At 44.2% G+C, this 66350-nt stretch overlaps 2 protein-coding genes across 12 annotated transcripts in view; both read left to right on the top strand.

The window, feature by feature from the left end:
• Arl9 (ARF like GTPase 9) overlaps nucleotides 1-1422 on the top strand; it is a 9768-nt gene extending 8346 nt beyond the window's left edge. For 2 of the 5 annotated variants that reach the window (XR_015636516.1, XM_087582451.1), the window contains exon 4: nucleotides 1122-1409. Coding sequence is in view for 3 of the 5 variants with exons in the window: in XM_087582451.1 (XP_087438577.1) it covers nucleotides 1122-1298 (177 nt within the window). In the remaining 2 variants the exon portion in view is untranslated. 5 annotated transcript variants of the gene reach the window in all.
• Nucleotides 1423-6553: 5131 nt separating this feature from the next.
• Spmap2l (sperm microtubule associated protein 2 like) lies at nucleotides 6554-49089 on the top strand. Of its 7 annotated transcripts, none has more exons than XM_087584044.1 (10): nucleotides 18703-18816; nucleotides 23162-23399; nucleotides 27842-27875; nucleotides 33433-33498; nucleotides 36684-36812; nucleotides 42500-42637; nucleotides 44057-44159; nucleotides 46019-46150; nucleotides 47331-47506; nucleotides 47815-48149. In XM_087584044.1, exons 2-10 carry the CDS (start codon nucleotides 23267-23269, stop codon nucleotides 47927-47929), a joined length of 1026 nt encoding a protein of 341 aa, XP_087440170.1. In that variant the 5' UTR covers nucleotides 18703-18816; nucleotides 23162-23266; the 3' UTR covers nucleotides 47930-48149.
• Nucleotides 49090-66350: the final 17261 nt, after the last annotated feature.

The raw sequence follows: 66350 nt of genomic DNA, 5'->3' as shown, positions 1-66350 counted from the left end.
GACGAGCACCTCCACATCCTGACCCAGACTCACTGTGTACCTTCACTTTTCCCAAGGCGGTGAAGCCAAAGTGGTTTTTTGTCATCCTCATGTATTTTTAAGGTGTTCATTACTGGCTGAGATCTACGTCTGTGGATTTCCTATTTCCTCTTATGTCCCCTCTGATTCCTCCTAGTGGTGCTAGGAGTCAAACTCAAGTTCTTTACTAAGCATATTGCTTACCAGTATAAAGCTGGAGCTGAGGCAGAAGGATCGAAAGTTCCAGGCCAGCTTGGGTTAGATAGGGAGGCTCTGTGTCAAAAAAAAAAAAAGTTACCTTATTATCTTAGTCTTTGGTTATGTATGACCTCTATTTCTACCCATGCTGTCTTTCCCTACTTCTTCCTTTATAATTTCATCCATGGATGATTAACTGGAGACAAATCTATATACTACCGAATTCACGCCAAAGTCACCAAGGGCTCTATGACTAAATGAATTCAGGTTTTGAATAGGTAACAGATAATATACTGTAATTATCAACACCCAGTTACTGTATAAATAATGTGTATGTATGTGTGCATGTATATAATGTATATGTATGTATATATGTATGTGTGTGTGTGTGTGTGTGTGTGTACACACACATATCCAATCAAGGGAAGCCTCACAGGCTTCCAGAGCTATGAAGATAAGATTACACCCATAAGCCGCCATATATCCCATAAATTTTATATACAATTTTTGGTCAGAATTAATAACGAAAGCAACAAAGAACTCACGGTGATAAGTGCTGAAATCAGTCAAATATGATATGGACAGAAGATTGGTGGGTATGGTATAATGGCATGAAACTATAAACCCGACACTTGGAAGGCTCCTCGCAAAACCAAAATAAATAAGTAAATAATTAATTAAATGAAGTTAAAAAAATAGTCTCCCCCTCCCCTCAGAAAGCACTGGCATACTTCTGATAACACTGTTCTTATTCATACTACCACTGGGGTTATAATAAAGTCTCAGTGGTCTCTCTTTTTTTGTATTAAGATGGTGGAGTCATTTAGAATAAAGAACAAGTATTTGTAACCAAAAACAGTACAGGCTAACTGAAGTTTTCTGTTCCTTTTCTGTCCTGGGAGAAGGATCTTGAAGCCGCCTATCGAATTACAGATATCCACGATGCTTTGGCTCTGTCTGACGTGGGGAACGACAGGAAGCTCTTCTTGTTTGGAACTCAGGTGACTAGGAATGGTTCAGAGATCCCCTCCATCATGCAAGATGCCAAAGACCTAATTACACACCTGGCCATAAATATGTAGAAGTGACTAAGACCCGCCCGGCCCTACTCAGCTCCCACCCAACCATCATCAGAGAGGGCTGAAAGGCAGGCTTACGCCAAAATTTCCACTTTCAATAAAAAATAAGCCGTGCCTATTCTCTCAATGCAAAGCGTCCGTACGGAGAACACTGGCCAATTGGCTAAGATTTTGGTGGGTTTTTGTTTTTTTTTGTTTTTTTTTTAAGACTTTTAACTTTAAAATTTTAAAATTATTTTCTTTGAGAGGAATGTGGACTTTTGCTTTCCATGTTGAGAGTTGAACCCTGGGCCTCAGACGTGTTAAGCATGCAATCTACCCTGGTGCGTACCCACACGCCTGGATTAAGGTTTTTACTCAAAAGTAAAGGATGTATTGATCTTACCTGTGGCTTTTCTTTACGTTTTCTGTATATGTTCACATGTGTACACGTGCATGAGGTCAGAAGATGATTTTAAGTGTCCTTTCTCGGGAACCATAAATCTTATACACTAGGGGTGGTTTGGTTTTTTGGTTTGTTTTTTGTTTGTTGTTTTTTTAGGGGAGTCGTTTGGTTTTGTTTTGCAGTTTCCATGGGTCAGACCCACATGCACATGCTTGTACGGCAAATATTTCACTGACTTAACCTCCATCTCCCCTCCCCCCATGTGTGGTTTATCAGTAGCAATATTTATATTAAAATATTTAGACTCTTTTTGAATAATAATGCACATATCTTTCCCCCTGACCCAGAGCAGTGAAGATGAGTGAGTGCTCCCAGACCCCTAAATATTAACTAAATAAATGCAGGAAGAGACTAGAAGCTTGTCTGCTGCCAGCCTGATACACCGGCTGAGACAGAGTAGAAGTGTGTTTTTAAATTGTTTAACCTGTTTCTTTTGCACAGAGACAGGTTTTCTTCACAAGACTGTTTTGCCTTTTGAGACAAGACCTTACACTGTACCCTGCAGTTCCCCTACCTCAGCCTCCTGGGTGCTGTGTATGCCACCATGCAGGGTGGTAGGATTGTTTTGTTGTTTTCTTTGTTTTTAAAAATTATTTATTTCGTGTATATGAGTTCTCTGCATACACATCTACAAGCCAGAAGAGGGTATCGGGTCCTATTATAGACGGTTGTGAGCCACCATGTTGTTGCTGGGAATTGAACTCAGGACCTCTGGAAGAGCAGTCAGCCCTCTTAACCACTGAGTCATCTCTCCAGCCCCATTAGGAATGTTTTGTAAAAGCAATTAGCTATACTTAACTACAGATACAATGCCTTAGAGGTTTACTGCTGTGAACAGAAACCATGACCAAGGCAATTCTTATAAGGACAACATTTAATTGGGGCTAGCTTACAGGTTCAGAGGTTCAGTCCCTTATCATCAAGGAGAGAGCATGGTGGCATTCAGGCAGGCATGGTGCAGGAGGAGCTGAGAGTTCCACGTCTTCATCTGAAGGCTGCTAGCAGAATACTCACTTTCAGGCAGCTAGGATGAGGGTCTTAGAGCCCATACCCACAGTGACACACCTACTCCAACAAGGCCACACCTCTAAATAGTGCCATTCCCTGGGCCAAGCATATTCAAACCATGACACACAGTAAGTCTGACTTGCTTTAATTTAATAATGATTTGCTTTAATTTACTAATGAGTTGTTTTTGGAAAGAGGATTTGGCCCATGCATCCTTTTAAAATTAGGAAACTCTGGCAAAAATACCAAATATGGCGAAGACGACAGCCATGCTCATAGCATATAGTTGTCTCTGCCATGCTCAAGTTACAACAATAGTTTGACTTAGGTGTGTGTCTTAGTTGGGGTTTCTAGTGCGGTGACAAAATACTAGGACTAAAGGCATAGTTTTCTTATACAACTCAAGACCACTTCCTAAGGGGGACCACGCCCACAGTACCCTGCATCCTCCCATGTCAATCATCAATCAAGAAAATGCACCATGGTCCTGCCCACAGACCAGGGTGGTGGAGGCAGTTTCTTAGTTGAGGTTCTCTCTTCCCAAATGACTCCAGCTTGTATCAAGTTGACATAAAAGGAGGCAAACAGACATGTTTACAGACATGTTCTTCCTCTGAGAAGTGAGTTCTCCTTCATGCTCAAGGCTGCAGCATCATGGTTAGCAGTATCCTATAACCAGCATCACTAGGATAAGAAAACATCAAAGCTCCTCCTCTCAGGCATGTCAAGGCCAGACTATACATTGATTTGAGAGAACTGGAAACCTGAGTGGACCCATGGACACATTCCTTAATCACCCTGGTTTTTCTCCCTGGGAAAAGATTGTCTCAGATGCAGACTCCCTCCAGCTGAAACTGGGCTTCTGTATGCTTTTGCTTAGGACATATAAACCCTTGGGTGCCTTTATCCGAGGTGAGAGCAATGTGGGGGTTTTATCGCATTCCGAGCTTAAATTGTATATTTTGGTAACAAGGGGTGTGGCTGGTGATTTTCCTCTGGGGAACAGCTATTGAGAAACAACAGGGCTCTCATCGATTGATGGTGAAATTGAATAAAGTAAGAGCTCTGTACTGGAGACATCTCAGGCTGCTGACACAGACACGTGTCACAAGAGCTTTAGGGGGAAGTGAGGCTCACCCAAGCTATTGTGTTGTCAAAGGGGCTGCCCGGCTGGTAATTTTCCCATCATGCCTCATTAGGTGACATTTATTTCCTTGGAGAACCGATTGCTAGCCTGCCATGCTCAGAAAATATGGGTTCAGTCAAAACACCAAGAGGCGCATGCCGCGTTTGCTTATTCTCTTTGTAAACATTTATTGAGCACCAACTTACATGCTGGAACTTCCAGTTTGAAGCAGTGGGAATTTAACTCACATTTGTCTGTACCAGAAAAGCGGGCTTAGCAGCCAACTTAGGAAGCTCACCATGGGCTGGAGAGATGGCTCAGCTCACAACCAAAAATATAAGGAAGCTCATCATACTGAGAAATGAGTACTCGGGGAGGGGAGCGTGCCTGACCTCCATATGTGCACAGTGGTAGGTCTACATGCACATACAACACATGTACGAAAAATGTAATCAGATCTTTAAGGAGTCTATGTATTGAATGTTTTACCTGCACATTTGGAAGGGCACTATGCGTGCGTGCCTGCATGCATGTGTGCGTGTGCCTGGTTCCTGAAGAGGCCAAAAGAGGGTGCCAGCTTCCCTGGAACTGGAGGATAGTCATTTGTCTGGGTATATGTATGGTGTGCACATCCCAGGTATACAGGAGCCTGCAGAGGTCAGAAATAGTGTTGGGCTCCTTGGAAATGGAGTGAGAGACTGCTGAGAGCCACCCTGTAGCTGAGAGCTAAGCCCAGGTCCTCTGTAAGAGCAATAAACACTCTTAAGCACTGAGCCATCTTTCCAGGGTTCTAAGTGATCTTAAAAGCTGGGCCATCTACTCTGGCCCCCAAAATGTATTAGATTTTTTAAAAATGAGTTTAATGCAACAGATTACCGGATACATTCATACCCTAGAATGAGTCTTCTAATTCCACTCCTATTAACTTCTACAAAAATGCTGTCTTTAATTTATAGGATCGTAAATTCAAGAAGGACCCAAATGGTGTGAATGGTGTCTTTAGCTGTATATTTTGACAGATGTTTTATTTAACATTTTCAGTTCCTTCCATGGAAAACACAGGACTGAGACCCCATCAGTTGGCCCTTCTTTCTCATACTATTTTGGTTATGAAAGTGAGCACTTTCCAGACTTTGACACACACACACACACGGGATGATGTCACAGGTGAGGCAAGTACAAGATAGAATGAGGCCTGTCATTGGATGATAAGGAAGGATGGGCGGGAGAAAAGTTTGAAGGAAGAGGAGGAGACAGGAACGGAAGAGGAGAGAGAGAGTAGCTGGGGACAACATGGCAGCTGATGTTAAGATTCCACATTGTACCTTTACAGGTTTTTATAAAATGTTGTTGAGGGATGGGTGGTACTGAGATTTGTATGTTTAGCTGGGCAATTATATCTTATCAATTGGATCAAAGGTTATTGTGTTGTGTGTTCTTTCATGTGTAGACTTAAGTGTAATGAAGTGTGGGGCGGCTGGTCTGGGCTGCCACGGAGTTGGGATGTGTGTTTCTGGCATGGAAACCTGCCTTGGGAACTAGATAGGTAGAGAGGTTGCTGCCAGGCTCAGAGAGAGGCCTTCTGCAGGGTGATATGGGATGGAGCAGAGTGGGTGAGAGGCTTTGCTGACTGAGACTTAAGATATCTAGCAGACATCTTGGGGCACTGCAGTGCCGGACCAATAGTGGGCAAAAAGACTTTTATTTTCTATAATTTTATAACACACACACACACACACACACACATACACACACACACAGAGCACACACTCACGCATGTGCACATGCACACAGGCGGTAGGGGCTGAAAACACGGCCCACCACTTGAGGGGAAGCGCTTTTGCAGACGTTCCCAGTTCTGTTTCCAGCTCCTTTGGCAGCTCCTAACTGCCTGTAATTCCAGCTCGAGGGGGGGATCTGATGCCTTCCCCTGGATCCCGTGGGCACCAAAACTAACAGAAGTCCGCACCAGGACTCAAACATAGAACTTAGAACTTACAAAACTGAGGCAAGAAGAATGCCACAAGTACAGGAGTACAAGCTAACATGGACCACATAGTTCCAAGCCCCACCTTGAACTGCTGAATAAGTTTATCTCAAAAAAAAAAAAAAAAGAAAAAAAAAAGTGGGTCAGCAGTAGAGAGGAGGGGCCCTAACAAGGCTACAAAAAATCTTGTATTGCAGAAGTATTGCTCTAGGTAAGTAGACGAACACACAATTGTGCAGTCCACAAGATTAATTACATGAAATAGGACTAGTGCATCTGTAGCGATAGCTTAAGGGCCAAGTTCCCTTTCTCCCCCAGCTATAGAATTAACAGGCAGGAAGATCTACAGCACATCAGGCTACAGCAGAGACATCTGGAGCACCACAGACTGAATCAGCAGAAAAAAAGCATATATTGGGGGCGAGGAACACACAGGTGCATCCACACACAAGGAAAAGACCCTCTGCAGAGGGGAACTCGGGACTGGGGTTTTAAAACTTCAGGATAGTTTTCCTTCACCAATTTAGGGTTTGAAGGAAGCGAGGATGGTTGTCTAGTCCAGAACTGTTGTACAGGTTGAGCAGGCCTTGAACTTGTAGAGACAGTCTATCAGCAGGACGCCTGCTGGTGGGAGATAAAAGCCCGCACAGCTTTTTTTTTTTTTTTTTTTTTTTTTTTCTGGTTTTGCGTTTTTATTGGGGTTTATCATGGGCAGGAGGAACTGCCACCATAAAGTATGCCCCTCCCACCAAGCCGGTCCATTCTAATCCTCCTCCCGGGCCTTCTGCGACTTTTTCTTTTTCTTTGTGCTGCTCTTTGTGCAGCTTGCAGCAGCCTCAGGCTCCTCAGAAAATTTCCTTTTCTTCTTAGGGGTGATGGGGCTCGCTGCCTCTTCGGGTTCACTGGCCACTTCCTCTTTAGGTAAGGACTTCTTTTTCTTAGGAACACTTATGCTGCTAGAAGCCATCTCTTCAAGATCACTGGCCAGCCCGCACAGCTTTTAAGTTTCCACGCCTTTATCTCAAGTCACGAGAGTGCGGAAGAAGACGGCCATCTTGGAAACTCACCACCTTTATTGTCTAGTCATGGCCTCTCCCTATCTGTCCAACTCCTAATCTCACTTTGATAGGTCTTTAATGGTACACAAGAAGTCCTTGAGTGTATGTTTGCTTTTACAACCTGTTGAAGTGTTTTGTTGTGAAGGCGTGCTGAGTTTCACATAAAGAAGCGGTTAAAGTTCTATACATCTGATAAATACTAAGCTTGGACCAAGTGCCATGCTAATTAGTGTCCTTCCCCTTGCAACCTTCATTCCAACTGCTGAATTCTCACTGCCTTAGTGATGGGGGACTTAAAAGCCCCCAATCCTCTCCCAGTCTTTGTAAAGAGTTGGTGTCGAGAACCTGGGTAACCTAACCAGTCAGGAAGCACGGCGGGTAGTGAGGCTTCTCCCTTCACACCGAAAGTGGGAGCAGGATCTCCCCTCTCCTGGCTCGGTCACCCGCGCTGTGTCTAACAGAGACGCATCCTAGGAGAGCATCGTGTCTCCATAGCAACTGGTGGTCCAGGAGCGGAGGCCCGACCGACGGGGCGGGGCTAGGCGGCTGGGGCGGAGCTGAGTCTGTCCCGGGCAGGGCGCCGGCTGCCCCGAATCACCAGTCCATTCCGCGAACTGCGCTTGGGCGGCTGGCGGAGAGTTTGAACCCCAGGTAGCCAGAGCTTCTAACCGGAATGGAGGAAGGAGACTTCTCAGGATCCGAGCCATCTGAGGTGACGGATGGGCAGAACACCAACACCACGATGACGACCGAAACACACACAACCACTGAACACCAACCGAAGCCCCTTGTGGTCAGGCTCCTGGAGGTGCACAACTGTGATGAGGATGAAGAGGATGAGGAGGAAGAACAAGAAGAGGACCACGAAGCGCCCAAGACTCACAAATCCCACGAGGCCTCCGTATCCTTCAAGTCCGTCAACTCCAGTGATTCCCCCAAGGCCAGCGACCTTCCCCTGTCCTGCAAGGCCAGTGACTTCCTTGGGTCCTCCAAGGCCAGTGATCCCTCGGAGTCCTTCAAGGCCCTTCAGTCATCGGAGAGCCAGGAGGATGTTAAAGATGACTTGTTTTCCAACGCAGTGATTAGGACCTCCCCATCTTTGATGACCGGATACCCACCGCAGCTCCAGCTGACTTCCCTGAGAGGTAGGTTTAGCCCTGACCCCACTGAAATCCAGCCATCTAGAACTCGGGAATCCGCGCTAAATTTTTGTGTGTTGAAAAGGAACTTGACTCTACCTGCTGCTTTGCAGCCACCTCCCTTGGCACTTCAAGGAATCCAAAGGGAAGCTGACACCCTAATAATGACAGAAGCCACCTCACACTTCCGCGATTGAAGGTTCAATCGCGACACATACTAGGCAGGCACTCTAGGCCAGAAGCCTTTAATCCTTCGGTTTAGTACACATTGTTAGGTGTTACACCTCGACGATTCTTTATTATTTACACTTGAGGTGGTTTTTTTTGTTTTTGTTTTTGTTTTTGTTTTTTGTTTTTAATGATTTCTCTTCCCAACCAAAACAGATCCTCAAAGGGAGGATGTTTTGTCAGTGTCTGGGAAACATTCAGGTAACAAGTACTGAAAGAGGGCATGCCACAGTTCATCCTCTGGTCAGACCCTCTCAAACTTAACAAGGTAACAAGGCCAGCGGACTTGAATGGAAACATCCCTGCTGTTAGCACTTGAGTTCATTTCCAGCTCTTCTCCAGAGACCGTTTGCACTGGACCTGCAATCCCATGTTCTCCCTAGAGATTGTTTCTCAACTGGCCCCAGTTCTATGGTTTAGTACACCTGTCACCCCTTACTACATCTCCCACCACTTCACTAGCTCTGGCTGGCCACCATACTAATGACAGATCTCCACCCCTGGTTAATCTCAGCAATCCATACCCTGATCTCCACACTCTTGCTGTACAAAATTACATTATCGTGCTGATTGGTTTTATTTCAACTTCATTACTACAAATTTTAATTAGTACTGGGAACTTTCTGACAGACTCCCTTTTATTATCAGGTGAGTTTTCCCAGGCTCTGACATGACTAAATGCATTCTTCTTCTTCTTCTTCTTCTTCTTCTTCTTCTTCTTCTTCTTCTTCTTCTTCTTCTTCTTCTTCTTCTTCTTCTTCTTCTTCTTCTTCTTCTCCTTCTCCTCCTCCTCCTCCTCCTCCTCCTTCTCCTCCTCCTCCTCTTCCTCCTCCTCCTTCTTCTCCTCCTTCTCCTTCTTCTCTTTTTTTAAACATTTATTTATTTCATATATATGAGTGCACTATCACTATCTTCAGACACACCAGAAGAGGGCATCAGATCCCATTACAGATGGTTGTGAGTCACCGTGTGGTTGCTGGGATTTGAACTCAGGAAGAGCAGTCAGTGCTCCTAACCACTGAGTCACCTCTCCAGCCCCCAACCAAATGCACTCTTTATTCTCCACCAACCTTCACACTTTTGTCTTTCACCCACTGGAAGACTGTACCTTATATTTTGTCAAGAAATAGAAGCAATTGATCATGAACTCACTAACTGGCCTCCTGACACGAGTACTCAGAGTCTGCCTTTTCTCGTCTTTCAGGAGAGACTTGTGCTTGTTTTTTGTGAAGCTGCATTCTCCACCTATGCCTCAGATTCCACTTGTTTCCTGAAGAACTCTGTTCTTACATTGGTCTCCACTCCTCTACAGCATGAATGTCTTCTTTTCTAATGAATCAGTCCTTCAAGCAAACACACTCTTAACTTGAAACAACCTTTGACCCTATGTCTTCTTTACCCCCCACCCCAACACACACACACTAGATCCACTTCCTCCTCTGATTCCCCTCTTGGCTACCTGCATAGGTCTCTCTTCTCTCTTATGTCATCAAAACCCCATCTCTGTCCTGTGTGTTGGGACCCTCGGTCCTTAGGCATGAGTCACTGGATTTCACATTTTGATGTCCTCATTGGAAGGTTTTGTTTTTCACCCCATCTTAGGCCCCACCTTCTCCCCCAAGCTCCTTTTAAGTGCTGCGCCATTTCAAAATCATCTTTCAAGCACTCTCTCCAGCTGTTTCCTGTAATTTGCACTCAATCCGTTGTCTCCTTTTACCAAAATTTAGCTCAACAGGCACCATTAGCCTACTGGTTCTACTGCTGTTTGGTTGCATGTTGCTGTGCCCTGCGTTCTCCCGTCTCTCCTTGCCTTACCCTCCATGGCCCACTTTGTCCCTAGGTCACATCTATAGTAATATTCTCTTTCTTTCTGAAAGTCCCAGGCTGGCCTTGACTGGGATCCTCCTGGATCCTCTTTGTCCTGGAATTACAGACATGTGCTGCCACGCTTAGCTAGTTCTTCTGGGGACAGACAGATAACACAAAAGGAAGATAGACAACTGTGTGGACTGGTCTCTAAATTCATGACCTTGAAACTTCAAGTGGCCCCCTTAGCACTCTCAAACTACGTTTCCAAATGCCTCAGAAACCTCAGCGTTCACTTTCCTTACTTCCCTCTATCCCTTTCTTTAACACCGCTTCATCAAACATATAAAACCGAGGCTAGAGAGTGGGGAAGAGGGAATGTTGTGTCAGTATGGGGACCTGAGTCCTGATCTCAGCATCCATGTTGTGAGTGTGGCTCTTTTCCCCGTAAAGTCCAGATGGAGGAGACAGACAGAAGGATCCCCCTGTGTCAAAGGAATAAGTTGGACAATGATCAAACAGGACACCCAGCCATTCTCGTCTGGCTTCGCTTGAGCACACACACACTACTCACACTCGTTTTCTCTCTACCACAATGCACCTAAATAACCCCTTTCTCCAGTCCCTGCTGGATGAATCGTCTTTACATCTATTGATGGCCACTTCCGCCTTCTATCTGTTGGACTCATCCAATCTAACTTTAATTTTTAAAATGATTGTGTGTAGTGTGTATGGATATATACCAATGATGCATGTATGTGGATGTGTGTGTGTGTGTGTGTGTGTGTGTGTGTGTGTGTGTGTATGTACCACGATGTTAAGGTGGAGTCAGAGAACTGTTCTGCAGAGTCTATCTTTATGTGGGTTCTGCCAGGCCACACACTGAGTCACGTCACCAGCACCATCAAATCTTTCTCTGCTGCCTCTTTTGGTCCCCTCTTTCTTGGACCATCCCCATTGGGATGCAAATGTTATACAATTACTGTACCTGAAAACAGTCACAGACCTTCCCTCAGCCCCGTGGAGCCTTCCCTTCTAGCTACCACTCTATTTCTCTGCCTGACTTAGAGGGGGACCCCAAAAATCCTCAAGATAGTTAACATAGTTGTTTAAAAGTCATGATTTCAGTGTCCTCTTTTTTGTGTGTTCTCTTGAGAACTAGTTAAGTTGAACTTTCATTCCCTCCACTGAGCAGAGGCTGCTTTTGTTGAGGTCACAATGACCTCTTCCTGCTCAAAATAAAGGTGGACCCTTCATTTGATACATTTCCTTCTATCCCGGGATACCAGTGTCCCTGTCAGAATACCAATGTCCCTGTCAGAATACCACTGTCGCTGTTACCCTACCTCATAAATTCTTCCTGACTCTATTTCCTTTGCATGGAGTCTTCTCTCCCCAGTATTTGTGTTGAAGCCACCGATGGCTGAGTCCTCTCAGATTCTTCTAGAATTCCCCTTTATTCTCTGCATGATGTCATCGGTTCCGTGGTCTCATTGCCAGTAGCTTTTCAAATTATTTACAACTTTAACTTCTTCCCAGAACTGTTACGTAGCTCTCCTTGCCTGATTATCCACATGAAGCAGGCTCAATGTGTCAAGGAAACCTTGACAGCTTTAAACCACAAACAAATCCTAACTCTGAGCTGCATACTATGACCCTTTGTTAGTACCAAAATCATTATTTGTATTTTGTATCTTGTATTATATTTACGGTATTATCGTTTTTATGTCTTGCCTAGTGGACCACAATAGCTAGTGGCTCTTAGCCCTAGCCTCCAATTCATTGTTCACATAGGGGTCAGGGTAGTCTTCTAAAATACACATTACATACAGATTTCCTGCTCCCAACCACCCCAGAGGGAGTTCCAACCTTATGTGGCTTAATAATCTAAAGTCTAATTAGAGGGTCTCCCTAAACCTCACTTGATCCAGCCTAATCATTACCCTGATTTTGGTTTTTGAGATAAATTTCCATTACTCTACATTGGCTTCAAACTCAATGTGTAGCAGAGACACTTAAATTTCTGATCCTCCTCTTCCTCCTCCTCCTCTTCTTATCTTCTTCTTCCTCCTCCTCCACGGTGCTTGGGATCCCGGGCATAGACTGTTGGATTTGGTTTATGATGGGCTTTGTGTGGGCTTGGTAAGTACTCTCTCCCTCAGCACAGCTACACCTCCAGCCCACCAGCCTCATCTTGAACTTGACCCAGCATGTCCTATACTTTAGGACTCCCACTCGCCCGATTGGGGTTTTTTTGGTACGGCACCCTCTCCTACCTCTGAATCATGTCACCTTTCTTCAGTTAGGACACTCTCAGATCAAATATTTGATCTCTCCATATACCGAAACCAATAGTCTTTGGTCTGCTAATGAAAAAGAACACATCCGACTCTGATATGTGTCTCTGTGTTTAGTTCTTTACCTCATTACGTCTCATGAGTGTAGAGCTTAATTTCTGTTGGATGAAGAAACTCTTTATTGACTTCTGTGTCATGAAATCCAATGGGTCCTTTTGTGTCCTGGATGTTGTAAGAAGATTCAGGGTTAATACCCATGAGAGATGTAGAACAGATTTTGATGCAGGATATGCATACCATAGGCACTAGCTGTGGGAGTCTTGGTGTTAGCTTATTCAATCTCTTGGCAGCATTTTATACATTTGGCTATTCCCTTGGAACACAGACTTTCTCATGTCCTTGGGGACAGCACACCCTTGTGAGAACAGAATTGAGAATGGGGGGATAAGGGTGGGGTGAGAGACCAGGAGGTCACGTGACGAACCTCAGGGAAATCTGACTCTGGAGACCAGCATCAGGGTGCAGATCTGAGTTGATTGTCCAGCTCACAAGCTCATATACAGTGTTTGAGCCCATCCCAAGCCCCCAAATCCTTGGCCAATCGTATCTTGCCACCCCATTACAGGGCTCTGATGAAAGCCATGCCTAATGAGGTAATTCAGAAGGAGTGGGGGGAGTATCATCCCCTGTGAGGATTTACATGAAATTTGGGGCGGGGGCAAGGGCGGCTACTGCCCTGGCTCAGTTCCTCTTTGCTGTCTCACCAACTGTGCCAGGAGCCACCTTATCTAACACCCTGTGCGGCGTAGATCAGAAGAACTCTTCGAGGAGTGGAGGAGCCTGTGGCGCCTCGTTCTCCATCCCACTTTTTCCTTCGCAAGGTGTCCACACCACAGACACACCCTAGTTTGTTCCTCCAGCTTGTTCTCTGAATCCCCCTGCATCCCCCAGTCTTAACAGATACCTTCCCGATGCTATGTCTTGTTCACTTTAGACTCAAAATCTCCATATGTAACTGAGACTGACCAGAATTCAGAATCCTCCTGCCTCAGCCTCCTGAGGGCTGAGATCACAGGTGTGTGCCATCAAGTACAATTGTTTTTTGGTGTGGGGAATGTATAGGGTCCTTATAATAAGTGTGCTATGCTTGAAACCTAATGGTGACAATGTCAAAATTTATTGGGTAAAAATAAACTTGATTGATGGTATCAGTTTCATTCATTGGATTTACTTGCAAGAAGTCCCAGTTTCTCTTTATAGGTGGTCATTAGCAAGTATACCTCCTCCTCCTCCTCCTTCTCCTCCTCTTCTCCTTCCTCCTCCTTCTCCTCTTCCTCCTCTTCCTCTTCCTCCTCCTCTTCTTCCTCTTCTTCTTTCTCCTCTCCCTCCTCCCCCCTCCTCTCCCTCCTCGCCCTTTTTCTTCTTCCTCCTTCCCCTCCTCCTTATTCTTTTTTGAAATAGGGTCTTTCCATGAAACCCTGTCTGTTCTGGAACTCCCTAGGCAAACCAAGGTGGCCTTGAACTCACAGAGATCTGCCTGCCTCCAGTCCTGGGTACTGAGATTAAAGATGTGCGCCAAGCACAGGTTCTTTTATTTCAGTCCTAACTGCTAACGTTAACTCTCAGATCACACAGTCATCATAGGTACGCAATACTACTCATCGGGGGAGGGGGTAAGCAAAGCAGAGAGCTGTTACTGACGCAGAGTTACTGTGGCGATTAGGTAAAACTTTAAGGAGCACAATTAGAGAGCCTGGAGTGGTGGCACACACCTTTAAACCCCGGGGTTTAGAAGGCAGAGATGGGAGGGTGTCCATAAGTCTGAGGCCTGCCTGTCTCAAATAGGAAAGGAGCACGTTTTCAGAGTTGAGTTGAGCTGAGCTGCAGAGGTGAGGTGCAGGACTGTGAAGTCATGAAGGCAGCGACTGCAGGCCTGTGGAAGCCCAGTCCAGACAGCCAGTAGTAAAGCACGCTGTGTCAGTAACGGAGATAGTCTGAGTGAAGCCCCAAGACAGTCAAGAATTCTCTGCCTATTGGTCATTGGTGCATATGGTGGGGTCCCATGACAGGATATGGGGTTGGTCACCACCACAGTTAGATGACCTCTTCTATACGGGCTCCAAGCGTGGTCTTCTTCTTCAGTCTGGCACGTCTTTGAAAAGTTCCCAAGCCCATATCTTCTGTTATGGCTTCCATGCGCCCTGTTCATTTGTTCCCAGTGTACTTGGGAAAGTTTACAGCCAGTGCCTCAGTACTGAAAGAGCCACTTGTCATTCTGAGCCTCACGGCTGTGCTTAACAGGCAGCCTCTACCTGTACAGTGAGATAAAAAGCCATCTGCCTTTGCCTCTGCACCGAACATGGCACCAAATTCTGCTGGGGGCAAAATACAACGGAAAAGCTGCTGTTTCCACACAGTATGGGGTAACTTAGAGCCAGGCACAGTGTGAGCATGGCGCTCTTCAAGCACAGTGGGCAGCACTGTCCTCGGGAGCCATATCTCTACGTTCCCTTCGCCCTTAAGTGGGATCCTCGGATCAAACTTAGGTCCTCAAGTTTACGTCAGATAACTACATCTGACAAGCACCTCAGCAGAGACTTTAATGTTTTACTTTGACGTAGAGTCTTGCTACATTGCCCAGACATGCCTCAAACTTGTGATTCCTCTGCCTCAGCCTCCCTAGTAGCTAGGATTATAGGCCTGCATTACAAAGCCCAGCACCAAGCTACATTTTTATATTCTTGCTTACTCTCTCTCCCTTAATGCCAACTCACATATTCAATAGCCTACTGGACATCTCCACTCAAATGGGGTATTGGTATAGAGTAGTACAGACATGAGGCTGTGTATAGCTAGCATTTTACTATGTCCCTGCTCACTCAGTAATGAGTCTTCCACCCAATAAACACTGTCTGGGTACCTAGTTAGAAGATGCCCTGCTGTCTTTGATGTGCAAGGAAGAAGAAGACATTTATCGAGATTCAGTTCACAGTGTTAAGATATATAATGGGTTCTATCCACCATCAGGCCACCTAACAATCATAGCTATGATTAAAACTTATCACATGGGGCTGGGGATTTAGCTCAGTGGTAGAGCGCTTACCTAGGAAGCGCAAGGCCCTGGGTTCAGTCCCCAGCTCCGGAAAAAAAAGAACAACAACAAAAAAAAACTTATCACATACTGTATTCACATATAGGCTCTGGGATGTGGGTGCGTGAGTATAACGTGGATTCCATTTAGCATAATAGGAAAGAGGGCTGGAGTATCTCACAGGACAGTTCACTTCTGAGTTAGCAGGTAATGATAGCCTCCTCCTAAGTAAAAGAAAAGCTTAGAAGAAAGCACATCTAAAAAGTATTCTTAAAGCCACTTACCTAGAACAATTGAGAACCACTGACCTAGAGTATTCAATGTGGATTTAGGGAAGCAATTTAAATAAGGTCTCAGAAGAGTATAGTAGGTCATAGCGAGTGAAAACTTTCTCCTTCTCTCAGTGCCAGGGATCAAACCCACAGCTTGGCTGTATCCTCATGTCCTTAGTTCTATAGGGCAACATACACTATGTAATTCATGCTGGCCTTCGACTCCAGAGCCTTCTGTTTCTGCCTCCTAAGTGCTGGGGTTACAAGTGTGCACTACCACAGCCTGCCAAGAACTGTCTAAATTTAAAACATTTTGAGGCCAGCCACATGGCCCAACAGATAAAAGGCACTTACCACCAGATCTGACAAACTAAATTCAATGCTCAAGACCCGCATAGAAGAAAGAACCAACTCCAGCAACAGTTTGTTTTAGGATACACACACACACACACACACACACACACACACACACACACACACACACACAGAGAGGGGGGGGGAAAGAAACTCACAAACAGTGTAAATACAATTTAAAAACTTTTAATCGCAGACCACAAGAAGTTCAATAAGAAGGAAGACCAAACTCTGGTTGCTTCAGTCCTTCTTAGAAGGGGGCACAAAAATGCTCACAGAAGAAAATATGGAGACAAAGTGTGGAACAGAGACTGAAGGAAAGGCCATCCAGAAACTGCCACACATGGGGATCCATCCCATATATAGACACCAAACCCAGACAATATTGCTGATGCCAAGAAGTGTATGCTGACAAGAGCCTGATATAGCTGTCTCCTGAGAGGCTCTGCCAGAGCATGACAAATACAGAGGCAGATGCTTGCAGCCAACCATTGAACTGAGAATGGGATCCCCAGAGGAGGAGGTAGAGAAAGAAACTGAAGGAGCTGAAGGGGTTTGCAACCCCATAGGAAGAACAACAATGTCAAACAACCAGACCTCTCAGAGCACCCAGGGACTAAACCACCATCCCAAGAGTACACAAGGATGGGCCTATGGCTCCAGCTGCACATGTAGCAGAGGATGGCCTTGTCTGAGCATCAATGTGAGGAGGGGCCATTGGTCCTGTCAAGGCTCGATACCCCAGTGTAGTGGAATGTCAGGGCAGGGAGGTAGGAGAGAGTGGGTGGGTGGGGGAGTGGGGGAGCACCCTCATAGAAGCAGAGGGAGAGAGCGGGTTTCTGGAGGGGAAACCAGGAAAGGGTTTGAAATGTAAATAAAAAACATCCAATAAAAAATAAAAAAAAACTTTCAAAAAGTGTTTTGACATTTGTAAGACTTTTATAGATATAAAGGCTAGAGTCATATAAAAAGTACACATCTCAGCCCTGCCCTGTGCTCTCCCAACTCCTCTCTGACCGTTTACAGGGAACCGATAGTTTGCATGTCTTTATAGAAACAAGCATAAGCGTGATTTCCCATGTCTTCCTCCACAGTAGCGCAGTGCATGATCTGCATGCATTCTTTCTTCCACTGGACAATACAGCATTTCTTTCTTTCTTCCTTCCTTCCTTCCTTTCTTTCTTTCTTTCTTTCTTTCTTTCTTTCTTTCTTTCTTTCTTTCTTTCTTTTTTTTAAATGCATATCTGTAGGGCGCAGTGGCCCACGCCTGTAAGCCCAGCACTCAGGAGGCAGAGGCAGGTAGATCTCTAAGTCTGAAGCCAGCCTGGTCTACACAGTGATTTCTAGGACAGCCAGAGCTACATAGTGAGACCCGTCAAACACAAAACACAACACAAAACAAAAGTATATCCTATCTCCTTATTTAAATCCCTCATTGCTTCCTAGACCTTGCTGAGATGTACAGTAGAGACATAGGCACACGTAGTGCCAAGAGAACTTCCACAAGGTCGCCACAGAGTGCAATGAGCAATTAAGAAACTGTGTCACGGACATGCCTGTCTCAGTGTTTTATTTCTGCAATGAAACACATGACCAAAGGCAGACTGGGGAGGAAAGGGTTTGCCGAACTTTCGTCTCCACATTGCTGTTCATCACTGAAGGAAGTCAGGACAGGAACTCAGTGGAGCAGGAGCTGAGGCAGAGGCCACGGAGGAGTGAGTGCCGCTTACTAGATTGTTCCTCATGGCTTGCTTGGTCGACTTTCTTATAGAACCCAGGACCATCAGTCCAGGGACGGCCCCACCCACAGTAGAGTAGGCCCTCCCCCATTGATCATTAATTGGGAAAAATGCCTTATAGCTGGATCTGGAGGCATTTCCCCAAACGAGGCTCCTTCCTCTCTCCTGACTCTACCTGTGTCCAGTTGACACATAACCCCAGCCAGTCCAATGCCCAGAAGAGGCAGTGCTTTTATTACGGTTCCTCCTCCCAGGTGACTCTAGGTTTGTGTCCAGTTGACAGCTGAACCCAATCGTGAGCATGGACTTATTTCTGTTTCCACCCGTTTATGTGCTATGCCTTCCACTCCTTAATCCGAGGGAGGCAAACACTAGTGGAGGAGGAGAGAAAATAAAACAAAACAAAAAGAATGGGGGTTGGGGATTTAGCTCAGTGGCAGAGCGCTTGCCTAGGAAGCGCAAGGCCCTGGGTTCGGTCCCCAGCTCCGAAAAAAAAGAACCAAAAAAAAAAAAAAATGTATAGCGAAGCCCAGCATAAAGCCATCTGGAACATTCTACCACTACAAGCACGTACACTAGCTTTTGAAAACACAGAAATCCCCTCTGGCACATTTCTTGGTAGACTTCTTCTTCCATGTTTTGCCCTCCCAGGTCAACTTCCCCTCATTGGTATGGAGTTCTTAGAAGGCAGGCAGGGCCAGGTGAGGATTTCTTCCATGTTGACATTTCATCTTCGTTACCTTACAGGACTTACCCCAGGGAATGACTGGGTCGGGTAGGAGGTCCTGGAAGCCTCCGTCCAGAAGGTGGCAGTCTTGTCCATCGATGACGCAGAGTCCCACACCATCAGCCCGTTTGCCGGCTGTAGAGGCTGTGCTATAAGCAATGGGGTTTGGTTCCACGGGGTAAAATTGAAACCCGGAAATGGCGTGATGGAGCTGTAACGTTCTGATGGTCTCTGGGAGGAAGAAGTAAGTGCTCAGCCATCTCGCTCCAGATCCTTCAGCTTGCTGGATCCCCTAGAGAAGACGCAAGGTCCCTCCAGGGTTGGGGGTCATCTGACCTAACCACAGGTCCCGCAGCCCTTCCTCCTCGCTGTTTTCAGTCACACTGGTCTCATGGCACTGCTGTGCCTGTGACCCATCTCCTTCACAGGGCTTTCAGACTTCCTCTGCTGCAGTGCTCTCTCTGAGTTCCTTCTTCCCTAAAGTTGGCAATGTCTTCTGCTCAGCCAGCGCAGCCAGCGTATGCATCATTTCTACCCTGGACCTACTTACCCGATTCCTGTCCATCTTTCTCTCCATTGTGTTAAGCCGCACAGGATAGGACTATTTACAGGGACTTTAGATTCTTGGGTTTTTTCCTACTCTAAAGCTTGGAAGAGGTGGATGAAGGGAGTCTTCTACATGAACACTTTTGTTACCCTCTTGATTTGGTTGGGAGCTACTGAGCTCAAGAAACCGGCGTCCATGGATTGTTTTAAGTATTTGACAGCATTTTGTTGTATCTGCAAGACAACCCATTAGAGGAAGCACTATTTATGTGTCCCCTTTACAAATGAGCTGTTTGGGACACAGCAGTCAAATGACCAACCAGAGGTCATGCACACAGTAACAGCGGGTATTGAGCAGGGTGGGAAGACCCCATAGCCTTCTCTTCATTGTTACTCTATGCTCTTCCTCACTTCATGGGGAAATCCTGTTATAAGTGCCAGGAGTGACCCAAGGTTGGCCAATCTTTGTGGGGACCTTTAGTGTTTAGAATTTGTAGTGTGTGTGTGTGTGTGTGTGTGTGTGTGTGTGTGTGTGTGCACATACACACATATACACATGCATACATATACGCATACACACATATATGCACACACACATACACATACACACATACACACAAATACACACACACACACACACACACATTCTCCAAACTCACTCTGTAGATAAGGCTGGTTTTAAACTTAGAAAGGTCTGCCTGCCCCTGTCTCTGCCTCCCGAGTGCTGGGATTGAAGGCATGCAGCACCACTGCCTGGCTTCGTTTGTTACTTAATTATTGACTTACTTTGTTCTTGGTGTTGTTTTATTTTTAAGACAAAGTCTGGAGACTTTATTATCAGACTAACCTCAAACTGAAAATCCTCTGCCCTAGCCTCCCGGGTACTGACTTTACAGTGTACTTTATAGAATACTTCAGCTGACATGTTTGATTTATGACTCATGAGGGCCAGCAGGGAGTCTGGGTTTTAATGCAGTTGCTTCCTCTGTGCACATCTCTGACAATGTGTGCTGCCTCTCTAAGTATGCAAGCTTTTAGAGAGAAATAAAACAGGCAAATACACATTCATAATCGTCTTTAACTGTCCACATGAGACTAAAATGACATACTATAATAAATGTCATAATTAGAATTATTTTTCTTTTTCCAAGTTTTAAGAAAAGAATCCATCACCAGGCACAAGTTTCCTTATTTGAAATATTTTTTGAAGCATTCACACAATCATGCAGTATGTAATACTCATGTTCGCCCCCTACAATCTCCTTCCATGAGATACATGCGCTCCAAGAGTTTAGGACAGGGACTCTTGTCCCCGGCTTCATCTCTTTCCTAACTTCATGTCCTATTTTTCAAAATTGTTAGTAGTCCAGAGTCCAATTGCTCATGGCCATGCCATCTACTGGGGCCTGAGCAATCTACCAGCCTCCAGTCCCCAAAGTACAGAGTGACCACCCCTCCATCAACTTCTAATATCTCCTCAATAGGGGTGGGGCTTGGGGCTCCTCCCACATCCATGCTTTGTTGGTCTGGGCTGCTGAGGTGCTGTGTGAAATAGCCCTGTTGTATCCCAACGCCAGCACACACCAGCTCTCTTTCCTGACTGCTTTTACGTTCTTGCTGGGTGTTGGATGAAGTAACAGCTGTTCAGTTATTGTATTTGGCCCTCTCACTGGTTTTGACTCTTTGTTTTAGTGTCTACCTGCCACAAAAGGAGCTTCTTGAACCAGTGTGACCATTTAACAAGGCAATGATAGGTTCCCCTCGAGCCTACCGTTTCTTCAGCTACAGGATTTTGACCATGTTTATAGCATCAAGCGTGAAATAATTCCTATAGAACAGGCCTCACAGCCCCTCAGAGAGCAGCCACCTCCACAGCTGTGAGGCCACTATTGCACAAGTGGGCATGCATTGCCCGCAGCTTGAAATTGTATGAAAATATTTCATTTAAAAACGTTGTTGTTGTTGTTTTGCTCTTTGTTTGTTTATTTGACATGCATAGTTAACATCACTAGTGCCACTGAAAAATGTCTCTTGTTTTTCCTTTAAAAGAAAGCTTCAAATACATAAAATAGAGTGTTATAATAGCAAACGAACTTGTGTGTCCATCATCTAGTTTTAACAATAAGTTTTTGGGATCAAGTCCTCTTTTTGTTTTATTTTGCTTTTGTTTTTCTCCAGATGAGTTTCTCTGTGTAGCCCTTGTTGTCCTGGAACTCTCTAAGTAGACCAGGCTGGCCTCAAACTCATAGAGATCCACTCGGGGAGCACTGGGATTAAAGGCATGAACCTCACTCACCACTGCCCCTATTGGAATCCTGTTTAATTCAGGCATTTTCTTCACTGCCTACTCCAAATTTGGGGGGCATCCTGCAGGGCAAATTTTGTTTTAGAGAAAATTACAGACACCACGGCATTTTACCCATAAATACCTCTAATTGCTAAGGATTTAAAACTTCACAATAACTCTGCCATTGTTGTAGCCAAATTTATTTTTCGAATAGCCACAATAAATAGTTAAGCTCCCTAATTGTCTCAAAACTGCATCTCATTCATGGTGCATTGTGTAATTGCAATACTCAAAGAAGCAGAAGGATCACAGGTTCAAGGCTAACCTGGGCTAGTTAGGCAGTTCTAGACTAGGCTAGACTATATATAAAAAAAATCATCTTAAATTATTTTAATCCTTTAATTGCTCCATTTAGGACACAGGGCCACACATTTGGGAACTAACCCTATCACTTAATGCTCTATCTCTTTGAAACATTGTTTCTTCATTAGAAATATTCGGTGAAATTGCCCACTCCCTGCACGTTTTGTAGAATCTTAACCTGTGCTCCCTGCTGCCTTGTTTCATGCACATCACCCTTGTAGACTGTGGATTGCTTCAGTTCAGAACAAATTCTTTTCGTCACTGTGTGCTTCCAGGGACTCACAGTTGGGGTGTCACACTTGATGTCTAGCTCTCCCACTAGTGGGGCATCTAGGCTGGGAAAGGAGAGATCACCACTATCCCTCCTTTATTTCCCTCAATGGTTTTAGCCACCAGTCTTTTCATTGTCTGCATCCCATTGGGTTAGTGAGTAGCTCTGTGTTTGAAGCTCTCCCTGGAAATCGTTCATGTGACAACTGAATTCTTTTTTCCATCCTACAATCTTATGTCCTTTATTCTGCTCTACATTGATTTTATAAAAAATAAAATTTAAGCCAAGCATGGTGGCACATGCCTTTAATCCCAGTACTCTGGAGACAAGAGGCAGATGGATCTCTGTGAGTTCGATGATGATTTCGATAGGGGAGTTCTCTGTAATCATTCTATTCTTGCATTTATTCAAGCTAATCAAGATTCCTTGGGGTGTTTATTGTCATTTATGGAGTGATGAATAGGTTCTTGCTGGGACGTCTATGCAAGAAAACCTCTTTTACAAATACATTAGGGAAGATCGTTCCCTGGTTACAGTATCTACTGGGAACTCCCTTGGCGTTATGAGTTTAATCTCACTTCATAAACCACCTCAAGAGTAATTTCTTAGACCTGGAAAAATGACTCATGCTCTTCCAGAGGACGGGAATTAGGATCCCCGGGCCCAGCACCCAAGCCAGCAGGCCTCTCAACTCGTGACTTGCTCCGGGCACCTCACGCTCACTTCTGGCCTCTTTAGGCGTGTACACACTCACTTGCCCCATACAGATAAAAAAATTATATATATGTATAAATATTATATATATTCTTTTAAAAAGTACACTTTGAAGAAGGAACATAGAAATTCTATTCACCTCTCCATGATCAACACTACTTTAATCTGTGCCCTGCGTGACGCCTTTAAGATCTCATAGGACAAATTTTATGATGTCAATATGTCAATACTTGACCAACAGAAGGCGTGGCCCAAACAAGCCCCGCCCTGCTCCCGCCGCCTCCCCACCTCCTCCCTTTCTTGTTACCACCACCTCCCCGCTCCCTACCCCGAGGCAGTGTTCAGTCTGCGCCCATGAAGTCTTTGTGGGTGTCCCCTACCTAACCAGCCACTGCTCGCTCGCTGCAGCCAAGATATCGCAAAGTCCCATCGCCCACAGCGTCTGGAGGCCCATGGCCAGTCACCTCGGACGTTCATCAGTGCCAGCCATCTCCAAAAGGGTAGTTCCCAACAATGCCAGGGCGTCTCAGACAACGGGAAAGTCAGCGCACCAGAGGCCGTGTAGCCACTCCTGTACACATGGAAGAAAAACGTGGAAAACCAAGACGTCATAAATCCAGACCCGCACAGAAAAGTCCACAAACCGGTACAACCCTTGAACATCCTCCCGATGTTTGAACTTCGATGATGTATGAGTAGCGGGTGGGCATGCATCTGCTAGGAGTTAGGGAAAGGAGTGGGGTGTATGATCAAAAGATAGTGTATACATGTGCATAATTCTCAAAGAACTAGTAACATCATATTATGAAAAAAATTGTCTATGAAAGAATAAAAACAAGAAATAAAGCTGGCAAAGGCCTTGCAGCCCTCCAAAAGTCACTCCCATTTTAACACAATAGTTCCTCTTTTGTCCACAGGAAAGCCATTCTAAGCCATTCTCCAAATGCCTGAGACCTCCCATTGTACTCAACTGAAGTGCAGTATGTTTTTTAAAGTGTACAATATTTATGATAAATCTTGACTTAAATAAGTGTAGTATGAGATTAAAATGAGTCATGCTGAACAATGTAACATTAACATATTTCATTGTAACATGTTATAATGGAAGTTGTTTAAAACGTATGAATTGCTGACCTCTCAAAGTTTCTATTTAATATTTTCAGGCTTCAGCTGACTAAAGACCACCAAAAATGAAATCAGTAATAAAGGGGACTTCTGTGTTAAGGGAAGCTAGTGAAGGCTTGCAGTTGCTTTTGACACTGTGCTGGGCTTTTCTGTATGTTCTCTGGTTCTGTTTTATTTTTCTTCTTCTCCGACTAGTGTTTGCCTCCCTCCTAAAATTAATTGTTAATTCTAACAATAGATACCTTTCTGTGGTATTTTCCTGTGTGCATTCATATAAGCAACCTCAAATGGGTGGAAAACACCAGCACATAAGTCGATGAAGATAGAAAGAAGGGCGTGTCCACAATTCAGTTTACATTGCATTTTTTTTTTATCTGTAGAAATTTAAACAGCTTCTTCACTTACAAAATTTGGGAATAAATTATGGCTTCCATTTGCTGGATATTTCCTGTATGAGCACCGTGCAGCTCTTCATGCACACGGTGTTACTCAACTTTCACTTGCCTTGTGGACCCATTTCACCAAGTTAGAGAGCGGGAGTTCACATGCTCAAGGTCAGAGCCTAGAGTCGGGATTTGGTTCAGGCATTCTGACTCCAGAGCCATTGCTCTCAGCCATAACACAATATTGTAAGAATCCCAAATCTATCGCCTTTAAAAATACTTTACACCTGTGCCCCATCTCCAGAGATTACGATTTAATTGATCTGAGATGCGGACTGAGACCCGAAATTTTTAAACGATCCCCAGGTGAATCTTATCTGCAGACCACATTGGAAAGGACATAGCGCTGTTTTGCATGGGGCATTGCCTACCACTGGCCACTGCAGAGCTGGTCCACCCTGCCAGTGAATGAGGTAACCTCAAGGGTGTCCTTTATGAAAAGTGAAGCTCATTGAGAGACATAGTGTGAACAAGTAACAGTCTTGCTATTTGTTCTTATTAACTGTATCTACAGATCATCCATTAGGATGGATTCAGCATTAAACTGACATTGGCCTGTGGGTCTGAAGCTGAGAACCAGTTAGTGTCATAGGGAAAGCCCATAGGATAAAAGCTGCAGCTTCCATGGATGATAACATCACAACTGTGTCATAAAGTACCCTCTCCCTTTCCTTAGGTCAGAATGAGCTTAGCCTTAGAGAGAACAACTAGAAATGCCTGAGTACCAGACCTGCCCGGGCCTTTAGGGAATGGTACTGGGTGGGACACAGCCTCAGATGAAGATCAAAGACTGATGACCCCTGGCCCCGAATAATCTTATATTTGTGCTTCAATAAGCACTGGCTTTTTTTCTCCCTCGGGCTCAAGGACCTTTCACTGGCAGGGCAAGAGGCTTGGAACTCTTAACTCTTCATGAACCAAAGAGAACACAAAGGAAGATTTAAAAAAAATTTTTTTTATATAGGCAACACATACAGACATACATATACGTACTCTGGTCAGGACCTGCCTGTCTTATCAACTCCACAAGTGTTTATGCATACTTACATACATGCACATATACTGACACATACATATACCTACATACATGCATATATATATATTTGGTGGATGGGGCTGAGCCCCAAATGCCACACTTTAGTTCTTTCTGGTCTTTTTATATTTTGTTAGACAAAAGTTGTTGAGAAAATTACCTCATAGATAAAATGTTGCACAAAAAGGGAGTTACAGAAGGATGTCAATAGTAAGTTCAAAGTGGCGTTTCATTCTGTAAGCTCATTATAAGTTCAAAGCAACAGTTTTATATAGTCTTGCTTTACCATGGTGCACACCTGCGGCTTCATCCTTGGATCCAACCTAGAATGAATGTTTTTTTCTTGAGTACAAATTTGTCCCAAGCCTATTTCTCCTTTTAGTGTAATTGTAAAAGCTCATTGTACTTCTTATTATGCAGTTTTTACTTACTATTACGAGGAGTGGGCATATTCTGTTCTTGGTTCTAATTTTGTTACATCTTTCTGGCAAAACAACTAAAACCACCTTTTAAAACTTTCTTCCAAAAATTATCTGAATCAAATCAGGAATTCTATAAAATCATTAATTCATCTAGACAGCATTAATTCATGAAAGTTCATACTTTATGTTGAGCTGCAGGAAATCTGCCCAATTGGGTGGGCGAATGCCCAGGAATCATTAGGCTGTAATAGTGACAGGAAAAGGCATATCCGCAGCAAGAAGAGACACTGAGTCTCATCTTTCCAGTTTACCATGGGTCTCCTCCACCAGGCTGCCACCTCCTTGTGAGGACAGGCACTTTGACCTCCTCTGTTCTCTCCACATTCATCTTTCCTGCACGTAAGAGCCAAGGCTGGAGTTTTCCTCTTTCACAGTGATCTGATAGAGCCTTGGGTGCACTAAAGTTGTAACTAGTAATTTAAATTACCATTCATATATACAAGGTGCTTTGCATGCATGCATACACATCAATTATTATCTGTCATCTATGTATCTGTCTATCTATCTATCTACATACATATCTTTGATTTTTACACAGATCACATTCACACAGATCTTTACACAAATCTATTATCCTCCCCTCTGAAAGAGGGAAATTGACTCTCATAGAACTTAATCTGATTGCCCAAGATCATGTAGTTAAAAAAAAGCGACAAAGCTGGAGTTGGAGCAGTATCTCCCCAGTGCTAGCATACAGCTGCTCTCCTCTATGGAAAACACTGCAGAGTGCAGAATGTGAAAACTCCTACAAATCGACCGTATTATTCTACCAAAACCATGAACTTCTATGCATGCATTTTCATTTGCTTAATCATGCCTCCTGGTTAAGAGATCGCCGGTTTACCAGTTTCTTCTGTCAAGGACACCACGATGAATATTTTTAGGCATACATTTTTGCCTTAGGGTAAAATGTTTTTAGGCATACAACTACCTTAGGGTACATTTCTAGAAACAGAATTGGGTCACAACGGGTGAAGGCTGCTGACCCACAATCCCAACTTACCCTTCATGGTGCACTAACTTAAAACACGTGCCTGCCGTGCGTCTCATTCACGGCCAGCAAAGACATTTTACTAATTGCATAGCTTTAAAAAATTATCACTTTTCATTTACATTGTTTTGATTAAAAGTAAGCTTGATTTTTAAAAATCGTTTGTTGGCCTTTTGTGGATTTTCATATTGGAATGTAACTCATACCCTTAACCTGTTTTACTCTTGGTACATGTTTCACTATGTTTTCTGTTCCGACTTTCATAGTCTTCAAATAGTTAACACTGGTAAGCATTTATCCTGTTCGCTGTCTGATATTTCTTGAATGTTTTGTTTCTTCTAGAGATTTAAATTTTTTTACACACAGAGTTAAAAAAGTTGAAGTTGGCATGTAGAACAATAGGTTGCTGTATGGCATTTGTGACATATTTTTGTAATCTCCCTCCCCAATCCTCCTCCTTCTGTCTGTTTTCATGTCCGACTCTGTACTGATGATATAGTCTATCTTTTTTATCCCCTTCCTTAGGACTTTTTTTTTTTGCCTCCCGTGGTTCCCTTTCTAATTTTATGGCAAATCCCACCGCCACACATATATAAAATTTTAAATTTAGTATATGCATATAAGAAAAAATGTGGTTCATGAATATAGGTTGCTTTGCTTAATACAATTCTAATTTCATTCATTTTCCTGCAAATAATCATGACTTTACTTTTCTTTATAACAGAATATTATATTGGACACACATAAGTTTTAAGTTTTAAATATTTTAATCTGTTTGGTCAACTTTAACCCAAAAAATTAAAACCCAGTGATTTAATGTTTTATTGTTTTCCAGCCCAGCTTTGAAAAACTTGAACCCCTTGATTCGTGTTTGCTTTATTTCAGTACATGGCATGATGTATTTAATTTCAACATTATTTCCCCAATAGTTACTTTTGTGCTCTTTTGATTTGTGACATCGTCTTGTATCTTTTATTCCTTTCGAATCTAATTTTTGCTTTTATTTTCTTTTAGCACACCCTGCTACCCGTGACCTTGTAAAGAAATGGTAAGACCACGAGGATAACACCATTCTCATACCTGAACTGCTGACCAGCAAAGCCAGATGCTAGACTCCCAGAGCAGAAGCCTGTCTTGGGGCTTCTGGGGAGACTCCTTGCTTTTCCCCTGTGACAGGCTGGGCTCTTTCTGAATCACAGTTCCAATGGGAAGGAGAAAGAAGAAGGGCTGGGGAATGTAGCTCTATAGTAGAGTTTCCTTAAAACCAGTCCACCACCAAAGTTAAAAACTAAGCACATACGAAAGTCAGAAAGGGACTGGAGAGATGGCCCAATACTTAAGAGCACTGACTGCTCTTTCACAGAACCCAGGTTTGATCCCAGCACCCACATGGCAGCTCACAGCCATCTGTAACTCCAGCTCCACCGGATGTGACTGCCGCTGTCACTATATGCACGTGGTGCAGACATACAAGCAGGCAAAACATTCGTACGCATAAAGTTTAAAAAGTAATAAAAACAGTAAACAGAGAAGAAGAGAGACACAGCAAGAAGTGACTGGGACACCGTGGTTGCACATTTCACAGTAGACCTGTACTTGCTAGAGTCATAGAGGTCTGCACTAATAATCTTGTGTCGTAGATTCCAGGAAACTGCAGGGGAGTAGATCTCAATGCTCCTTGCTTCTAAGGCACAAAAGCTGATGGAATAAATGAACACCTGTGCGAGAGGAAAAAGGTGTGTGTGTGTGCATGAGCACCAAAACACATACCCCATGAAGACAGATGCTAGCTCCCACTTTGACCAAGGTGTAGTCTAGAAGGGGAAACAGTTGAATATTAAGGAAAAATACCAAGCATCTACAGTTGTAGTTCACATGGATGAGGAATAAATGATAGTGCGTTGTAGTTTTATCTACTATTTAAAAAAACAAGGTTAAAACCATTCCTAAGTATTTTTAACCGCAGCCCATTTCCAGCTATGCTTATCATTTAGACTTACTGTAGATTTTTTCTATCTGCCCAGCTTCTAGTTTTTCTCTTTTTTCTTGAGCTGGGGACTCTTCTTTCTTTAGACAGTAAATAGGGGTTGGGGATTTAGCTCAGTGGTAGAGTGCTTGCCTAGAAAGCGTAAGGCCCTGGGTTCGGTCCTCAGCTCCGAAAAAAAAAAAGTATTAGACAGTAAATATTCCTATCTTACTTGTGTGTGGGATGCTTCGCAGTTTAAAAATATCTTCTTGGGCTGGAGAGGTGGCTTAGAGGTTAAGAGCACTGTTTGCTCTTCCAAAGGTCCTGAGTTCAATTCCCAGCAATAACATAGTGGTTCACAACCATCTATAATGGGATCTAATGCCTTTTTCTGGCTTGCAGGCATACATGTAGGCAGAGCACTGTATACATAATAAATAAATAAATAAATAAATAAATAAATAAATAAATAAATCAATCTTTTAAAGAACACTCTCTCACAGGAAACCTGAACGTGGGGATGAGGTGGCTCTGTTGATTAGAATTTACTAAGAGCAGATGAAATCCAGAGAGCATGCATTGGTTTTCCTGGCAGTAAGGTAGCTGAGTGCCGGTGTTGGGACAAGTAGTACTTAATGAACATTCCCAGGATTTTCATTCAAAGGTCCACATCAAATCATATCAGACATAGTGGTACTTGCTGTAATCCCAGCACTTGGAACCTAAAGGCCGGAGGGCTGTGAGTTTGAGGCCACCCCTGGGTATGCAGAGAATTACAGACAACCTTACCTGCATACTGTCTCAAGAACAAAACAAACAAAATATACATTGCTCTAAGTAATAAAACGCTGCAGAACGTGAGCAAACTTCCCTGTGTCTGACCCGGCAGTGAAAGCGGTTTATACTGACTTCCGTTCTGTTGTTGTTAAGAAGAATTACTTATTGCTATTTTATGTGTATGAGTGTTTGCCTGCATGTGTGCATGTATGCGTGTGAATCACGCACATGCCTATGGAGGCCAGAAGAAGGCATGAGATCCCCAGGAGGTAGAGTAACAGTCATGAGCCTCAGGTGGGTGCTGGGAACTGAACTTGGGTCCTCTTCAAAAGCCACAAATGCCCTTGATGGCTCCGCCATCTCTTCAACTCCCTGTATCAACGTATTTTTTATGGTTCAAAAACACTGCCAGGATTGGTTACAATTTTTTGTTATTATTTATTACCAGTACTTGGCCTTGTTTGATTGATTGATTGTAGCCTCATTATGTAAGGAAATTGTAGGATCCCCATTAGCTGCTCATGTAACTCCTCACCAAGTATCTATTTATCCAAATGTATTATACCTAATTAGTTATGAGAGAAAATGTTTTCTGGGTAGAAATCAGGGAGTGAGGTGCATGCTCACTGGGGGATGGACTCCACAGGTTACCCCATTAGCAGAGACCAGAATACACCTATTACTACGTGTCCAAATAAGGATTAAAAAACTTGCTTACATACTAGTGAACCAAAAGGGGATGGTATGGAGAACCTTGTTCAGATCAGCTGTGGGAGGGTGGAGGGATGGGGTTAGGGGAAGTACAGTGCATTCATGCCTCTGCAGGTCCAAGGACAGTTTCCAGAAGTTGGTTCTTGCCCTCTACTTCCTTGTTGTTTGAGCTGTATCACAGACTAGAGATCCAGGGAGATTCTAACCTCTCTGCCTTCCCTTTCACGGTAGGAGTGCTGGGGTTCTACATATTTGCCACATCCTCCTGCTTGTGAATCCCAGGGAAACTCAGGTGCTGAGGCTTGTGGGCTATTGCATTTACCCGAGAGTTGTCTCCCTGACCTCAGGGTTTTTTGTTTGTTTCCCCTTCCATGAATTACAGTCTTTTATATTTTCCCATTTCTGCACAGGAGTATGGCAAGAGGTAATGTTGTTCTCAGGAAAGACAGGGAGACTCACGTTAAGATCCAAAAGAAGGAGCTAGGCGTGGTGTCACAACCATGCTGTCCCTGCTGGTGGGAGGAGGCAGGCGGATCAGAAGTTCAAAGCCATCCTTGGCTGTACATAGAAGGTCAACCCAGGCTACATGAGGTGTAGGGACGGAAACACAGTGTGCGAAAAGTAATAGTAACCACACGGTCACAAAGGATTAGCACAGGACAGAAATTACTCCCTCATTTCAATAGGTAAACCAATTGAACTGTGAATCTCCCAGTGCGTTCGCTTTCATATTGCCAAATAACACAGTTTATGCATAAGGCCGTTTTATGCACCAGTGAGCATCTAACCCCAGGACACCTGGTCTATAGAAAGTGTGGAAAAGCTGCTTATTGAGTCATAGCCAGGATCGTGCATGGGCCTGCGATACCAACACTTAGGTAAAAGCAGGAGGATTGCCTTGAGTTGGAGACCAGTCTTAGCTACATAGCAAGACCTTGTCTCAAAAGAGCCACGCAAATTTTAAAAATTATTGAATAAATGAACCAAGTTCATTGACCATAAGAGACACTGAAATAGTCCAGTAGGATGGCTCAGTGGATAAAGGTGCTGGGTACCACACCCACCACCTGAGTTCGATCACTGGGCTCCACAGGATGGAAGAAGAAAAATGCTTCCTCAAAGCTATCCTCTGACTTCCGCACATATATTGTGGTCCATGTACTACTTCACGCTTGTGTTCACACACACACACACACACACACACACACACACACCCCACACCACTAAATAAATACATGTAAAAAATTTAAAGAGTCCCCAAAACACAAAAACCAGAAATTAATAGTAGGATAATGACTGGTTTAGAAAAATCTGGGGTAAATCAATAAAATAATATAAATCTGGGTATTTCAAAATGACTAGACTAGCACAACTCTCAACACGTTAAAATGAGGTAGAAATGCTCATTACCCTAATATATTATGTACTGTACTGACTCACTGTAACTACCACAGAAAGATGTATTCACATTCTTTCTCTATATAACTTGGTTCGAGGAAAGTGGGCTTCATTTAAAAATAATAAAACGCAGAATCCCCAAGGTGCTGGAGTGATAGCCTCTTAGGTGGACAGATTGTGTTTCACCCCATGTCCTCTGAGGTTAGTCACTGGCTGTCTCTGTGGTCCTGGGATCCTTGTTTGCACAACTCCTGTAGCATACTCCAGACAAGCCTCTAAGGGCAAAATACTTTGTCAATAAAGGAAAATGAGCAAAGAATTAAATAAACTGACTTGAGACAGACGATCCGAGATAAAGCTTGCAGCTTGCTCCTCAGATGGCTCAGGTTTCTGAATGTTCAACTTCAGGCGTTGCTATTAACTACCCACTGCCTCTTCCCACCAGCATCCCCACTAGTTAGTTCTGAAGTCCCTTCACCAAGAGTATCACCAAGCCACCTACAACCGGATACACCAGTTGTGCTCCCTTTCCCGTTGTCGAGTTACCCATTTTACCAAAGGAGTTTGTTTCTAGGACCAGGGGGCTCTTTCCTTCGTTACGTATTCATGTCCTTATTCTGTATCTATAATACACAGTATATATTATTAGAAGTAACATCTATTTCTGTTTCGTTTCTCAAGACAGAGTTTCCATGTGTAGCCCTGGCTGTCTTGGAACTCAGGGAGCCTTTGTCTCCTGAGTGCTGGGATTTAAAGGCATGTGCCACCAACACCCATCTGGAAGTAAGACTTTTTTAGTCCACAATATTTTAGCAACTTGGTATCTCTGAGAGCAATTTTTTTAAAAAGTAACATTTACGGGGTTGGGGATTTAGCTCAGTGGTAGGGCGCTTGCCTAGGAAGCACAAGGCCCTGGGTTCGGTCCCCAGCTCCGGAAAAAAAAAAGTAACATTTACTCTTATAAAAATGTCTTTATTATTCTTTTCCCCTTTTTATTTTGAGACGGGGTCTCACAATATAGCCCTATATGGCCCGAAACTCGCTATGTACCCCAGATTTGCCTCTGCCTCTGCCTTTGCAGTCCTGGGCTTAAAGGGGTGAGCCCCCAAGCTGGGCCACACGATGTGCTTTGATCATATCCACCACCAAACTTCTCCTCCTCCATCCCATAACCATCCTCTCCAATCAGTGGTGCCCACTGGAGTGCCGACTGATATTAAAGGTTTGAGCTAGCAAATGTCACCATAGCTGCAGCAAGTTCATCAGTGAAACAGCAAGTCGTGTCCAGAGAAGAGTACATGAGTTCTGATGTCTGGTATCATGTAGGAACAGGTGACCGGAGGCAGGGGACATGGAGACCAGGGCATCTGGTGGCCCTGATGGGGAGGGCAGAAAGGGGCTGGAAGTTTGTTTATTTTTTCATTATGTGTTTGTATCATCATGCAAATGTGAGACCGGTGCCCTCGGAGGCTCGGCTTCTCTGGAGCTGAATTCCCTGAAACTGGAGTTACAGATAGTTGTGAACTACCCAACCTAGGTGTTGGTAACTGAACCCAGTACTTAGCAAGACCAGGACACACTCTTAACCACTCCCCTGAGTCACCTCTTCAGATCCTCTCTCAGCAGTCTAAGATGCCCCAAATATGCACTGTCCCACTTACCCCTCCCCAGATAAAATGTCCTTGACTAGGAGTCATCTGTTGTAAAAATATTTCTTAAGCACTCCCTGAATTAACTAGCTTGTTTTTGTTAGTTTTTATTCTAGAAAGAGAGTTCAAGATCTTTCTAGACCGAAAAAGCAATGGGGAACTCCAGATAGGTAAGACAATATTATATGGTCTTGTTTGCAATGATTCTGTTTGCCTTATTGATGACATAAATATTATTCTTAGTTGGCCATTACACCTGCATTTCAGGTGTAGCCACTGTCTCTTCTTTCCTGGGTTCACTTTGCCAATGTTGTTAACCCAAGGGGACTCAACACATAAAAGGCTAACCCCTGTCAGTGGTCCCCAAATTTGTCTGCATATTAGGATCATGTAGGGCTCCTTGATACTGATTAAAGACTGGATCCCATACCCAGAAATTTGATTAAATTAGTTTGGGGGTACAGTTTCGGGAGTATTTAGAAGTTTCCCAGATGCTTCTTATAACCAAAGTTTTGAGAAACACTGCCCCAGGTGTGAGTCTCCACTCCCTTGAAACTCCTGTGTCCATCCTACAAGTCCACCTTGGCAGCCTCTTGGCACACTCTCATTTAGACTGGGAGCCTTCGCCCATGACACTCCCACTCTCCAGGTCTCCAGCAGCCCAGACCACAGTCTTTTTTACTTGACTGTAGGACTTCCCTTTTTCTTCTTTGGCTCCTGAGTAAAGCCTGGTACTTCTCTATAGAAGTTTTAGATGTACAAAAAAATTGTATATAGTTACTCCTCTCCTCCAATCTTCCCTGTCATTGTTCAAGTGTTAATGTAGTTACATTGTTAATAATGTAGTTAATTGTTACAACTGAGGAACCAACATCCATACATTCCTAGGGTTTACTTTTCCTGTCCTATGGTTCTATGGGGTTTAACAACTGCGTAGTGGAAACAGAATAGTTCACTGCCCTAAAATCCACTCTGTCCTTCATTCGTTTCCTCCCCTCCCACTCTCTGAACCTATGGCAGTGTATTAATGTGCACTGAGTGCTTTCTGCTTCTACAGTTTTGCCTTCTCTGGCGTATCACACAGTTGGAATCTTGCGGTACGACCCCACGGGGGCTTGTTTGACTTGGCAAAAGACATTCTAAGCTTGTCCATGTATGTTGATGTTTTAAAATCTCACTTCCTTTTTTTTTTTTTTTTTGGTTCTTTTTTTCGGAGCTGGGGACCGAACCCAGGGCTTTGTGCTTCCTAGGCAAGTGCTCTACCACTGAGCTAAATCCCCAACCCCCTCACTTCCTTTTAATATATCCCATTGAACCCAATAACACTCCTTTATACGGAAACCTCAGTTTATCAATGTAACTATGTGAAGGGTTGGTGTTAATATTTAGCAATTATGAACACAGTTATAAAAATTTATGTACAGATTTTGGTGTCTTTTAACTTCAGCTGGATAAGTGTCTGGGATTCGAGTACAGTTATTAAATCAGATGTTAAGTGTATATTTAACATTGAAAGGGAACGTAGGAGTCTCTTCCAGTGTGTCTGGATCGTTTTCTGTTCTCATTTCCCATGGATTCCAGTCCCTGTTGTCTCTCATATTCCTGTCAGCTTTTAATAGTATCAGCATTTTAGCTTTTAGCCATTCTAAGAGGCAAGGAACAGTATCTCACTGCATCCCATTGTGCAGTTCCCTTGCAACAGGAACATGTTGAACATGTTTTACAACCTTCTTTGCATAGTCCTTTGATGAGGTGTCTGTTTAGAACTCTTGACAAGTTTTTGGTGGTGGTTTGTTGGTGGTTTTGTTTTGTTTTTTGAGATAGGGTTTCTTCGTGTAGCCTTGGCTCTCCTAGAAGTAACTCAATAAACCAGGCTGGCCTCGAACTCACAGAAATTCTCGACAAGTTTTAATTGGAGTTCTTGTCTTCTTACTTATAAGTGTTTGTTTTATTTTCTAGGAACTAGCCCTTTATCAGGACAATACTGTCTTCCAGTCTGAGTTTGTCTCTTTGTCCATTTAGTGGTATCTTTCACAGAGCAAATGCTTTGATTTCAACTCAATCCAGCTTGTCTTTTTTTTTTTGTTGTTGTTGTTATAAATTCTGTTATCTACAGACTAATGACCAAACTCAACATCTCTTGGATTTTCTCTTACTATTTTGAGACAGTAAAGACATCAAGTATCCTAGGATGGCTTCCAATACCCTTTGTAGCCCAGGATGATCTTGAAGTCCTCATCCTCCTGCCTTCATCTCCCAACATACCCTTCCCCTCTGAAGCAAACCTGCCTACTTCACCAGGTGATGGTTTCCATTCTCCAGCACCACCCTTGAAGGCTGTGAACTTCAAACCTGGCTGTCCACACCTTTCGCCTCTTCTTGTGGCATCTTCTCAGGGGAAACCTGTGCTGATTTCTCCTTTCTTCCTCAGCCTGGAACAGCAGGCTTCCTGTTTCACAGGGCTAGTGGGACTAAACGTGGTAGGCGTCTTTAAACCACTCATCATAGGGCTGACACACACAGTAAATGTTCCACAAATGGTTGCAATTAATGTTATTCTGTTACTCTTTCACTTTACGAGCACCTGATACAGTATTTCACCTAAAAAGGGAGCGCTGTCAAGATGTTGGCATACCCAACCTGACTATAAGTTACACTGCCAACTTCATAATGGCAAAAATGAACTATCTGATTTCTAATAGGTTCACTTTAACCTATTAATTTTATTTAACCATTAATTTTATGATAGTTATATTTTCTCCCTTTCCGTGTGTGTGTGTGTGTGTGTGTGTGTGTGTGTGTGTGTGTGTGAGTGTGCACGCACAAGTCAGAGAACACTTTTGGGAGTCAATTCTTTCACTGTGGGATCCGGGGTTTCAACTCAGGTTGCAAGGGCTGTGCCAAAAGTGCCTTTTTACCAGCCGAGCCATCTCACTGGCCCAAGGTTACCATTTGCTCTTAAACACACTAAACAAGGCCATCTTACTCCATTTTTATTTTAATGTTCGTTGATTATTTCTTTCTGGTGTGCAGAAATTACAAAATTCTATGAGAGATGAGGATGGTGGGATGGCTCATTAGGTGAGGGTACTTGCTGCCAAGGCTGACAACCTGAGTTTGATGCGCAGAACCAACATGGTGGGCAGAAGGAGAAAAATAGCTCCTGGGGTTGCCCTTACTTTCACACTCATATCGGCATGTGTGTTAGCCCACATAAATGGAATGTAAAGAAACAATTATAAAAGAGAGAGAATGTTCTCGAAGACAAACCCACACAGGCATTAAGAGCTGTCTCTGTGTTGCTCATCAGCAGGATTTATTTAAACCCTGTTCCATTCTTCCACTTCCTTAACAGGAGGCTGTTTTGGGGAAATCAAGAGCCCATTCGCCCTGTTTCTGAGGCTGCTTTGAAAGCTCCGTCGAGCAAGAGAATCGAGGACCTCGCACAGCCCAGGCTGGTCTCCCGACATTATGTCCCTAACAGGTTGGTGCCAGCACACCTTCTGTGTGCTTCATCGAGACTCCACAAGAAAAACAAACTTAGAGCCTGACTCTCTCATCAGCTGTAAACTGTTGAACGGGAATCCAAATTGTGCTGTAGGGTGGTTTCCTGTCTCATAGTATAAGAAATAACAAATATGATTCTTTTCTATTAAATACTATACAAACTTTTATTTAGGACAAGGAATTAAGATCTTTTTGTCTTCCCCACCTTGTAAGGCTTGCAAATGTTTTAATCTTCCCCACCCAGAAAACCTTTAGTTTACTCAAAGTGTTGCCTTCCCCTTCCTCCATTTTCTGTGCCTCTGTACTTTCCAGACTAGAGAATTGAATGAGACTGTGAGGTCGGACCCCAGCCAATGGGGAAAAGACACAGACATCGCGTTAGAATAAAAATCAAATGCACTTCCTGTCTCGGTGTGTTTGTGCTTCCTGGGCACTTCCTGTTTCAGTGTGTTTGTGCTTCCTGGGCACTTCCTGTTTCAGTGTGTTTGACCTTCCTGGGCACTTCCTGTTTCAGTGTGTTTGTGCTTCCTGGGCACTTCCTGTCTTGGTGTGTTTGTGCTTCCTGGGCACTTCCCGTTTCGGTGTATTTGTACTTCCTGGGCACTTCCCGTTTCGGTGTGTTTGTACTTCCTGTGCACTTCCCGTCTCGGTGTGTTTGTGCTTCCTGGGCACTTCCTGTTTCAGTGTGTTTGACCTTCCTGGGCACTTCTGTCTCAGTGTGTTTGTACTTCCAAGTGCCTTGTCGGATACTTCAGTTGGAATAGTGGTCAGGCAAGGTTTTCTGGAACAAGATCAGTTCTAAGAATAGCCTTGAAGATTTGTATTCTATTTCCTAATGCTTTGGCCTATGTGGACTTTTAAAAAAAGTGTGTGTATGTTATGCTCACATGGGGTGCGAGTTGCCTGTGTGTCTGTCCAGAGGCCAGAGGAGGATCCTGGGTGTCTTGTCTATCGCTTCCCACTTTATTTCCTTGAAACAGGGCCTCTCATTGAGCCTGGGACTAGGTTTGTTGCCAGCAAGCCCCAGGGACCTGCCTGTGTCTACCCCATATAGTGCCGGGGAGGTAGGCAGTGTGAATAACCATTCCTACCTTCTTATGTGGGTGCAGGACCCAGATGCAGGTCCTCAGACTTGTGCAACACATGCACCTGACCTTCTGTTTAAAGTGGGGGGTTTTTGGGTGGGGGTGGAGCTGGAGAGGGAAGACCTGGGTTCAGTTCCCAGCACTTACGTAGTAGCTCATAACAATCTTAAACTCAGGGCTTCCTACAACCCCTTCTGATCTCTGTGCACATGCGGGAAAAACACTTATACACAGTAAACAAACAGAAAAACTAAAACTAAAGGTTTTTTTTTTTTTTGGCTTTTTTTGGCTTCTTTTTTTCCTGGTCCTGGGTATTAAACCCAGAACCTTGCACATTTTAAGCAGAGGTTCTGTTGCTGAACCACACATCTGGCCCCAGGACCTCCTTGTAGTTAAGAAAACATCTTCTTAAGCTATCTGTCAGGAATGCTTACAGAAACACTTATTGTTTTCAAGCTAGGGATTTCAATTCTTTTTAGAAAAATGCTTTTATCTTTTTGAGATTAATAATTAATAATTATTACATCATCCCCTTTCTCTTTCCACTCCAAACATTTCCATACGACCCCACTTGCTCTGTTTCGATTTTCTGGCCTCTCAAGGACAACAATAGACCTGCTAAAGTGGATGGAAATGGGGTGGTGTCAAACCTACACACAAGCAACTAAGGAATTAGAGAAATGGTCTTCCCTGGGCAAACATATATCCAACTGTTTTCTGGGAGACATTTTAGAAGTTGGACAGGCCATGCTCTTCCTCTGCTGGTCTCAGGGGCCCTTGGATCTTTTCTGTCCGTGTTTCCTTCCTGTCTGCCATGCCTGGCTCTCCCAAACAGATTCCATGGTATCCTCGTGGGTGTCCTAACCTAAACACATCATCTTCTAAGGGTTTTGTTTCCCGTGATTTAATGCCTCAAAATCTCATCTCTCTCTCTCTACCTTGGGTTCACTGGACTCCCTGGCTGGAGGTTGCCACACAAAACTTCCAGCACCACAGGACTCCTTCCTGATCTAATGCCAGCTGAAGTTGACTTTTGTTTCAGAATGACGTTTGTGTAGGCTGCACACATTGGTACGTGTGTTTGTTTTTTTTAAGTTTTTAAAATTTTTCAAAATCTTTGAAGGAAATTATCTCATTTGTCTGAACAGAATGTCAGTTATACATGGTTAATGTCATCTCTCCCAGCAAGTGGCATTTTCCTGTCATGTTTGCTTAACGTATTATCACTAAATATGGTTCAGCAAACACATTGTGAGATTATAGGTAAGACACAGTGACTGTTTGGAGGGTTTGCCATCTTCTAGAGAAGCATTCAAGGTAAAATGACAACAAATCCATTTCTCTTCTGCGGGTCCAAAAGAAAGAGATCTGGAACGGGTTGAGGGGGAGGAAAAGGAAATCTTAATCTTTTCAGTCTTTTAAAAGTCTCCTAGAAATTTCTTCAAGATAAAAAAAAAATAAGATTAGTTAGTGTGGTGGTACACTCCTATAACCCCAGGACTCAGGAGACTGAGATAGGAGGACGTAGAGTTTGAGGCCAGCCTGGGTTACATATTTAAAAAAATAAATTACACATGCATTCACATATATGTATCTTTCATCATTCAGACAAAATAAATCGTTAGGGTTATGGTTTTGCCTTCTTAACTGCTCTGTTTTTGTCGTTTTAAGATAGGGTCTCTCTGTATAGCCCCAGCTGTCCTAGAATTTTCTCTTTCTACTTACAGTTGACCTTGAGCTCAGAAATCCACACCCGGTTTCCTCCAGTGAGAGGACTAAAGGTATGTGCCACCACACCTGGCTAGTGTTTATGTTTTGTATGTGGCTTCCTTCTGGCAGAATCTCTGTCTGATGTTAGCTATTTAAAGCTACATTCCCCAGACTTGAGCCATTAATCTATTCTCTTCATAACTTACCACATTGGTGCACCATCAAATTATCTAGTATAAGCCAAGTGTGGTGGCAGATGCTTTTAGTCCAGACATTGGAAGGCGGAAGCAGGCAGGTCTCTGTGAGTTTGAAGCTCTATGAAGACTGGTCTACATAGTGAGTTCCAGGCCATTCTAGGCTATATAGTGAGACCCTGTCTCAAAAAGCCAAAACAAAAGAAAATCTTTTAAAGATATTTGAACTTAGATGTACACATGTCTACTAAAACCTTAAAAAACCACTTCCTTCCTCCAAATTCACTCAAATCACTAAAGTGTCCCATGTCTCTCCCCTACTCTTTCTCAAATGTATGGATATATATATCCGTGTGTGTGTGTGTGTGTGTGTGTGTGTGTGTGTGTGTGTGTGTGTGTGTGATAGTAAGTAGATGCAACTACATCCTGATCATCATTTAAAGTTGTTCATATGTGTTTTGTGTTTAGGCCTGACCTCTTGGGGTTGGGTAATTTATGATAAAGGAGATTAATAAAGAAAATTAATGCTCCCTCTCTCCTGTAAGCCCTTCATTTAGGCCTTGAGCCTTTTGACATTTCCCTTATACACATTGACATGTCAGCCAGTGATGTCATTGGGAAGCTCTTGTTAAGGTTACCACAGTTTTGAGATGTCATCGGTACAGCCTCCCTGTCATATACAGAAGGCACAGCCTCACAGCAGGCTGCCTGGTACTCTGGCTTTCACGGTCTTTCCTCCCACTCTTCCGTAATGTCCCTTGAGCCTCAAGCACCAGGTTACATTGTAGGTGTGTCAGTCGGGTTTGACATTTTGAATAGTTCCATGATAGTCTCCATTAGCGGCAAAAAGACATTTCCTTGCTGGAGGGGGAGAGCTGCACTCCTCTTGCGGTGTAAGGATAAGTAGAATGCATTTCATTTTTGCTTTTCAAATTGGCCTTGTCCATAGTGTTCTTTGAATTCTCATATGAGGGCCTCTAGTTTGTATAAGAGATTCTTGTGTCCTCTGTATTGAGCACAACAGATTGTATGAATTCTGTCAGTTCTAAGTCTTTATCTAATGACTCCATCCCCCCACACTCCTAAGTTTTTCCAGTAGTTCTGCTATCCTCAGTGGGGACTCTTGCCTATGCATTCCTCTTCTAAAGCCAAGCTGGCTTCAGTTCAGGTATAGTCATCAGTGACATTTTGGTCAGATCAAGTTCTTCTATCCCTTTTCTATCAGGAATCCTTAATTCTGTTGTAATAGAAAAGGAAGTCCCCCTCTTGCTCAAAGGAACCGCCCCCTCCCCCAACTCCAGATAGAGTGTTTGGTCAGCTAAATTGCCAAACATCGTCAATATTTTCCCATCTACTGCTTAGTTCCTGCTTCCACTCAAGAAAACCATGAGCCAGTTGTGGTGGCGCACGCCGTTAGGATTTGCTGAAGGAGGCAGAAGCAGGAGGATCACGAGTTCGAGGCCAGCCTGGGCTACACATTTTTGGGGCTGGAGAGATGGCTCAGTGGTTAAGAGCACTGACTGCTCTTCCAGAGGTCCCGAGTTCAAATCCCAGCAACCACATGGTGGCTCACAACCATCTGTAATGGAGTCTGCCCTCTTCTGGTGTGTCTGAAGACAGCTACAGTGTACTTATATATAATAAATAAATAAATAAATAAATAAATAAATAAATCTAAAAAAAAAAAAAGAAAACCATGAAAGTCAGTTTAACTGAGAGCAGGGTGAGAGGAAAGCCACTGGAGAAAAGCATTGTGGGAGCACATGGACTTCTAAAAGACAGTGAGTGCGTGGCTTCCTGTGCTTGTTTCATTTTGGCAAATTCTTCCCTGGACTGGACCCTGCCTCTTCTCCCAAAGTCTGACTTGGTAGAAATATGACAAGTCGTGAGCCCAGCATAGTCTGTTTCAGTTAACATGTGATCCAGTTACCCAACGACGTCTTCATGGTCTGTCACAGAGAGCTCAGAAGCGTGGTCAGTGTAAGTTGGTGTACACTGTCAATTTGACATTCTCTCTCGTTGAGAGCATTGGATTTTATGCGTCTGGAAGTAAGGGGTCCCACTTAGGTTCCCAGACAGACGTCAGTCAGCCTTGCTCCACACCATGCGGACACCACCACAACCGGGCTGAGAAAGGTACAGGGGACAGGATACTCTCCCAGCAAACCTGCAAACCTGCCTTGCCTGTCTTCCCTTCCTCCCTCCCTCCCTCCCCTCCCTCCCTCCCTCCCTCCTCCCTCTCTCCTTCCTTTTCTCCCTTCTTTTTTCCTTTCTCTTTTGCAATGGAGTGTTCGTGTATGTGTGTGTCTTGCCCAGACTGGTTTCAAATGGAATCCTTCTGCCTTAGCCTCCTTAGCACAGGATTACGAGTGTGCACCACCACTCCTAGAAGTTTTTGGCTTTAAAGACAGCTAAGTATCTCCTTCCGTTAGTATCCTTTTATATCCCTTTGGAAGATACCCAGGGAAACTACCTGTTTTAGAGTAAAAGGATAAAAAGTAACTGAAAACCTGACAGCTGTCACCATGTCTAAAACAGCTGAGTTCTCCCCACGAGGAAAATTACCCAGTAGCACACGTGCAATCTTCCTGCCTGCTCTCCCAAGCCTTGGGATGGATGCTGAAGAATACTGTGCTAATTTGAATCCGCGTGTCTCTCTCTTCTGCTCCTTGCAGAGTTCAATATTACTACAGCTGCGGAAGAGATTCTGTTATCTGGGAGATCCCTCCTCCTGCACTGATTACCCAGCCTTCCAAACGGATCCAGAAACTGGCCAAACCCAACAGATTCAAAACACAGAGTCTGATAAATAGGTGGGGTATCTTAGACTCTGCAGAAATCCTGATCTATTTGCCTAAGTTTCACAGCTTCAGTTTGAGTGAGTGGGAGCCTGAGTGGACATGGCTGCTTTCGAGTCCAAAAACATTGGCTAAAACCGTTGAGTATCTCTGCAGCGGGCGTGGGTGGTCAGAGGATGGACAGCACCCATTGCATCTGACTGGGTACACGGGGGCAAAAAGTCACAGTAAAGCTTCTCCCCGTTAGACAATAAAAGGACTCTGTCAGCCTGGTACGATGGCACCTGCTTGTAATCTACAGCACCCAGAAAAATCCAGTACGCAATGCAAAAACCACTATCTCCTTCGGTACACAATAAAAGCTACAAGACCACGCTCTCCTGCAAATATACACATCCGTGTACGCATTGCAGAATACTAGCAAATCAAACCCAAACACATGTTGAACAATTCGTATCCTTACCAAAAGCCAGTTGACTACAAGTGCAAAACGCCAGCCCTACTCCAGGTCCTAAATGTCTTTATGCAATAATACGCAATCATGGTTGTCAAAGTAGATTTTTAAATCATGAGCTGCCTTTGAATTTTGCTCTTTGTACACGTTATCACTTTAGATTATTCTGGGTCTTTGTATGACTATATGAAGTTTGGTTTGGGGCTGATGAAAATACCCACAGATTAATGCTGCTGGTTGAATAGTGTGTGGATGTTTTAGAAACCTCTTAGTTGTACACTTTGAAACGCTAAGATATATATATGTTAATCATCTTAAGTTTAATAACAAGACCTATAGCTCTCCATTCTTGGAAAGTCATCACTTATTTGAGAAACCTTTTTCCATGCTAAGTTTGTAGATTTGTCGAATGACTGGTAGATTTTTGATCAGAGAAAGCCTGTGATAACTGGCCAAGTGCCCAAGAGTTAAGACAAGGACTATTACACACCACACTACAGAGAACGGTCCACAGAGCATCCTCAGTGGGGCCTGAGGGAACTAATTATCTCAGGGAACTAATGAGGTGTTGATAGGAAGTGAGGTTTTTTTGCAGAACCCATCCAAAAAAGGACATTAATTCTAAGGTTTAATTCTAATGAAATCAAACTTTTGAATAATTAAATCAGAATATGAGGCATAGAAGCAGTATCTTGGAATTTTGTTTCGTACATACAAGCATATTGCACAAGCATAATTGTCACATTGTGACACTTAAAAATGTACCTCATACTGTGGCCAAGTGAGAAACAGCAATCTGGTAAACAAACAAACAAACAACACTAATGCGAGTGGGAAAGAGCATGCGCACAGCGGCAGGTGGGTTGGTGGGTTGAGCGAAAGAGCATGCGCACAGCAGCAGGTGGGTTGTAGCGATGAGCTCTTACTGTCCTTCCAGCCGAAGGTCACATTTGGTTTCTGTTTGCATCTCACCCCTTCAGAGAGAACTTACCAGGCACCCTCCGCTATTCCGATCCCTCTCCCCGGATTCTGCGACTCTCCATAGCCAAAGGCACAGATCCCAACTACATCCCTCCAAAGACTGTAAGTGCTGGCTGACCTTACCATGCAACACTCTCTGGGTTGGTTACTTCTCGTCCAGTAACCAAGTACAGGACAAGAGGCAAATTGGGGGAGGGTTTACTTGGGCTCACAGTTTGAGGCATACGGCCCATCCTGGAGGGGGAGGCAGGCAAGTGGTGGCTCCATGGTGGCAGGGGTATCGTAGGTGGAACTCCTCCCTTCCTCTCCCTCCCCCTCCACATACAGAACACAGAACAGACCACTTCCTGGGTGCCGGGATTTGAACCTAGGTTCCGAGTCACTTCTCCAGGTCCAAATGAAGTTGTTGGGTTTTTTTGTTGTTGTTGGTTTTTGTTGTTGTTGTTGTTTAATGTTCTAAGAATAAACACAAAATCTTTATTTAAAGGCACAATTTTCACTCAGCTTTTCAATTATACATGTACTAGACCAAATTCTATTAACTGTCCACACTTAAGTATGCATTACGTTTTGTATTACAGTTTGTATTACTTACTGCAATTTATAAAATTATCACTTTATTCCTTTATTAAACACACAGACCAGTGGAAAATGAGGCCACCAAGAGATAGTTTTCATTCCCATTCTCACTTAAGTTTTGGCCGTTGCAGGCCTTCTGCATTCCACAGAAAGCTTAGAGTCCCTTGTTTTCCGACTCATCGTCGTGTTTCACTTTATATAATTGACTAATGAGCGATTGTTTTAATCCCCCTTTGATTGAAAGGCTTAATTAAAGTCAGGAGTAGACGTCTTCCTAAAGTTCGCCTAGAGCCCTGTACCAGACAAAGCTCTGCTCATACGAGGTGCTTTAAATGCTTAATGAGGTCTTCACGGTGTTGAGACATGCACCATCCTTGGTTTGAAACCCAACTTTTCCATTTCCTAATTAAATAAACGTATACTATTGAGCCTCCAATGTCTTGGTGCTTCCAACAGCGAAATAGGGACAGAAACAATAAGCCAGGCATGCTGTCTTCATTTTAAACAGCACAAGAACAAATTTGGAAAACAATTTGCTATTTTCTCTGCCTGCAATTAAAGTGTGTTCAACCCTTCATTTCAGCCTATCGACCACGAGGGAGGGGTCATGCCCCACAGCCCCCCAAGCCTGCTAAAATCTTAACTAGCTGCCTAGCAGAGACACAGGCTTCTGTTTTCTTCTTGGCTTTTACAGCTTTTCTTCCTTATCCCGATTAGAAGAGAGCCATTTAGGCAAATGTCCTTCGCTGTGGCAGTCTGTGATACTGAAAGCTCCTTTCCTCAAAGGGTTAAAAAAATCAGGACACGGTCTTCTCGCTTGGGTGTCCACATGCAATACAGCCACACCTTCTCCTGGCCAACTGCATGTTTTATTTTTAACTTTTTATCACATCTATTTACTGACATGTGGGTGCACACCCACGTGTGAGCACACATGTCCCAGCCTGTGTGCAAGTGCCCGTGTGTGTGCAACCGTGCCACGGCACACTTGTGGAGGTGAGAAGACAGCCACATGCAGCCGGCTCTCACCTTCTATCTTCGTGTGGGCTCTGGGGATCGAACACTTGTCTTCAGATTGGTATGCCAAGCACTTTACCTGCTGAGCCATCTCCCCAAGATCAGCATTACCACGTATTTCTGAGTTATTTCTAACATCGCCGGCTGTTTCTCCCACACCTGCCATGTAAAAATTAAACCTAGGCATAGCTGGCGTGGAACCCGTACAATCCAGTTTGGGTGAGATAGAAGCTGATCCTGGCCAGGGTTACTGAAGGGCTCCCATCCTTCCTGTTGAGTTGTTGGAGCCCGGTTAAGAGCTCGGACCATATTTATAATGCTGAACTGGTCACACACTTACGTACTGTTTTCTCTTTCCTTCTTAGATTCAAACTAAGATTTCCTTCTCTACCCTGAGTGCGGTTGCAAGTCCAAGGATTGTAGACCTTGCCCACCCAAGGATTAAGATAGAGGGTCTATGCTATGAAAGAGAAAGGAGTGAATTGCCCATCCGTCCTGTAAGCCATCCCTGTCTCACTTACTGGCTTTCTTTCTGACTGCTCCTAAAATGCTATTTTGCCTCAACAAGATCCAGGCCGAAATTATCAGAAACGATAGCGTTGAAGGTGTTCTACGGTGGGAAGGGAGGGCTACCTTCACGATAAGGAGGAAAGCAGAGGAGTTGAGGGCGAAGAATGTGGGCTTTGAAGTTAGTGAGGTGGGTACGCGTGTTCACTCTTCGCGGTGAGCACCGGCTGGTTGCTATGCAACAGCCTTCTTATTTTTACCAATGAAGAAACAATATGGAAACCGTGCTTCCTTTCAAAGTCTGACAAGAAGAGAACAATCAGGCAACATGCATTCGTTTGGCACCTATTAGGTGATCGGGCAAACAGTCTCCCCTGAGCAGTTCATATTCTAATGGGAGAGGCAGATGATAGGCAAACGAAGTGAGTTTGCGCTTCAGATACACATTACGAGAAAGATTAAAGGAGCCAGGTACGGTGAAACAAATGTGTTATCCCTGTGCCCAGGACCCTGAGGCAGGAGGATCTCAGGTTGAGGCAAAGTTGAGTCATATAGCATGAGCTAGGCACCAGGGCTTGTCAGACTGTCTCAGACAGACAGGAAGTTAAGGAGTGTAGAGAATGGTCCATTAGAAAGGGTGGTCTGTTTCCACAAGTCAGGAATCCCTCTGTGAGGGTCTGAGGTCGGAATGCAGAGACAAGGACAGTGTGTCTCAGCCAAGACTGAGGAAAGGTGTCTCCCACAGAACTAGCGAGTGAAGAGATCCTGAGGCAGAAAGAGGCAGAACCAGAGGCCTTGTGTAGTGGCCCAGGGCCACAGTGTCCTGACGGGGAGGGGGAGAGGATGAGGTCAGAGACGTGGGGTTCAGTGTCAGCAAAATGAGCGTTCCTCAGAGGAGGCTAACACCTGAGGGTAGTGTGCTCCAACTTAGTTTAGAAAGCACTTGCCTGGCGGAGGGCTCTGACAATGGAGTGGGCATGGTAAAGCCAGGTTGTTCAGAGCTGTTCATTCTCCAGCAGCCATCAGAAGAAGGCTGGACTGCTTGGCCCAAGAAGGGAGGCAAGAGGGTCAGCAGGGAGTATGGTTACGGTATTTCAGGGGTGAGTGAGAGGGACACAGGGAGGCACAGGGAAACTGGGATGGCATTTGTGTCTTTGTTTTTTGCTACAGGTAGCCCCTGCTGCCCTGCTTGCCAATCCTAGTGAAAGAACGATATTTCTAGCAAAGTCCAAACGTGTTCACGAAGACTATCTCCCTGTCCGAGATGCTCGATGGCCTATATCTTATGCTGCGACTCATCCTCAGGTGTCTGAGAGAATCCAGGAACTAGCCAATCCACACACAAGGTACTGCAATTTAAGGCTAAGGAAGGGTTAGGGGTCTGGAGAAAGTTTGTGTGTGTGTGTGTGTGTGTGTGTGTGTGTGTGTGTGTGTGTGTGTGTGAAAGAGCAAAACCTTTGGAACCTGACAGCTTGCAGACCCTAGATCATGGTTATAGCATCTTTGACCCTTCATTTTCTCACCTGTTTAATGGCGGCCTTGAAATCCCAATAGCACAATAATATGCTACTTAGCATGGGGGCGAGGGTGTGCTTGGGTGTCACTGCCTTTTCTGTTCTCCTCACATCAGGTTGGTTTCTTTCTCCTATTCCAGGAGTCCAACGCACGTTGTATATTACGACCCGGATGTCTTTAAAGTCAAGCCTTCTGCTTTGAAAGCACATTGTTCCAACAGGGTCAAGGAGCTGGCGGAACCCATTGTGCGTTAACTGTAGCAGGCCACCCCAGGCAGACACAAGTTATGTATGTGGAACGCGAGGCAGATGTCCTTGTTCCCAGCCTTGGTGTTTACATCTTACCGATCACTTCCCAGACACGCGACTTCCTGGAAACACTGCCGTGAGCATCAGATGGCACTGTGTGTAATCTTGTCTTTACCAAGTTTGGGGACCTCACCCAGCAATAAAAGAGAAAGCAGTGCCTGCCTCATTACCCTTTTCATGCTGGGATCTCTGTTGGCCCCTGTGCTTGCTGCTCTGCACTGTGCACATTCTCTAACGTGTGCACTCTGCTCTCTGCCACCTCCTCTGGATGGGATGACGTGGTTTCCATAGTCCTTGTGAGGGAACAGCCTACTTTAACTTCTTTACCAGTCTCCCCTGCCTCACTCCATGCTCACAGCCACTCACCACGAAGGAGAGAAAAGAGATATCTACATGGTGATGCAATGTGGCCTGCCTCTATAATCCCAGCTACTTGGGGAGGCCGGGGAGAGAAGATCTCCTGAGTCTTGAGAGTTCAAGAGCAGTGGGCAACAGTCACATGCTGTCCCCAAAAGATAAGTTTTAAAAAGAAAAGACTAGTAGTGTGGTACATGTCTGTAGTCCCAGAATTTGGAAGACAGAAGCAAAAAGACCTACTCCATGTATGTGTGTGTGTGTGTGTGTGTGTGTGTGTGTATGTGTGTGTATGTGTGTGTATTTGTGTGTGCATGTGTGTGTTTGTATGTGCATGTGTGTGTGTATGTGTGTGTATTGTTTTTAATGGCAAGCATGGAAAACTCTACCAAATTGTATTTGCTTAGAGTTCTTGAATTTAGTTCTGTCTACCTCTATTACAAATTTTAATTTTTCTGGGACATGCCTAGATTTGCACGAAGATGAATTTGCTCAAAATCTTACTTTACCCTGAAAGAGCTACTGTATATGGCAGGGCGTTGAGAGGCAGTATTATAATAGTATTGTTTTACTTTGAGTTTGGAGTTAGAGGGATTTGGGTTTGTATGTCTCCTGGACCATTTACTGGGCATTTGAGCTTAATCAACTTCTCCACTCCCTATGTCTCAGTTTCCTTCTAAATAAAGTAGGCTCTTCCCACAGTGTTGAAAAGTTCAAATGGAAAAATACATATAATAAAGCACAAATTTGAATTAAAGTGTACTGTGTTCGCTGGGAGGGAGGAATGGCATCATTAATGCTAATAAGGAAAGTGTGTTCTGATTTTTCCATCAAGTGAATGTTCCTTGACTGCTTTTCGAGGCACTGTACAAGGAGTGGGAGGCAGAGTACAGTGAGCCAATCAGACGCCAGTTCTGCTCTTACAGCCTGCTCATCTCCATGACATCCCGTCACAAATGAGGGTCACACAGCCACAGTACTAACGCTATGACGTAATGTTGTGAAATTCAGGACAGAGAGCTTTCATCTCTCTGGAAAGTGAGGGAGGTTTTCTTTAGTGAAGAGACAACTGGACTGGAGCCCAAACATTGAGTGGGACTAACTGATTGCACAGTGAACAGCCAGGGATTCCATAGAGTGGACATGTGTGTTTCAGAGATGCATTTGATTTCCTGGCCATCCTGCCATGCTTTGCTTCCCTTTGGAGAGCATCTCCCATTTTCTTTCAATGACTTACCTTCATGTCACTCAAGCTTTACGTGGGTGGATAACACATAGCTTGGGGCCGGGGGCAGCACTTGTCTCACATTTGTGAGGCCCTGAGTGCAAACCCCATTACACCTCAGGGAATGCATGCAGTGGAATGGTTCCCTATGTTACTGGCAAAGCACCCACATGTTTGAAATCAAAGTAAATCTTCAAAACAAAAACATACAAACAAACAAAACAACAAAGTTTGGGGGGGGGGGACTAGGTGAGCTAGCCTTTAATTCCACCACTTGGGCGGTAGAAGCAAAAAGATCTCTCTGAGTTGGAGGCCCACCTGGTATAAATAAGTCCTAGTTTACCAGGGCTATACAAGAGACTGTTCCAAAAATGAAAACAAACAGAAACAACAAACAAAAAAGTGACTTTTTTTTTCAAGGTGGCCTAGTAAAAGGATGAGTATGTAACTAAGCCGTCTGGGCTAGTGGCCGTTGTCTGAAACTTTGGGTCTTGAGTAGAAGGGTGTAAGGGTAGGACTCCCTTTCTAGGTACTCTGATGTGTTTCCCATCTGTCATGATAGAGCGTCCCTTAGTCTCCTGGCCTTCAACTATTCCTCTGATTCAGGAACTCCTCATAACATTCTAGTAAATCCTTCATAGCAGATGGGAGAGCTGAAAAGAGTCCACGTGGCTCTAACCTTCATAGAGGAAGTGGGAGGGGGGATGGGATAGGGGGTTTATAGACAGGAAACCAGGAAAGGGGATAACATTTAAAATGTAAATTTAAAAAATCCATTAAGAAAAAGAACAAGGAACTGGAGAGATGGCTCAGAGGTTAAGAGCACTGACTGCTCTTCCAGAGGTCCTGAGTTCAATTCCCAGCAACCACATGGTGGCTCACAACCATCTGTAATGAGATCTGGTGCCCTCTTCTGGTGTGTCTGACAGCTACAGTGCACTCATATTAAATAAATAAATCTTAAAAAGAAAAAGAAAAAACAAAGTAACTGAAATTGAAAGAACAAGGAGTCCCCATGTACTCCATGCGCAGGCAGTTATAGTTAATAATTTACATTTTGTTGAAAATTGTATGAGAAAAAAACAAGTTATTTTGACATTATTACATGAAATATGCATAAGTGGGACCAAAGAAAAAGCAAATATCTAACAACATCTGGGGAAAAAAAGAACAAGAGAAAGGTCTGTAGGATGCCAGAGGAAGTTGGGGGACAAAGCCAAGCACTTGGAGCACCAGAGGTCAGGTTCACTATTTTAGTCTCCATCATAAAGGCAATGGAAAGCTACTGAGTTAATTAAAGAAGGGGACAGAACATCTTTGTCCTTTTAAGGCATTTCCTGGACTGTGGACAGAGTACCAAACTTTCTTGCATTGTTTATTAGTTTCCGCTCAACCAGTTATAAAAGTAACATCCTATTGTCCTTGCGTGGTACATTCCAAGGCTGGGAACATTTGAAACTAAGGAGAGTTCCAAACCATTTATGTTTTTTCTATACATGAATAGATATTGTCCGGGTCCAGCCTCGACAGGATCAGAGTTCTTAACTGGAAACAGGGATATCTGGAAGGCACATAATAAATATACACAGACTACTTTTCAGGTACAAACTGGCAGGCAACTTTTTAAGCCTTAAAGTTACTGTCTCTGTCTCTCTCTGCTCTCTTTCCTGCTCGCTCACTCGCAGCCTGAGGCTGCACACACACTGCATTCTCTTGGGAACTCTGCTTTTCTCTTGTGCACTTTTCTCAAACTCCCACAGTCCTACACCTCTGTGGGGTCCCCTTTCACTCTCACACACACTCTTCATACACACCTCACACATATCTCACACACACCACATGCACTCTCACTCACACACACTCTCCATACACACCTCACATTCTCTTTTCACTCACTCTTCACATGCTCTTCTCTCTCTCTCTCTCTCTCTCTCTCTCTCTCTCTCTCTCTCTCTCTCACACACACACACACACACACACACACACACACATATGCATATGCACACAATCTCATGTGTGCCTCACTCTCCACTTGTTCTCCACTTGCTCTTCATGTGCTTATACATGCTCTCACATGCTCACACATGCTCTCACATGCTCACACATGCTTTCACATGCTCACACATGCTCTTACATGCTCACACATGCTCTCACATGCTCACACATGCTCACACATGCTCTCACATGCTCTCACATGCTCACACATGCTCACACATGCTCACACATGCTCACACATGCTCTCACATGCTCTCACACGCTCACACATGCTTTCACATGCTCACACATGCTCACATATGCTCTCACATACTCACACATGCTCTCACATGCTCACACATGCTCTCACATGCTCACACATGCTTTCACATGCTCACACATGCTTTTACATGCTCACACATGCTCTCACATGCTCTCACATGCTCACACATGCTTTCACATGCTCACACATGCTCACATATGCTCTCACATACTCACACATGCTCTCACATGCTCACACATGCTCTCACATGCTCACACATGCTCACACATGCTTTCTAGCCTTTCTCTTGCCCCAGTCTTTTATTGATACTCCAGAAGCAGGTAGGAAAAAAAGACATTGTTTAATCATTGCCACATCAAATTCAAAAGAATAACCACATCCCGCAAAGAAGTAAGAATTACAATTGTTTCCCAAAGTTTCAAGCTTCCCCTAATCCCAGGTCTGTAGCCAAAATAATAATTGCAAACTTACCATTATTTAAACTTTAACTTTTGACTTATTATACTTCAGAGCTCAGAGCTCTGAGGTCAGCTACTTGCATTTCCCCGTGAAGCTCTAGTGATAAATGACATGGGCAAAACTGCCAGGCAGTGGCCAGAAAGAATCAAGTTAACCCTTAACGCAACAGTTCTGCTAGCTTTCTGCTTCTGCACATTGCATACAATGACTCTCCTCAGAGTCCCAGTGTTTTGAGTAAGTTTTACTAGTATATATTTTTATGTATTCTATATTTATCCAGAAACCACTCTCAACTGTTGTGCAAAACTTATTTCATAACTTCAATAACTTTTTCCTTTCTTGGAATTCCAATGTTGGCTAATAATCTCTTTAAACTTTCTTTGCAAGTCAAGCATTAATCTGGAACTACCTTTGTTCAGTTATTACATTGTTTCCAAGGTGAGAACACACAGCATGCACCTGGGCCATTAGGGCTGTGCTGTGCTGAGCCCCTATGCCTCAATTTTTAATTGTTTAAAAATTGTTACATCAAGGAACATCTAGTTTCACAGAATTCACCAGAGTAGAAGGAGAAAGAAATAGGAAAGTCAGATACAATAGAATAATTATGCACACCGAAGCCAACTTTTCAGTCACACACAAATGAAATCTATATAGCCATCGTTCAGGGCTAAGGTTAGGAGAAATGGGAACCACTGGTTTTTACAAAGTGCTGTTCTCACCTACTGCAGTCAGCCTCTTATTTCAGATGGTGGGTCCCCTGGAGGGATGGGTCTCTTGTGTCTCAGAATTCCAGATGCCATCATTTTTTTTAAAAAGGAGCTGCTGCAGGCTTCTGAGATGTCTTCATCCTGGCCTACTGCTGGCAGTCCCTGTCATGGTATGTTGTCCCCAGCAAGATATAAAATAGTTTAATTTATGATCATTATTGTTTTTATTTTTGTGTTGACAGGTTGTCCTGGAACTCACTATGTAGATAAAACTGACCTCATATGCACAATAGCTATCATTGCCACAGAACATTACATCACAAACTGTTAGTGTGACTCCAATATCTTCATGTAGAGTCAGTCGTTCTTCTTGTGATGATGTGAGACAGCCCACTGCCTGCATGACAAGATGGAGCTATAATAATGATAGGCATGTGGCAAAGCATTTGCTGTGTCAAAAAAGGCATAAACTTAGATCATCCTGCATGGGTAGTGACAATTTGGTTTCTTCTAAAAAAAAAAACTACAGAAATATAAGAATATGTCATCATTTTAATCCCAGGTGTGGCATATGGGCTGCTTCACATTGTCCATAGCACCTGACTGTGATTTGCTTCATGCTCTAGCAGGGGCGTGATTTACCAGCGGTAGATAGTTTCTGCGATTGTGTGACATTTAGAATTCTGAGGACTTTTTCAGAGGGGATGTGTGTGTGTGTGTGTGTGTGTGTGTGTGTGTGTGTGTATACATATATACATATGCATGCATGCTAGGGTCCTAAAAGGCAGTGTGGGTTGGTGGTTGGTTGCTATGGGTCAAGGTTTGTTAAGTAGTCATGCACAAAGAAGAAAGAAGAAGAAATCAGTATATTGATGGCAAAGATCAAACTTGTCCCAAGGAACTCAGTATCCCTACTGATCAGGAAATAATCTATAATGCGCCCCCCTCCATTTCTCCTTATCCTTTTTTTCTCTCCTATCTACTGTTAGGGGCTTGAGAGGGTGGGAAAAGAAAGGAAGAAGAACCCACCGGCTACATGCATGGGTTTTCTTATTAAGTTAAAGATGTTTATCTTTTTGTTTAGAGGGAGCATATCCCATATTCTCCTTAGCACCTTTAAATCACCTACATCACTCTTGTATGTTGGGGAAATGATTAAATAAGATAAGAGTTTTCTGAAGACAAATACTCTGATACCACAAAGATATTGTTAACCAACATCCTATCAGTGACTTACAGCTGTGTAGCTTATGTGATTTACAAAAGTAAATCCTGTTCCAGGTTGGAGGAGAGGGGGATTAGGAGAGGTTATTTCCATACTCAGAACAGAAGACAATAGACTGCAGACTGGTTACCTCAGGGACACTCTATTTGATAGCTTCAAAATATGCCTGAATGCAGGCAACTGAAACTTTGCAAAATGAAATCACAGATTACGGAGCTAGAATAAGCTAATGGAAAGGAAGCAGACTGGCTTTGGCTCATGAAATAGGGAAACTGTCGTGGTTTGCCAGCGGTTGGCTGCTTTCCATGGGCTTGTGGACAGGTTTTTTACTTTGGTAAAAAGAGCAGGTAACAGTTCTTCATCCAGCCCCCTCTCGGTTTACATATACCCACTCACAGTAAGAACCTGCGTGGTTTGAGTAGGGAAGCATGTGGGTCACGGCAGGTCCAACTCCCCCACCTCTGCTAGCTCTTCTTTCCTCCTTCAGAAGGCTGTGAATTCTAAAGGGCCCATCTGAGGAGGTCCTGGCCCCTGGCAGTCCTGGCAACAGCTATCCCAGAGGCTGTAAGGAGAAGGCCTAGAGACACCCACTCTTTCAGACTTTGTGAGACTTTTCCCTTTCCATGTGGGAGGTATTCCCAAAGGAAAGAATGTTTCTACTCAACAGTAGCTTGTGTCTGCCTGCCTATCTGGTTCCTATGGCCAAGGTGTGTCCTGCTAGGACTTCCAGATGATGGGTATCCCGAGAGGGATTGCAAGATAGGGTAGGCATGCAGCCAGGGGGAGAGAAAGCTGGCTGTAGGGAGTAGAGATCAGGGAGAAAGAGCCTTCAGGGTTAGAGGGCAGTGAGACACACCCAGATGCCAAGAACACCATGCAAAGGGTAGGCAGCTTTGTGGAATGAACTGTAACATGTAAGCTTGCAGACATTCGGTGTTACCTGAAGGCTTTGGCAGACTTAAAACATGGTCAATGCCAGGGAGCCATTTTAAGGCTTCTCTGGGATGATTACCGTGTAGTTGGTTGGTTGTAGGTTAAAATATAAATGACTATATCACGTAACTTCAAATGTTAGGGGGAAGCAACATAGATAGATGACTAGAACTGTACATTTTGGGCACTGTGTCTTTAACTTCTCTGAGGTAGGGTAGTTCTGTTATCAAGTTCGGCTCCCAGAGACCATCAGGTAGCTTTGGAACGAAGCTGAGCTAATAGGTGGGTGAGCGAAGTGCATCAAAGCTGCATTAAAGAACACAAAGATTTTCCCTCCTGGAGCAGTTTAGACCAAAAGGAAGCCCAAATTTGAATTCTCCTTTTATTGTCTCTTTTGTATGTTCCCTGTGGTTTATGCATTATCTGTCTGTTGTATGTGTCTGGTGTCCGTGTTGTTTACTTGTCTCAAACAGCAGGTTTTGCTCTGTATGCATTGAACAACACAGAAAACATAATATGGGAAAGAAATAAAGGTTACTTTATTGTCTTAGAATTCTACTGCTGTGAACAAACAGCATGACCAAGGCAACTTCTGTAAACAAAAACGTTTAATTGGGGCCGGCTTACGGGTTCAGAGGTTCAGTCCATTATCATCATGGCAGGAAGCACGGTGTTACACAGGCAAACATGGTGCTGGAGAAGCAACTGAGAGTTCTACACCTGACTCTGGCAGGCAGCAGGCAGAGAAAGTGACACTGTGCCTTGCTTAAGCTTCTGAAACAAAGCCCACCCCTGATGACACCCTTCTTCTAATAAGACTACACCTCCAATAATGCCTCACCCTGAGACTATGGGGGCCATTTTCATTCAAACCATTCAAATTCAAACCACTCAATTAAAAGATTTTGCTGATTATTAGTATTAATATTATTATTGCCATTATTTATCATCATCATCATCATCATCATCATCATCATCATCATCATCATCATTTTGGATCCTGGGTGTCTCTATGTAGTCCTGTCTGACTGGAATTCACCATGTAGACCAGGCTGGCTTTCAACTTATTGATCTCTCTTCTTCTGCCTCCTGAGTAGTGGAATTAAAAATGTGCACAAGCTCAGAAAGATACTTTTTAACAGAACTCTTAACAGAGTTTTACAAGGAAAGAGACTGATTTACTGGTTACCCAGAATAACACAGTTTCTTTAACAGCTGAGTAGTTTAACAGATTGAGTAGTTTTAAATGGTCTTAAAGAATATTATCAATATCCAGAGGTTGGGCAAAGGTACATGTTTCTGAAAGCAGGACATTTTCAGGAAAAGTTAATGCCAAAATACGGCAGCTTGCTTTTGTAGCATCTACCAAGGGGAGGGCAGAATGTGATATTTAAGAGATTCGAGGGGTCTGGTCTAAAGCACATCTTTCAGGAGGAAGAGCTAATGTTAGACAGAGGGCGAGATGCTGCAAGGCGGCACCAGGGGAGCCTTCAAGAGCTTTTTTTTTTTTTTTTTTTTTTTTTGGTTCTTTTTTTCGGAGCTGGGGACCGAACCCAGGGCCTTGCGCTTCCTAGGTAAGCACTCTAACCACTGAGCTAAATCCCCAGCCCCAAGAGCTTTTGTTATTCTCCTATATTTTAGGAGAGTAACAAAAAAAGGTTATCGACAGGGTCATCTTTGTGGGCAAGCTTCCTGGAGTCATTTTCCTGAAGGGAAAAGTGGAAACCACGCTCACGGAGACAGTAAGCTGTGGATGTAGGTGGTTTGAGCTCACATTCTCTCTCCATCTACCCTCAGCACTCCTGAGAAGATGAAGCAAGACAATGAGGATGCGGTAGGTCCAGGGATTGTGCACGGTAAAGCCTCATGTTTATTCATACTGCTACGGTCCTATCCAAATTCCATCTCTCTTACCAACTTCCTAACGTGTGAAGCTCCACCTCCAGGGCTACTTTCCCATGACCTAAGGATTTACCTCTTTCAAGAATGCAAACACATTCAGAAAAAGGTGCCTTATTACGTGTTAAAAACATTTGCACCTCAATAGGGTCTACAAAACCCCAAGTGGAGAGTCTAGAAGTGTAGGATATAAGCCTGCCTAAGCCAGTAGGAAAGACAGCACCAACAGTCCTTAAACCATCCTGGAGGATACTTGTCCACGCCCACTCCCAGGCAAGACAAAAGGACAATAGCACCAGATCCAGATCCTCTGACTCTTACTTCTTAACATTTATTTTTACTGGGGCTGGAGGTTTGGCTAAACAGAGGACTCACGTTCAGTTCCCAGCACCCGCATGACAGCTTACAACCTCTGTAACTTGGGTTCTAGCAGCTCCAACATCCTCTTCTGGCTTCCACAGGCACTGCACACATGTAGTGCACAAAAACACATGAAGACAAAATACCCATAAACATAAAATAAAAATAAACAAATCTTTAAAGCTAAGATTTATTCTCCTTACTTTCTGTATATGTATGGACCTATGGTGGTTTGAATGAGTGGCCCCCATTGAGAAGGATTAGAAGGATTAGGAGGTGTGGCCTTGATGGAGTAGGTGTGGCCTTGTTGGAGTAGGTGTGGCCTTGTTGGAGTAGGGTGCATCATTAGGGGCGGTCTTTGAGGTTCCAAAGCCAATGGCACCATGTTCCCTGCCCTGATGAGAATGGACTTAGCCTCCGAAACTGTAAGGCAACCCCCAGTTAAATACTTTCATTTTTAAGAGTTGCCACGGTCATGGTGTCTCCTTGAAGTAATAGAACACTAAGGTGTATGACTCATGTATGCAGTTACCCACAGAGAAAGTGGACATCAGAACCCCTGACAAGTATGAATGGTTTTATACCATGTCATTTAGTTCTTCAGGAAACACACTTTTATTTTTCCTCAAAAACATTTTCAAACTGTGGTTGACTGAATGCATGAATAGGGGATCCAGGATCCAGGGGACTGACTGTATTTGCAAACCATGTAAGGTGACCTCTTAAACTACGTGAGAGACTGCTTGCTATAACTGGCTTGTTAAAAAACGAAACGGCTCATGTCATAGCCTTGGTATCTAGGAAGCGGCTGCTGCAGGCTTCTCATGAGGGAAACTGTTTGCAGTGCTAGTGGGCTCTGCAGAGCCACAGCTCAGACTGCATAACTAGCTTTCCGCAGCCTCTATAAGTTTCCCTCCAGCCTGGAGGCTCTAAGTCCTACATGGGAAGTGGCTGGACAGGGCCTCAGCATTGCCAGTCATGTAGGCAAAGGAAAATCTCCCAAATAAGGGCATAGACCCTGAGAACCAGGCTGATTCTCTCACGGCTCAGAGGGAACCCCGTTTAATTGCTGCTGCCCAACCCCTTGGGCCTTTCCATAAAGGGCGGGGGAGAGAAAACATCAAGCTTACTTACATTCCAAAGGAGATTTTTTTAAAATTATCATTATTATCTTTAAGATAAGGTCATAACTTAAAGGAGCAAAGCATTCTCACGGTGTTTTTTTAGATATTTGCATTTCGGGTGGGCTGGCTGGGGACTACTGTCTGCTATGGACAGACATTCTAAGTAGATATAACCTGCTCATTTAAAGTGATATAAAACTGCCCTGCAGTGCAAGCTCCTACCCATTCCTGCTGGCATCCAAGAGGCCCCCCTTAGCTTGTAAACTGTGATAGTCTTCTTCACGCTCCAGGTCAGGGCTCTGGTATTTGAAAATGACTGAAATTTTCTTAGTTTAGTGTTCACTCTGCTGTTTGTTCTATTTGCTCTTACTCCGTTGGAAAGATCATATAAATCCTAAAAAGGTAGCATTCCAATGATGATGTGGACAAAACTTTTGATGAAAAGTGGGATTGTGAAGGGGAAAAATTCCAGAGTAAAAGTCTGATGTCATCAAATGTTTTGCACAACGGGAACTAAGACTGAGCTCCTGGCTGAATGGAGGGTGGTTTAGTCCCAGCACTCAGGATGCAAAGGCAGACAAATCTCTGAGTCTGAGGACAGCCTGCTCTACAGAGGAAGTTCCAAGACAGCTAGGGCTACACAGAGAAACACTGTCTCAAAAGCAACACTGAACACGTTTAGTTCACAAGAGGGAAAAATAAATCGAGTGTTGATTGCTTCTGTTGAAGAGCTAGGTCATTTCATGCTGTCAGAATTCATCCTTACACATCGTGGGAGAATGCGTGTGTGGACTCTGCTCTGACCTAGAAACAGGGCTAAGATGGGCCCAAGCCACTAGACAGCAAAATAACACACATGGTCGGGGAAGTGCATCCCCTGGGCTGCTGGTAAGGACCAGAGCGTGAGGGGCTGCAGAGATGGCTCACAAGTTAAGAGGTCCTGAGTTCAATTCCCAGCAACCACATGGTGGCTCACATCCATCTGTAATAGAGTACTCATACACATAAAATGAATAAATCTTTAAAAATAAAACTGAGCATGACTGAAAGTGATCCAATGAAAGACTGGGGGTGTGGCTCAGGAGTGGAGCCTGGCTTCCCAGTGCCACTAAATGATGTAATCCACAAAGGATGCCGGGAGTCATTGGATTCCTATGATCTCTGGAGTAGTGTGATTAATAAAACCAAGTTGGTTTTCAGGCTGGAGGGATGAGGGGAAGTGGGACGAGGGAAGGAGGCATGAGTAGGGGGACCCCAATGACCGCTCACCGTGATTCTGATAGACACTTGGCTACAAAATGTACAACACTGAGAATGAAAACCACAACTATGAACTTTAAGAATAATCTAGCCATTTTGGCACATCAATTCCTTACCAATTGTATCCTGCTAATGTAAGATGTGGTAAGTTTCGCCCAGTTCTTTTTTTTTTTCCTCTGTTAACTTAAAACTCCTAAAACAAAAACAAAACAAACACAAAAACTTAAAACTTCTTCAAAAAAACAATTTTTTTTAAGTAAATGGGTGGCAGAGAACACTGGCTACATTATTGCATTTCTGGGGAAATCCTGAATCATCCAATCAGGCTGAAACAGGCCTATTTGCAAGGCGTGAAGATTAAGAACCAGATGAGAAAGAGACTTTGTATCTGTTGCCAAAAACCAGCGCACTCCTTTAAGTGACTCCCATGAGTATCCATGCATAGGCAGATGAATCAGTTTTACCTTTTAGAAAAAGTTCCAACCTCTCTCAGCTTGTTTGTTAAATAAACACCGTGTCTTAGCAATGCTCACTGTAGGATCCATCCCATTAACAAACATATGTGAAGCTACTTAGGGAGCTGCTTTAAGTGATGGCAACTGTAAGGTGATTCATGCTTTTGAAGGCAGCGGCAAGATTAGCAGCGAGAAGCAGGCATCCTTTTGATCTGAAGCAACTCGTTTTGCACATGTACCTGACCTTGCTTAGACAGAGAAATGGCTAAGTCTACAGGTCCTTCTCTGTGGTGCTAGTTTGGTCAATCCAGGAGACTTCAGACTGACTCTCCACTATCAGATCCCAACCCCCTGCAGCCCTGGGCCACCTGCATCCTGTTCCCTCAGGCCGCTAGACAATTTCTGGGTAGTGAAACCTGGGCACAAACTCAAACCTATGAAAAACAGGACTTTAGAATTCTCCATGCTTTCTGACTTTGAGCGTTTCTCCATCCAGCTAGTGGGAAAACAGTTTTCTAGGGTTCCAGAAGTTTCCTCAATGCCAAGATAACGTGTGATGGGAACCGGGGCGCGGGGTGGGGAGAAGGGGGGAAGGCCTATGGAATTAGGAAGACCTTTAGTCAGGGTCCACACTGGTTACTGTGGTGACATGCTGTCCCCTTCCTGTGTTCTTGTCACGTCCTCTAGCTTTCTCGAATTCTCTGCCCTGCCTGATAAATGGGATGTGTGCCAGGCTGCCGCCAACCCTACCAGCTTACACACAACTGCTTCTCTCTGGGGCTTTCTGCCCTTCTTGGTGACTGGGTTGCCAAGCCAGACTCATCCTTCCTGTTCTTAGAACCCACAGCCTCTCAGCTCCCCCTTTTACTCCTGCTGTGGATGTCTCTTCCCAGTCTGGAAACGCTTCTTTTGGTCTCCTTCACAACACCTCAACCCCAGAATACTCTGAATATTTCAATTTTTGGAGTCAGGAGCAAAACTAAGCTGCACCCATTCTCTCTTGCCTCGTTCTTTCCCTGAGAGTTGAAGCTGAGCTTGGTGGGCATAGAAGGGATGGAAAAGTGAGAAAAAGGAAGAAACTCATATTTCAAAGGATCACTTAGCCACATATTTATTTTTTTTATTTTTTATTTTTTATTTTTTGGTTCTTTTTTTTTCGGAGCTGGGAACCGAACCCAGGGCCTTGCGCTTCCTAGGCAAGCGCTCTGCCACTGAGCCAAATCCCCAACCCCTAGCCACATATTTATAATTGGTCCCTCTGTATCCATAGATTCTGTAACTACAAATTCAACCAAAACAGGTAAACCCATGTGGTAAAGCCAGGAGTCTGCATGCATAGCCAGTATCTGCTGGACACACACAGACCCCTTTTTGTGATTATTTCCTAGACAACTAAGTATCACATTCACATTGTATCAAGAGTTGTAAGTAACCTAGAGGAGGTTTCAAGAATATGGGAGGATGTATACTGGTTATATGCAAATATCTCAGCATCCATTGGCTCAAATATCCACATGGGTCTTTGAAACCTAGCCCTGTGGATGCTAAGAGGCAATAATGTCATCGGTAGTTCTTTTTCTTTTTCCTTGCTTGGTATATTTAAGCCGTCTAATAGTCGTTGTTGTTGTTATTGTTGTTGTTGTTGGTGGTGGTGATGGTGGTGGTGATGGTGGTGATGGTGGTGGTGGTGGTGGTGGTGATGGTGGTGGTGGTGGTGGTGATGGTGGTGATGGTGGTGATGGTGGTGGTGGTGGTGGTGGTGGTTTTCACAGCAGGGTAGAGTTTGAGGCATGTCCTCTGACAGTCTTGGTGTGTCCCTCCCCGAAGCCTTGGTCTGTTCAGAAGGAAGTGTGGGGTCACCCCATGGGTCCTAACAGTCACACACCTGCTGCTCAATCCTAAGAGATTCCATCCCTGTCTCTGCCAACTGCTGCATTCCTGGTCACCTCTGGAGACACTGGGTACCTCGGAACAAAAGTTCACCAGACCGGATGGAATTTTAAAATTGTTTTTCATGAAACGGAAAGATTCTAGTCCAAGTCATTAAAAAGGGTGGCAGATATTAAAGCTCACAGGACCACAAGGCGGGAATTCCAGAGTTCGCATAGCATGTACCTCTGAGCACAGGCACCAGATGCTCCTCTTAAAGTCCAAGTGCTCTGCTTGCTGATGTCCTTGTGTGAACTTGGGGACTGCTAAACAAGTGAAAACCCCTTAAGGGATGGGATGTGGGGCAGGTAAGTTTCGATGGGAGGAAGTGAGAACGGAGGGAGGAAAGGCAGCAGGACTCCCAATGGATGGGGGATGGGATATGATTCTTAGGAACTCATCCTGAAGCTCAACTTTGCCCAGTTCAGCTCTGCTTCTGCAGAAAGGCAATACTCTGGAAACTACCGCAATCTTTTTTGAGGGCATTAGTCATTCCTTGCTCGATTGGGCATGGGGCCCAAGGCTGCATATTTATACTGGCATGCAGTTCCCTGGGGTTTCTGCTCACTCCGTGGGACAGAATCTCATAGCCCAGGCTGTGGCCCATGACTGGGAGGAAAGACCATCTGCTCTTTGCCCAGTCTTTTTGCCCCTGCCCACCCGGGGCTGCCGGTGTTCTCCAGCCCTTCAGCACCAAGCCTTTGAAGGGCATTAATGCTTTCCTTCTAAAGCGTCTAGCACCTTCCAAGGGAAGCACGATATGTAATCTTAACTTCACCTAGACAAACTTGCACTGCCTGCTGGAAATGAAAACCAGTTGTGCCATAGCCACGGCCCCTGCACCGTCTAGTTGAGAGGCTCTGGGATATACGGTGAGACCTGCTTAGGAGACTCAGCACACGTGAGATAATGCTCTTCTGTTCTTGTACCTTTCAGAGAAAAAGGCTGAGGCCCTAACTCAAGAGTTCTGCATTACACTTTGTTCCATTCTGACGCCGAGTGCACACCAGAGGAGCAATTGTACTGTTCAAGGCACGGAATACGGGCCTTACATATTCAACTTCAATACAAAGGCCAGACGCATGAGTGTGTGCAGTCCTACATCTCAGTGTCCAGCTCTGAGTCTGCCACATTGAAGCTATTCCGTCAATGCTTGCAGGAATGAAAAGGAACTACATTCAATCTGTTTGTGGCCTTTGGGTATCACTTACAATGACCCCAAATAAGTCTCAGGCTCCAAAGAGATAAACTAGCGTTATTAAACTGCAGTCCCTGGTGTTCTGCAGTTGGATCTCTCCTGTTCTTTCCTCTCCAAGGGCACAATAAGAGTGCAGAAGGCAGATTAGACGTTAGAGGGAGAAGTCCTTAATGTCAGATGCTCCTGTGCCTTTTAAGGGATAACTATTTCACACCAGGCCTGACAGTGCAGTAGATGGCTCGAGAGAGAGGATGAAGGGACGAGCAGGAACGGCTCGATTCCACAGACAGCTGCTCCAGTGCTGGCAGAGAGTCAGCTCCATCTGGGGCTGTGTTAGAGCCATCCCTGCTGGGGCTTTTCCTCTAGCAGTGCAAGTCAAAAGAGCTCTGAATCAGTTTCCGGACTAGAGTTCGCCACACCCAGCTGCGGGAGCTCATAGGTTGCTTCTAGTGTTTTCGAACTCCCTTCAGGGATGATCTATGACTTCTTTGACCAATGGCAGAGTCTCCGATTATAAATAGAGTTTCCATTCATTAATGCTGGTGCTCCCAATTATTGATGTATGACAAAAGTCAGGCTGACGGCAAGTTTAATTTAAAGATTTATTTTGGTGGTTGCTGTGCATTGTATTATCATTCTGCAAACAGAAACACGCATCTGTGGTCATCAAGCATCAACCTGAGTCAGCACAGTAGGGAAATTCCCTCTTCTTTCAGTTTTGTTAAGAGAAGCCAGGGCTTGGGGGTGGGGCTGAGGCTCAGGGAAGAGGGGAATGGAGACAACAAAGAAAAACACATAAATTGGATTTAAAGACTTTTGTGCTTCTAAGGGCAGTAGCAAAAAAGTGGTTTGAGGCTGGAGCGATGGCTCAGCAGTTAGGGGTACTCACTGATCTTCCAGAGGACCTGGGCTTGACTGCCAGAACCCACATGGTGGCTCACAACCACCCCCAACTCCAGTTCCAAAGAATCCAATGCCTTCATTTGGCCTCCACAAGCACCAGGCATGTACACGATGTACAAAAATACATACAGGTAAAACCTCATATACATAAAATTAATAATTTTTAAAACGGTGGTTGGGCCGAGAGTGGGGGAACGTAGTTTGCCAATGATACATGGGATGAGGAAAACTAGCCAAAATATAGAAAGCATTCTTACAACTCAGCAAGCAGACAAATGATTGAATTTTAAAATGAGCAAAGAAAACTCATGGCTTGGTCAGAGCCCATTTTGGATTCCAGAGCTTGGTGTAGGATAGGAGGAGAGTTAGTGAATTCAAGGCCAACCTGGGCTACTCTAATGAAACCCCATCTCAAAATTAGAAGAAGAAAAAAAAAAAGGTAAAGAATTTAAGTTGGTTTTTCTCCAAAGAAAGTAGGCAAATGGTCAACCAGCACATGAAGCAATACCCCTCAGCGTTCGTCATTAGAGAAACGCCAGTCCGTGAGTGCCACACTGCGGCTGCCAGAATGGCTTTGTTGCATTTTTTTAAACAGAGAAGACCGACCCTCTCCAGGTACAGAAGGATGCGGCTGAACGTACCTGGCCAGCTCCCCAGAAAGCTACACGAAATTACCAGGGTCTCCAACAAGGCCACTCATTGTTATGTATCGGAGAGTGGGAAATAAAACACTCGGGTGTGGACCTTGGATGCGGAAGTTCACCACAGTGCAAGTCATAGCCATGGAAGCAACACGGATGGCTTTCAGAGGCCGAGCAGGTAAAACACTACAAATGCCACACACCACACAGTGAAAGAAAACTGTACAAAGAAATCACTTTTAATTTTTGTTGCTTTGTTATTTTATTGTGGCATTTAGGATTTCGTCCTGGGGTTTTTGTTTGGGACATGGGGTTTTACTATGCAAGACTAGCTGGCCCCAAACTCACACTCCTTCTGCCTCGGCCTCTCACGTGCTGCGACTACAGGTGTATACCATCCTGCCCAGCCCCGGAATAAGACACTGATCTATGTACAACATAAAGGATATACCTTGAAAACATATACCAGGAAGGGAAAAAGACCTCCTACCACGTCTCTAAGATGTTCAGACTAGGCTGGGCACAGTGGCTCACACATCCACCTAGAACTCCAGACAGTCGAAGCAGGAAATCCTCGTGAGCTCAGGAGGCCAACTGGGCTGCGGATTAAGATCCTGGCTCAAGGGGCTGGGGATTTAGCTCAGTGGTAGAGCGCTTACCTAGGAAGTGCAAGGCCCTGGGTTCGGTCCCCAGCTCCGAAAAAAAAGAACCAAAAAAAAAGATCCTGGCTCAAGAAAGAAAGAAGCAGAAGGGAAGGTGGAGGAGGAAGGGAGAATGGAATGTAGACGCAACGTTCCTGATGGGCAGTTCAACAGAGCTTGGCAGTTTCCAGGAGCTGAAGGATCGATAACAAGAATGGAGACCGACTACCACGGCCCTTGATTTCTCTGGGAGGGTCTGTTAGCTGAGGTGTGTGGTGGATTATTATAAACAAGATGGCTTCTGTAGGTGATTGTTCCTCAGCTCTGGAGGGGAGGAAGCCTGTAGTCAAGGTACTAACAGGTCCCATGGCTCCAGAGACCACTCTTTGTTTTCAGATAGCTGTCTTCATTTTAGCATGGTGCAGAGCAGGGAGCTTTCATGGCACTAATTCTCTTCTGTTCTAGTTGCAAAGGCTCTAACTACTGTCATGACCTAGGTCACCTTTAGGACACCACCTCCATCCCCCCACAATGAAGACTGGGGTTTGAACATATAAGGATCAGGAGGATGAAGTAGAAGCTTCTGGTTGTGTCATGTGATGCAGACTCACGTGGTGCTTTGCTAAGGCGAGACCTGTAAGAGGACACGTGAAGTTTGGAGGGAATATAAATAGGACTCAGGGGCCAGTGACTGGGCGCTTGCATAGCTAGCCTTGCAATGTTTCGTTGGCCTTGTGTCTTCACTGATCTTCACTTGGTTGAGAGAGGCACAGCAGAGAACTTCTCCTGGAGTC

Source organism: Rattus norvegicus, chromosome 14, assembly GCF_021556685.1.
Source record: "Rattus norvegicus strain SHRSP/BbbUtx chromosome 14, alternate assembly SHRSP_T2T, whole genome shotgun sequence".
Classification (NCBI taxonomy): domain Eukaryota; kingdom Metazoa; phylum Chordata; class Mammalia; order Rodentia; family Muridae; genus Rattus; species Rattus norvegicus.
This window is presented reverse-complemented; position numbering and strand designations above follow the sequence as displayed.

Coding starts and splice junctions, on each gene's coding strand:
- Spmap2l (XM_087584043.1), top strand. CDS start 7,593: ATGGAGGAAGGAGACTTCTCAGGATCCGAGCCATCTGAGGTGACGGAT. Junction 44,160..46,018: donor ACTACATCCCTCCAAAGACT/GTAAGTGCTGGC, acceptor TTTCCTTCTTAG/ATTCAAACTAAGATTTCCTT. Junction 47,507..47,814: donor CTAGCCAATCCACACACAAG/GTACTGCAATTT, acceptor CTCCTATTCCAG/GAGTCCAACGCACGTTGTAT.